The sequence below is a fragment of the Toxotes jaculatrix genome, chromosome 10 (genome assembly GCF_017976425.1).
Source record: "Toxotes jaculatrix isolate fToxJac2 chromosome 10, fToxJac2.pri, whole genome shotgun sequence".
In the NCBI taxonomy this organism is placed as follows: domain Eukaryota; kingdom Metazoa; phylum Chordata; class Actinopteri; family Toxotidae; genus Toxotes; species Toxotes jaculatrix.
The window spans coordinates 23,445,555-23,517,643 of NC_054403.1; the positions used below are offsets into that span (position 1 = coordinate 23,445,555).

The following is a 72,089-nucleotide window of genomic DNA, read 5'->3' on the forward strand; positions in this document are numbered from 1 at the left end:
CTACCACAACCCTCCTCCTAAGGCAGACTTGGTCGGACTACATCACCTAACTTTCTTCTTTGCTCCCATTGTAATTATCATGGCTACCAGAGGTCACCCAAAACTAAAACACAACTTTGGGTCGTAATAAGCTGCTCGCACAGACGACCTGTGGCTGTGGTTTTATTTATAAGAGGACAGTCTCAAACAAGGAGGCTCAGGATTAGTTCTGTCTTTGTGTGAACATTAATTGTGTCACCCTCTTCGTCAATATAGAAACCAGCAGCAGCATTTCTAGTCCAGTAAGCATTCACAACACATTCAACAAGCATCATGGCAGCATGACCACTATCTATGGTCTATGGTTAATAAAATCTAAGAAAACAGCTGAGTGCTATTTGACAAGATAATTGTTGTTTTTTTAGTAAATCCTCTGCCCCATTTACACGTACAGCTGCAAAGTTAAAAAGTTGTTTCATCATTGTGGCATCATGAGAGAAGAGTTCGACTTTCGTCACACACTAAGAATGTCCAGGTGAGGTACAAGGGTAATTCTTGTAGAAAGCAGACATGTTTGGCACTGTGAGGTCAACTTTATGGTTTTGTGATGCTGATCCCTGGAGTCAGTTTACTGACTCCTCTCAAAACCTCATGGCACAGGCAGTAAAGTGATATCTACAAGTGTTTTAGGAGGCAGTGTGGTGTGGTGTGGTGTGGTCGATGGTGCGATGGTTCTTCAGCTGGACTGACCCAGGTTCAAATCTTCAATCCCCATTTAATAAGTATTTGCCCTACTAAAAAGTGTGAAAGACCCTCTTGCCACCCCTGAAGAGAAAGTTTTCACAGGATATGAATAAAACAACACATCATCGTCTTCATCACGTCACCATTTTTGTCATCAGAAGTCAACACCGTGCAAGGCAGCCCAGAAAATGTGAAAATGGAAGCTGCCAGGGACAATGACCTTCTATCTCCAGTATATTATTTTGTGAAACTCCACGGTGGATGAAACTAAGGTGAAACTTCAATTACCCTCCTGTCTGCTGAGAAGCTTTTTTTTTTTTTTTTTTTTTTACTTTTTTTTTTGAGAGACAGAGAAAGAGGGCTGAGCTGCAGGTTAAAATGTTTAATCAGCTTTCACACTCAGCATGAGATAAAGTCGTTTGTGGAGTAACGTGGAGGACGGGGTGGAGTGGGCTGTGTGCGCTTGCTACTACTAATCAATGTGGCCTTTCTGCAGGCTGATGTTATCAAGCAGTGGTGGGTTTCCCCTCATCTAACTCATTGTGGGACTCTGTCAGCAGCTGCACATTTGGAGTCCCTGTGCATGTATTTTGTTGGTACTGAACGTACTGTGTGTTTTAACTGATATTTTGATATGCTTCTGTTAAAATGTAGGAACACTTTAGACATGCAGATGTGATTTATTCATTGTCTTGATGGCCACTGAGGGTGGTACAAAGCAAAAATCTATCAAAAGCTTTAAAGGTTTTTAATGAACAGTTAATTTGAGAAATGACTCATCACTCATTTTCAGACCATCTACAGTCGAGTTTAACTGTCACTTAAAGACAGAGAAGGGTTTTTCTAGGCTTTAACTCTGGTCCCAACAATCAGAAACAATAGATTGAGAAAGATTAATTTTCCCCCGACAGTACCTCCCATGCATACCAGAACATGATGCAGCCATAATGTCTCCAAAGAAAAACCTTGCTCTTCTGCGTTGATATAGTTATCGTTATTGCTCTCTCCATGTAAAACCCAAAGCTGACAATAAATAAATTCAAACACACTCTCTGGTGGTCAGCTAGATGAGTAAAAGGCAAAGCAAAGAAAGAAAGAAAGCAAGAGGGAAAAAAGAGGTTAAAACAAGAACAATAATAGAATAACAAATGAAAAAAGAAAAGCAAAACAAATGGAAATGTAGTGAATGTGCCAACAAGCAGACAAACAAGGTAAACAACCAGCTAGTGGAGAATGCTAACGCTGCTCCATGTATTCTGAATGTTTGCTATGGCAGGTAGTTCTGAAGTTTCAGGTTGTTTTGAAGTTGTGCTGCCCACTACTGGTCAAAAAAATAATGCTGCTCTAAAAACCATGGAGCAATGTTTTAAAACTAAATCACACAATGTGCACTCCACAGTGCTGTTGAAAAGATCACTTAATAATAGAGTTACTTTTTAACAGTTGCCAAGTAGTTATTTTCTGTTTTTCAGAGAGAAAAGTCATGTTCATGTCATGTTCATTTATTATTCTTAATCATGTAATAATTTAAATCCACCATGGAAGACCTAAAAACTACTTAATAACTGATGGGCCTATATGCTGATCCTCACAAGCATTTTACTGGCAAGGGGATTAACCTGGAACAGAATCTAAATGTGACTGCCACCATTTCTAATGAAACACTGAAGTCGCTTGTTTAAACATACTGGTAAATCAATATAATCACCTGCTTATAAATGCCAACTTTCACATCATCAAACCCATGTGAACTGTTTCATTTTTGGAACTGGCAAATTGGGAGCCTTTTATAGAGAAAACATCTGGCAAGGATTCAGCAGATGATCCTGTTTATTGAAAAAAAAAATTAAAGTTAAATATAGGCAGGATGTCCCAGTTACTGAGAAACATACTCTGGCTTCAAGGCCACATTATAAAAGCCTGTTTATAATGAAGATTTGACAATTACAGCATTACATAAATACTATGGTTGTTATGGAGACATTATGATGAATTGCCAGGAGATGAACTGTAGTTTTGCAGACTAAATTGGCTCAGTTAGACTGAAGAACAGATGCCTGCCGCTAAAAAATAACATTCAGCTGCAACCTGTAGTGCATAGAATAAGAAGCTGTAAAAACAAGATTTATTATGCATTCATTGCTCTTTATCTTTCTTGATGTTAGATAGAATTTTTCTGAAGGATTTCTATGTATGAAGGATTTTTTTTTTTACCATAAAGATTCAACATATGAATCATATCTTTGATTTTCTCCACAGTTGCATATTTTTCTTTTGGCACTTAAGTCTTATTTTGGGGGCTCCTTTGTTTGAAGCATGTCAGTTTTCTCTTTGTTTTCATCTGAGACAAATAACAACACTGTGGATTTATTACATGATTGAGAGATGATGACGTCCCCTTTGACCTGTGTTTACTCGAGAACAGCTGTTCGGCCACAGTTGCATGTTTACTCTCACAAATTTAGAGGAACAAAATCTTGAGGGACAGGGATGAAAACCCTTTTGACATCTCTCAGATCTCAGGAAAAAAATTGCAGTTAGGTTTTCTCTTAGTGTTCAAACCTTTTCAGAAGTCTTCCCCTGCTTTTCAACTTTTGGAATATTAAGCTGACATTATGCTTTCATGCATAATTTTCCATGTTCATCTTATACACAAGTATCTGCATGAGTGTGCCTAAATGTAAATGGCTGAATGGGTTCTGCACTGGGACATTTCAAATGTATCTTTTAAAGTCTTCATTTCACAGAGGCGCTAAGTCAAAATTTTTATTCATGAATCATTTCTTTCCAGCTAATATCCAGCTAATATCTTCCACCTTCCTCTCACCTCTTTCAAAATGCACCAACAACTTCTTGTCCCCTCTCCTCCTCTGACATCAGCCTGCAAACCCTCATCATCAAGCCTAATTCCTCCTCAATAGCAGCCGTGTGTTGGATTCACCTCTGGTGTGCCAAAGGGGATTATGGTTAATGGAGTTGTCCAATACAGAGACAGAATTAGCCTTTGCTGATCTTCCTGTGTGGTTTGAGCTCAGGTTCATTGTGTGCCTGCAGTTGGAAGCAATAAAAAGAGATGAGATTTGGAAGTGGGAGGAGTTTTATTTTTGTCTGAAGGAAAATCAGTTTTATGTTTCAGCTGTTTATTCTAGCAATGATTCTCCTGATTGTTTTGTGTTGCAGAGGAGAAGGCTGTGAATAAATAAATAAATGTTCTTGAGTAATTTAATTTTGAACTACTTAAATTTCAATAAAAATTGGAAAGATTGGGGTGTTCCATAACTATTGACTGGTGGCACATAGATGGTTAAAGTTAAGGTTAATGCTGTAGTTGAGGTTTTAGTTTATCAGTCCAAGTGGGCAGGATTTCTACACAGCCTGAGAGGAAGGTCTGAGGTCTGCTTTGGATGCCAAAGGCAATAACATCTCCTGAGCTGTGAATCCATGCAGGACTGAACCATAAATAGCAGCAGCTTTAACCATGATGGTATGGTGCTCTGCTGCAGCCAGTTTGCTGTTTGCATCAGCAGTTTATCAGTCAACAAATGATAGAACACTAGCTTATTTCAGTTGTGTGGGTTTATTTGTGTTATGATTTGTTTAAAGGGATCAGCCTCATCGTAGTGATAGATGATGTTGTTTTGTTGTTGCTCTCTTTGTGATGTAGGTGTGGATCATCTGCTCAATCAGTGAAATAGAAAACAGGTGTGAGTCATTAGGTCCTCTAAGCAGTGACTGATGGGAGGCTGCCAAGTTGTGAACGAAGGGTAAAATTATTCTGAAGTAAAAGACACTCTGGTAAAGTTGGTGCACTCATGGGTGTGCATGTGTGCCCAGAGGTAAACAATGATTTCAGCAGTACCTACCTCTTAAATCAGTTTTTGTTTGTGTTTTATTTTTGTGTTTTTTTGTTATTGTGTATTCATAGTATCTGCTTGGCCCATCCTATTCTTCCTACACCTACGAGAGCAGATGGTATGTTCCAGGTGAGGCTGAGGTGATAAAAAGCCTGTCTCAGTTTTAAGAGTTGGTGGCAGCTTGCTGTGTTGTTTTGCTTGATTTTTTTTCCCCTTCAGCTTTAACTTGTTTTTGGTAAATTTCCAGGGATGTGAATTTGCATCTGTTTCATTAATATCTCCTTATAAAAATCACATTTTTATACATAAACTCCTGCCTGAAGAGCCAGAAACATAAACATCTGATAGCACACACAGTAACTGAGCTACAGGGGACACACGCAGGAGTGAGTTCCTGTAAACAAGACAATGGTCACATTCTCCAAAAAGTGATCGTTCTTCCACTTTACATGACAGATTTAGTTTATATGTTCAACGGACATTTGTGAGGACACAAAACTATAACAAAAATATAACAACTGTTTGTTTGTATAGGCTACAGCGCGTTGCCCTGCAGTGTGTCCTGTTGCCATTCAACAAAAAAGGGCACAAAGGTGCTGATCCAAACTGACATTTAAAGTTGTTCCATCGGGGCCAAATGTGCAGCCATGCGTTCACTTATAATCTGTCACTGTCTGCTATTCTTGCATTTAAACAAGAGCAGAAAAGAAGACCTCCGTGACACTAAACAACTCCCAGAAACACAGTTAACTGTCAGCAGTGTTCCACTTTGCCTACAACTTGCTTTGGTTCAAGTAGTACCCAAAGAGGCGTGACAATGTCTTGGCGAGCACTGATTTATTGTTTCTTTTTCTTTTCTTTTTTTTTATATCGGGCCACGGAATCACCTGATTGGTTCGGTTTGTCATGTGAATCACGTGGTGGGATCGAGTGTGTTCAGAGATGGAATAGCTCTGTATAGTGGCGGTCATTTGAAGTTTTCTTTGCGGAGTATGTCGGTGTGTTGTGTTTGTTAGGTGTTTTGAGTGCAATGTTGTATTGTGGGACACACAGCAGCACCGTGACCGAGGGCCACGGTGCAATGTTGTATTGTGGGACACACAGCAGCACCGTAAACAGTGTAGGGGGGTAGGATGAATGAAGTGATGTCATACAGGGGTGGGGGGTTCGATGGGTGGGGTTAGGAAGTGACGTCACCAAGGAGCGGGATTCACGCCACGTGGTGAGGGGTTGGGGGGGTCATAAATCACGGTGTACCCTTATTCTCTTGTGTGTGTGTGTGTGTGTGTGTGTGTGTGTGTGTGTGTGTGTGTGTGTGTGTGTGTGTGTGTGTGTGTGTGTGTGTGTGTGTGTGTGATTCATGACATTAACTGGCCCAGGAACTCATCTGCTGTGTACACCGGCTTCCTCAGAGGGCCAATATTGAGCTTTAATTGAATCTCATTCTCTACTTAAAGCGCCGGGGCAACTGCAGAAATCTGATCTTTGACTTTGCCACACTCCATGTAGAGGAACTGCTGGAACACACACTGTCATAAAAGTTAGCACTGGGACTTTAATATGTGGGCTTTGAGCTTTTCCTAAAACTCAGTGACTCCCACTATGATTATTACAATTATCTTACTTATTTACAGGACAGCAAAGAATACCGTCTGGTTCATAAACTTCCTGAGGGCATCAGCAGCTTGAGAGCAAAATAAAGGCATCTGGAATATACATGAAAACTGCTGTCTTGTGTGAACAGTCTCTGATAATCAGGTGAGAAAAATCAAAGTCGCTGTGGCGTAGAGGGGCTCAAGTGTTATTTGAAATAACATACAAAACAAAGAGGAGAAAACCTTCTGGAGCCTTTAAGCTGCGGAGGGTTCAAGAAAAGTCAAAGAAGTGAGGAGACGGTGTATGTTATGAGGGTGACGGAGGCCTTTGTTATGGGAGAGGAGAGATGTTTTAAAAGATGATGAAACCAGGGTTAACAACAGAAGAGCAAGCGAGCCAGGTCATTCAGTATTTACCATGTGCAGAGTAGGTGGTGGAGCCTAATGGCATTGCATTAAAGACCTCCTGTAAAAAGGGACTTGTTAAATGAACTGCCTCACTTTTAATTATAGAGGATTCACTCAAGAAATCTTTGGCAGCACACTTGCATCACTACCACAGGGGTAAGAAAAGGATCTCAACAAAGCCACTGTTGAAATCTATTGCTGTCGACATCTTTAGATTTTCTTTTGTTAGGAAAAGAATAAAACAGATCAGAAACGGGTATTTTTCAAAGCCGTTCATAAGAAAGTTATAGTGCAAACTAGTGAAGATGACACACTAATGACTGCACATCACAGACAGTGCCAGGGAGGAGCACACAGATGGATAAGTGAATGGGTGGAAATTGATTTCTCTGTCATATAGGGGACCTGAGTGTATTTCTGTAAAATATATAAGAAACTGACAGCGTAAATCTGTTGCTGAAAGATCCTGTTGCTCACCATTTTCCTCTGATTTCACAGATGCAGTAGAATTTCTCAATACGGCTGCCACAAGAACAGAGTGGGCTGGGAGACAGAACTCCCAGCACATAATTAGGACTTTAACTGATTTTGCTGGCACCCACTCCATAGAACATTTGAATAATGTTCTCAGTAGAAAATGAATCATGTATTTCACTTTCTTAAAGTGAAATACCACCCCGAGAAAGAACTGGGCTGAGTTATATGGTCTTTGGAAAGAGGAGAAAGATGCAAACTTTTTGGTTTTGGATCAACATTTGGGGACATCTTGCCTTCTTTAGGACAAAATAGACAAAAAGAACTAAAGGTTCAGAAGAAAATACATCAACTACTTAACATCAAGCAGTGTCTACAAGTGTTTTACAAGTTTCCCAGCAGAGTTGTTGTGCAGAGCTGTTGTTTTGTGTACAGTAACTGATGCTTGAAATGTTTCTTTGAAAAATACACCTACTTTGTCAGTTTAAATCACAGAGCGGGTCTGCAGTGTAGAAGTACGTCCCATCCTTTTTAATTAAAACAATTCATCAGGTACAGACTGTAATTTCCCTATTGTGAAAGACAAATTAAAACCTCAAAAGTCTTGTCTTCCAAACAGCAGCGATCAGAACCTTTCATCCAGAAAATGCTCAGCTCAGCCTCTTTAAAGATCTTGTGCTGTGTTCATCTTGTTGGCATCCCTTGGTGTAAAGCATCACAGGCGAGCTGGCATCTGTAAGTAAATCACTAATTTGGCTTCAGTGGTCCAACAACTTCCGTCAGAAATGTCCAGTTATTCTGTACTGATTGACCGGCTCCGCTGGCAGTCTTTTAACTGGACATGTCTGATGGAGCGTCAGCTGCAGAGAATGTGGCTGAGCAGCTCTGCTTATCCTTAAAATGATTAAGCTTCTGTGAGTCTCCATCTCTGTCTCTCTTGTCAATTCAGTTCCATGTTTCTGCCTCTCTCTCTCTCTCTCTCTCTCTCTCTCTCTCTCTCTCTCTCTCTCTCTCTCTCTCTGGTCTAATTCCCTCTCTCTCTCTCTCTCTCTCTCTCTCTCTCTCTCTGGTCTAATTCCCTCTCCAGTGGGAGTAACATGTCTTGTGGGGGGAGTGTGTGACAGTGGGAGTTAATTTAATCAGCATCATGCTTGGGTAAGGCAACCATTTCTCAGCCAGTCCACTCACTGACCTCCATTGTGTGTGTGTGTGTGTGTGTGTGTGTGTGTGTGTGTGTGTGTGTGTGTGTGTGTGTGTGTGTGTGTGTGTGTGTGTGTGTGTGTGTGTGTGTGTGTGTGTGTGTGTGTGTGTGTGTGTGTGTGCGTGTGTGTGTGTGTGTAGAGATTGATAGGAGGAGTTGATTGTATCACCTCACTGTCCCTGGAGACCACAACTCTCTGCTCTCTCTACACCTTGATTCACCTCCTCATGTCTGTCTGTTGGTGGTGGGTGTTTGTGGGTCTCACAGTGTCCAGAAGTGGGGAATTTTCTGTCAGGAGTCCAGGAGGACAGTGTGTTCTCTGGCTACCTTTTGTGTATCTAGGCTCTCTCTCTCCCTCTCTCTCTCTCTCTCTCTCTCTCTCTCTCTCTCTCTCTCTCTCTCACCTATCAGAGAGAGGCTCAGTGTTATAGCTTTGTTGTGAAGCAGCTTCTCCATCTCTCTGTGTGAGTCTGAGGGAGTCAATTAGCCTAGCTTAGCATAAAGGCTTGCAGCAAGTGGAAACAGCTAGCCTGGCTCTGTGCAAAGTTTAATAATACACCCTCCAGCACCTTCAAAGCCTATTTATTAATTTTCTTAAGTCCATACATCAACAACACTGACTGCTTGTGTTTTCACTGTCAGTGGTTTTCTTCTTGTCAGTTACAGACATAACAAAGTGGTTACACAGCAAACCATTTCCTCACTATTCTGTATGAATAAATGTAAACAGCATTTACACCACTGTAGTTTTTTACTCAGCAACGAGACAGTTGGCATCACTTGGTGAAATACCAAAATAATTGATGTAACTCCAGTTCAATAAATACGCAGAAGTAAAAGTCAGTGAAATAAGGTAAACACAGTCACTGTGGGGAATATGAAGCATGATAGAGCCTGATCTCGTACAACACGTGCATCTAGTATTATATCAGCTGGTGAAATACAGCTCTCATCTATAAATCCAAACCGCCATAGGTACCTACTGCAGGACTCCCGTTAACGTCATGCATAAACTATAAATCCAGTTTTACAACAAGGCTCTGGGAAGTCACTGCATCCACCTGTTGTTTGCCAAGAAACAGCAGCTGCATGACTCTCCCTAAAACCAAAATCATTTTTTACATTTTAGTTTGCATTTAAAGAACAAATGAGATATGCAACATGTAAACAATAAGCTTTAAATGTGCTGGTAGGAGCATTTTTTTTTAGCTCTGGAGAGAGTCAGCTAGCTGTTTCCCCCCCTGGTTCCAGTATTTATGCTAAACTAGGCTAATTGTTTCCCAGCTCCAACTTAATATTTGAAGACATGAGACTAAATCAATTTTCTTATCTGACTCTCTGAAAAAAAATGCTGAACTATTCCTTCGGACAGAAATAGCCCATTACAGCTAAAGTAAAATCAAAAATGCACAAAAATGCACTTATGAATTATAAATGAATAAATAAAGATGACCACTGCCTCAATGAGTCCAATTTTAGAAATCCAACTGTGTAAAAAATGATAGATAAATCTACCCTGGAGTATGCATTTTAAGAGTCTGTGGTCAAATGTTTTAACTCGAATTTATAATATAGCCACATTCCCTCAGCCTGTCTTGTCTGCTGATTTCCTTCATCTCCCACAATGCTCTTCAACCACCCCCACAGAACATGCTAGACTTGTATTCAGCTACTGCAGAATTCATGTGTAGGCGGCAAGAGCAGGAATAAGAGCAAGAGTTGCAGCTTGAGAGGAGGGCAAGGTGGTGCGACTGATAGTGGAGAAAAATTGTTCTCTGATAGACTGTGTTGTGTCTGACTCTCAAATATCAGTGAAAATAATGAATCTGGATAGAAGCTTTTTTACATTATTTATATCTAAAGGACTGTCAGATGTAGATGTTCTAGATAAGTGAAAAATACATCCACTGTAGCTGTATTAGGAATATCTTGTTTGTCATGTTATGTGAACTGGGTCACATAAATAAGACAAATAAACCACATAAATATTACTACATGCATCATTCTGTAAAGAGAAAATTCAGTGAGAAGCACTGCTTATGCCAGTTACATTATGTGCCAACAGAAAAAGAGAAAAAGATGGTTTGATACGACATCTCAAACTGTAATTAAGCTCAGATTTGTCTTGGGTTTTGTCCTTTTGAATTCAAAGATTCCTTTTAATCCCCAGCAACAAATATACATATATATATAAATATATTGTACTTTGATCCGCTGGGTTGTAGTGAACAAATAGATTTTCAGTTTTGACCTGGCAATGTTCCTGTTTTGGGAGTGGCAGTAGTTTTCTGCTGTGTGATAAATTAGTAATCTGGGTAAACTCGTCAGATCAGGCTTGTTGTTCTGTTAGACAAATCAAACTTTGAAGGAGTCCACAGCTTTTAGAATTTAAATGTACATTATACTGCGTCATGCGATTGAAATATCCCTCTGATGTCCTTTCTAAGAATATGTAGTTTTAAGAATGTTGTAAATCTATTTCAGTTCATCCAACAGTTCAGGTTTAGTGTCATCAGACTTAAGACCACTGAGTTTAATTATAGTGCCATCCTAAATCCACGAAATGCAATCACTCTGCTATATTCATCTTCACACATTCACTGCTTTGTCAGCATTTGCCTGTGCTAATATATTGTCTCTATGACCTGTTGATTCAGATCTATTGCCGTTTTCTCCTTTCTGCTGTCTGGTTTTAATTGCAGCCACGTCGTGTAACCTCCCCTCCAACGTATATTTTTCAGATTCACAGCCTATGTAAATCTTTGGTAATTGCTGTGCGATCTGTCCCACCTCCCCCCTCACATAAGGTCAAGACTGTTTCCTCACAGAATGGGTTTGAAGTGCAACAGCACAACCTGGTGGATTCGAGTACATCAATTATAGAAGAGAGAAAATCATTCGGGTGAATCTTCCTGTTTATTTCTGTCTGCAGCACAATTTATTGTAGATTTCCTCTAAATGTCTTGTTTGCTTTATGTTTGAGATATCCTCTTTGGATTCCTCTTCTTATTCCCCTCCAGTTTGTCTGTTTCCCCTCCTCCCTCTTTTTGATCATCCTCCAGTTTTGGTATTTTTCAGTCCACCTCCTTGTTCCCCTTTTTTTTTTCCTCAGGTCCTCTGTCCTTCCACCTTCCCTTCATTCCTCTTCCCATTTCTTTTACCTCATCTCCTTTCACACACCTTATATAGGCTTCTTCAGTGGGTGATATTTAATGCATTAACAGCTGGTGGTTGCCACGGTGTGTTTCATTCAGCACATACTGCTCCTCGGCAGTACATATTTGGCAGATGACTCATTATATCTTGATCCTTTATTTTTTTCTTCGGCAGCTAACTGATGATGTGATGCAGTAATGGAGCAAAAAACTGCAGCAGGAGGAACAATAAAGTGTGGGAGTGTTGCTTTGATGGTTTTGACATGATCACATGATAACAAAAGCCCAAGCCCTTAGTTTACTTAGTTTAATTTTTTAATAATAAAATAACCATTTATCGTGAGCTATATCAGGTTTTATCTGGACAGGAAATACTTGCTAGAAGGATCCATTCATTGTTGTTATTGGTCTTTTCATGACATTCATTGAAAATAGGGAATTTCACCAACCCAATTCTAGCATTTTTTTGTCACTTCAAATCTAACATGACATAAGATTCCCTTCATTTATTATGAGAGAGACATAAGCCGTCACAGAAATGTGGACACGATACTCTGCCCATCTTACCTGTGCAAGGGATTTCCTGGGTGCACTGAAGATCTACAGCATTTAAGTGAAACATGATGTCATGATGGATGTTTCCCCCCACAAATCCAACACTTCAGCCCTGCCCTGTATCATGTTCAATCCCCAAAGCTATGACATTTCTCTTTCTTTTCTCTGACTTTCCTCCTTCTCAATGTATTTGTGTCTGTCTTTTTATGTCTTTCTCTTTCTCCCTTGTTCTTTTCCTTTGATGGTGTCTGTGTTCTTTGTCACCACTCCTGTAGCTGTCTGCCTTTTTCTGTGATGGGATCCAGTGTGTGGTGGAGGTTGTGTATGTGTAGGCACTGGTTTTAATTGCTGCACCATTCCATTGTTTTTCATTTCCCAAAATTCAGCCTGACATGTTGGTATCTTTGGAAACTTTGGGGTCTGTCTTTGTGGCAGACTTTTCTTTTTGCTTATTTCCCTTGATATTTCTCTTGCATATTCTGTCTGTCCTTGTAATCACTCTCACTTGCTGTTTTCTCTTTGTCCTCTCCTCTAAAAGATTAACGCAGTTCTTCCTTTTCCTCCATTTTTTTTCTTGCTTCTTCCTTCTTTCTCACTATCTCCAGCTCCGTTATTGTTCTCTCAGCTCCCCAGAGGAGAGAAGAGAGAAGGGAGAAGGCCCAACTGCCGACTTTGTAGTGTCCAAATGTTATTTCATCTCATTCATCAACGCCAGCTTCCACCCTCTGTGGAGAGGCAGGATGCTGGTAAGAGGGAGGTGATGAAAGCGCTTTGATGGACAAGCTAAATTACCGGCTGTTCCAAGTCCCCCTGGACTTCTTTCTCTTGGATACCCTGAAAGCAGTTGTGCCACAATTCCAGCATTAATTAAGTTTTCTTAGGGATGTCGCTTGAAATAAAGCAGCTCTCAAAAGGAAAAAAAAGAAACATTTTACAACAAGGATTGTGCTAAACAGACATTGCTTCCCTGTATGAAGCGAAGATTCCCTATATGGTAAACGCATGCTGCATGCATGTACATTACAAGCTGTGTTCAATTCCGAATTGCTTCTCAAATCTGATTTTTTTGAGAATTTTTAATGTCTGTTTTAGAATGAAATCCATGGTCAATGTGACAAACACATGCAGTGACACACCTTTGTCTGTACTGTTGCTGATATTGTTTTCAGAAAGTCCATTTGAGGCAAATCAAGGCATCTCACACACCAATCATGTCAGCTTTCCCTTTTTATTGCTGCACCTTGTGCAGATAGGAGTTGTGCTTAATGCATGTCTTCCATCATTCCGCCAATGGCTCAGCCCATCTGCTGTGCCACCAAACCTGAAATATTCTCATGTGAATGAAACAAGATTTATGTGTTGTCCTGACAGCTCTGGCAAATCTGGGCCTTCAAATACCAGCCGCATGTACAATATATGCCTAAAAATCAGATTTTGTAGTGTGTACCCTGATGTTGATTCGGAAATTAAATATGGGATTCCTGCTGCATCCCCAGACTGATAAGAAAACTTCAAAGCTGTGAGGAAGATTTGGACACTTTAGCTGCAGTGTGGAAGTTTATGTGCTTTCATCATCCCCTGCTGTGGTGTCTGCCCATGAGCATTTCAGTTCCTCCTTTGGGCCACACACATAAACATGCACGCTGTTTAAATCAGCCAGGCGGTCATTTTGACACATCTCAAGCCCAATACAGAGCAATTAATTTCACGAGATCAAAACTGCTATTCATGGCTGCAAATTTAGCTTTTTCCCCAGTTCCTGGAATGAGGCCTTTATGTCAAACTGTCTGCGTAAAGTGGTGACAGCAGCCTGCCAACTGGTGTCCTGTCTCATTATCTCACACCTTCCTTGAACTCACGCTGCTAAAGAAAAATACCTGACATCCCCAAAGTCAGATGAAGGGACTTCACTGTCAGATATATTACAGTCAACTTGGAAAAAAAATGTACAGGGTGTAAAAAGTCCTTAAAGAACTGCAAGGAGGAAGACATGAAAGATTTTTTCTGTTGAACTCTACTTGCCTCATAGACACACAACAAAAATGAAAGAACATACACGAACATAAAAGAGAAAGTTCTACACAGAATACTTTCAATATTGTTCAAAAACTAGGTGCAAATCTATAGGATTAAGTAAAATTTAAATTAACTATAAAAAAAATGTCAAGTGTTCAACATCTTCTAAGGTATTTGCATAAATTATCCTATATTTTAGAAATCCCACTGACCATACAACTGGGAAATAGAAAAACTGCTGCACTTCAAAACAATCCCAACTTCTGAACTTCTCTTTTGTCTCCCTGGAAAATTCTGATCTTTGTTTTTTTATTCCTTTGATGGCCATACCATCCAAGTGCTCATCCATGTGTCCCTGAAAAAATAAAACAGCATACACCTATGAGACAAGACTAAAGTTGGATTTATGCTTCTGAATCATGGAGTTACACTCTACCCACAGCAGCTTCATGCATTCACTTTTCTGTTGCTGGTAGAAATTATTCAGATGAGGTATTTCATTCTGGACCAAAGTGGTGGACTGACAGACACTGCAGTCAATAAAGTCAAAGTGAAAGCCTGGATACAAAACATACAGTATACTACAGAAGGTCAAACAACCTCAGAAACCAGTGGGCCTACATCATCTTTATCCTTAAGCATCAAGGTTGCAATTCAGTTTTAGCTTCGGTTCTTGTTTTGAAAGATTGTGGGGGAACACAGCGAGCCCTGCAATATCCAGGTTCAGCCATGTGTCCTTGAGTAACAAGCTGTAAACCCACCTGTGACATGTTCTTCATATTAACCCATGTGTCTTCATGTAAAAAGTCCTTGGAGGGCGAAAAGTTATTTCGCTATGTCAACCTTTGTTCATTCTCTCTCCGGCTCATCCATTTGGAGAAAAAAAAAAAACAATGCATTTGGAGAAGAAGGTTTGGAGAAGTGAAGTGGAGCATTCAGCCACTGTCAGTTTGTCACTGTCAGCTGGGCCACCAGAGAGCTTCACCCCGCATGGCGGGGAGGGTTTGACACAAGAAGGTCGAGGTATTTCTAGTTTCCCATGTCCCAGAGGAGAAGGCATCATGTCAGAAAACCACATGAGCAGAGAGACAAGAGAGAAGACACTCTGTGGGTGTGAAGGATGCATATTTCATCACACAGTGTTCATGGTGGCCCTGTGGGTAGAACATGGCAGTGGAGGAATTTGAGCCAGTGTTGGCCCACTAGTTTCAGGAGATCCCCTCAGGGGGTTGGGGGGGTTTACAGTATTTAGAGTATGGGAAGGTTCAGATTTGTTTTCCATGTTATTTAGATTTGTCTTTTACGTACGGTAGCATATTTATGCAGGAATTTTCACAACATTTTGCGTGTTAGGGGATTGTTTGTGCACATGTGCATGTGCATGATGCATGTGTCTGCACATGTCTGAGCCACGTTTTCCCACATGAAGGTGGTTGCTATGGAAACAATCCCACAAGTGTAAGAAACACTCCATCACTAAAGTGATTTGTTGCAGATAGAGAGCGACTCTGAAAAACACACATCAGTTATATCTTCAGGCTCATATATCACCAGAGCAGACATTTGGGAATCAGTTCATCAGTCAGTCACACTCGGAGTATACACAGTTAGAAGTGCAGGGGCAATGACAATTAATAGGGAAATGCAGTTTACATGAAAGACTGATACAGGGAGTCACATAACTGTAGACAACACGTCCAACAATCAGCCTTGACATCAATAAGAGATTTTGCAGTGCTTCTTCCATCTTTGCTTCTAAGAGATGACACTCATCATTTGCACAAGAAATCTCTTGTGAGAAAAATGTAAACAAAGATCATTTTAAACATTTAAACAAATGGCCAATATTGTCATTTTCTCAAAACTGTCGTTACCTAAAGGCTCAGTCATTAATCAACAGATTCAGACAGACAGCATGTTTGCATGTTCTGTGTTCAAATTGAATTAATATCCACTCACTAATGGCAAACCAATGTAAATCAGCAGAGAGACTTTCTGTGCACATCACGTAACAGATAAATGAGAGCTGCTGAATTGACCTAATTTAACCCAAAAGACCATTAAACGTTAATCCTACCTTGTCATACAGCTTCATGGTGCACCCTCAGAAAGTAGCATCACACTCATCCGACCACTAGAGGGCAGCAGAGCAGCGCTTTTAAAAAGGCCCCACATCCTTCTCAGAGCTGCCACTGACTTCACCTCATTAATGGACTCATGCTTCTACTGAAGCAGCTTCTGTGAGTTTGTGCAGTTTCCACAGGGACATTCCTGTAATGAGCGACTGGAGAGGATCATTTTACACTGGCACATACCAATGTTGAGCTCATTTTGCTCACGTCTTAAGGGTCTGTGTTATGCAGCAACATCAGAGGCATATACCTGATCTGGCTGGAGGATATTTTAAACTCTACAACCACTGTCAGACTGAAAGATGATATTTTCATAGGTAGCTGTAAATACAGTGAAACGAAGTAAAGAAACATAATCTAATGGTTTGAAGACTGAACTCTACGGTTTCAGACTGTGCAGCCAAAACACTGATGTTTTTTACTTAGATGTTCTGTTTGAATTTCTCTAGATGGCACTATTTTCCTGTTTATGGTGAACATTTGTGCTCATACTCTCGGGACTCGCTGTACTGGACTCAGATAACTATGAAGTTTTTATTGTTCATTTGAAAGAAGGTAAGATGGCGACAGCCTCCGTTTCTAAAATTATTTCAATAAAATAAAACTAATTTATAGTCACACACTTATGAGTCACTCAAGATCGATATCAGCAAATGCAGTCATCTCAAAATCTGTCATTTTCATCCAGTTTTCATTAAAATTTGAATAATTGAAATCTTTATTTTACACTCAAAACAGCAGAAAACATGAAATCCTTATGACAAGACAGGGTAAGAATTAATAAAGACTTAAAACTTAAAAAAAATTATGTAAAATCAACAAGTAAAAGCGAATCGATGAGATGTCCCCCCCAAAAAAAGGGAAGGTAAAATGGAAAAAAGAACTTGAATGCATTTTGGGGTTTGCTGTATTGGGGGTTAGTCTCTAAATTCAGTTCAATTTTATTTATATAGCAGAGCCAAACAGAATCCTGATACTGATACCACTCTGTAAGAGTCACATGTTCCATGCAAATATTAAAATATGATCCACACAGGGTTAAATCATCATTGGGATACGGATCGTGCTGTATGTACGCAGGTGTGCTCTTAACACTGTAATGTTGAACAATTAGGTTACACTGCAATGAACACAATGTCATCTAGGCATTTTGATATAGACAAATCTACAAATCCAGATGTTTGCTCCTGGAAGGACATCTGTCATGATCACCCCACTGTACTCCAGTAAAATACAAAGCATGGCTTTTGTGACCTGCTGAGTCACAATATATGTGCTTAGTGGTTAGTGTCAGGTTCAGTTATATAACAGCAGCAGTGGATAAAGTGAGCAAGTGGGTGTTTGAATCTATTTCAGTGACATTTAGCAGGTTTAACAGCACTGCTGTTAGTCTGCCATTTTCTTAATGCTGAGGTTAATGACTGTCTATTTAAATCCTGTCCAGATCTTCCTGCTGCTAAAGATTCACGCTGACCTCCTCACTCTTAGTTTAAGCCTGAAGTGTGCACCGAAAGTTGTATAATTAAGGAAAACAGAGACTTAAAATGAATGCAGTAATTTAACTGGGGCATCTGCTAGTGAAAGTATCATGTTAATAACAGCTGCTGCTCAGCACAAAAGTGACAGAGACTGTTTGTAAAGTAGATGCATGAAAGACACAGGCGAATATATATTCTCATAAAAATCAACAGTAAGCTTCTGTCAACCACTGTTAGAACAGTTTCTGAAAACACAAGCTCAGAATTTGCCTATTCATGATTTTATTGCCTTGTGATGTCACAGTGAGGCTGAAGACTACTGGGCATGACCATTTGACTGAACCCACCACACCCCGAGGCTGGTCTCAGTCATTTCCTTTCTGGCCCGCTCTGTGTGTCTGCTCAGCCAGGGCCAGGCTGTTCCTGTTTGGATTCCTGCAGGAATGGGTAACATTGACCATGGAAGATTTTGCTTGGAGTGTTGCCTCAGCTACAGTGGTGCCACATTCTTTCCTCTTCCTTATTCATACAGGCCCAAGAGGTGAAACCCTGTCTGAAGATTCCTGTGAAGAGGAAAGAGGTCTTTCAGATAGGAAGGAAAACATGCTGGTGGAAATGTATTCCATCATATTTCAAAAGCATTCATCTGGTCTGTGAAGCACCGGATGTATAGAGTCACTGTGCACCACTGACTGGAAAATTTGGGTTTTTCAAAGAGAAAAAGAAAATGCTATTTTATTGTCATCTTTTTTTTTTTTTTTTTTTTTTTTTTTTTTACAAATAAGGGATTGCAAAGTACAACTGAAAGCCTCAAAACAAAAACAAGAATTATTAAAGAGTTAAGAATTTTTCATCATGTGTATTTTCAGGGTCAAGAACAGCCTTTAAAGTTTGAAAGATTTATTAATATCATCATCATTTCATCGGGACATTGTGTATTTTAATGCTTAGTTGGAATGTAGTAGGTTATTTTCACAAAAATCCTTTGCATCGGTTTTAGACCAAAGTGTTCCACCCAGAAGAGTTTTATCACAGCTGTTATCTTGAACAGTGTACATTAACTTTTACAAATGAAAAACTGCTTTAATCCTGTTGGAGGTCTCAAAGTCACAGTGACCTGAACAATAGAAGTAATAATGTTTTATTTCTTCCTCTCAGACTGATCTTAATTCATTTCTTTGAAAACATCGCAAACAGTGAATAATAAATTCTGAACTCGGCCCCTTCTCTGCCATAAAAAAAACTTGCTTTTTATCTCCACCACATGCTGTTATTAAGCATATTAAGCCATCACATTTTTCTATTAGTGACACTTCCTTTGAAAACAGTCACATCATCTTTGCAGAGCAGTTTGCAGGATGTTGTATGACAAGTTCAGATTTATGGCCTTTTTAGTTCTAAAGGAGCCATGCTCTGGCCAAGACCAAGGTTTCCCACTGATCATTTTATGCTCATGGCCTCTCATGGCCTCTGCTATGTGCAGCACCAAAATAGCATCTCCTTCAAAAAGGCTTTAGTCACTTTAATCATGTGTACATTTGCAAAAGAAAAATCAAAAAAACCTCCCACAATATTAGTATTATTAGTATTGTTGTTGTTGTTAAAAAATATAGCAAGTTTTCCTTTTTTAAGTTTTATAAGTTCCCCAGCTTCATGGAAGTGCAACATGAAATCACTGGTCTATGACCATTGACAGGTGGTCATCATCTACACTTTGCACTGGACACCTATATATCCACACAAACCTCCTCTCCCAGCAGTATAAGAATGTGAAATTACTTCTCACTTTGCTGCTGAGCACTGAGCATTGTGAGCAGTCGCATACCTTAGACAGCCAGAGTCAGCAGGTCTTCACTTCAACCAACCTAAAATTTAGCCAGAGGGGAGAAAATGTGATATTCCCTGCTGTTGTCTTTAGATAGACTAAAAGAAAACCTTACATAGGCTTCTCTCCTCCCTCTAAGACAAGGTCTGATTCCCCAACCCTGGTATAGAATATACAGTAAAAGCATCATGTGTGACTTAAGATCTTTCTATAGCTCCTGAGTGAGGCTCAGCCAAGTTCAGAGTACTGCTGCTGGGGCAGTTTTGACCCCAGACAGACAAGTCAGCAAAGGGGTAGGTGAGGAATGTTTGGTGCCTCTCTCTTCAGGCTGTTTACACCTTCAACCAGTGACTGCACATGGTTGTGTCAGTTTAACAGAGGACTATACTGTCAGTTTCACAAAGTGGCTTTTGTTAGCCTGGTTTACAGTTGTTCAGAGTTGTTTTTTTCCTCTCCTCTGGGTCCTCATTTGTTTTTGGCTGGGATGTTTCCCACCAGAGATGACTGGTGTACGGTTGATCACTGGGAAATGCACCAGTTGAGTCTCGAGGGTTCAAGATAGGACAATACTCAGACTGTACACCCTACAGTACATGGCACATGTAGATTGTTTAGTATGACAACATTTCATATTATAGTGTCCTGTTCTTAACTATAGGTTTTTATTCCACCCAAAAAACAATCTCAGGCCATTTTCATAATCAGTGAAATCACCTGATGTTGCCTTTGGGGAAAAACAAAATCCCTATTCTCTCTTATTTTGTTCTGGATGTGCACTAATCCTTACTCTAAACATTTCTGACTTCGAAAACAACCATTGGGAAAGGTGGTAGTTAAGGGCATTCACTTGACTCTTGTGACTTGTTATTCTGGTTTGAAATTGAGGCTTTGTCTGCCAGTTGCAGATATTTTAGAGAAGTGGACATCACATGCTCATGAAATGCTGCCAAGTAGAGCAGAGCTCCTAACTGCAAGGGAACGCAGTGCAGCAGCAGCATAACTGCAATCACCATGCTGCAAAACATGGAGTCTTTCAAAAAACCTTTACTGTGCACCAGAAAAACTGTTTGTCATGATCAACAAGTGACTCCTCAGGGAGATATCACCACATTTGGAACTATTAAAAACAATTTAATCATCATGTGGTTCATTGGCAGCTGATGTCTTGAATCATATGAGTAATCATCCTCAGCGGTCTCGTTCAGGATCTACTTCGTGCTCCACATGCCACACCTCTCTCATCACAAGGTCTCTAAATATAGAATGTGACATATTCAGCCCACAACTGTTTGATTGCCCCATATATCTCTGCGAGCATATGTTTGAGATGCCAGTCCATGGAGATCCCTCGCCCTGATATTTAGTATGTGTGCTCATCCCTTTAATCTCACATCATAGCCGCTTGCACTCCCACTGTATACATACATGTAATAAAGTTTTTTAGTGCATGTGCAAGTTATGATGAAGGTTCTTCCTCTGACCACAGTTTGGTTTTCCAGTTTGGTTTTCCAAACTAACTTCCAATCCCTAAATAATACATACATGAAGCACAAGAGTGGGGTTTGCTACCCTTAATGCTGAAACATTACTATAGTTTAGTCAAAGTCTACACCAAGCAGTCAGTAGATGTGTAAGAGGAAATAGGTGATGGGAAATTGAAACACTCCAGGCGTGAGTGGTAAGATTTGCAGGATGAGATATTTTCGGTCAGGACAGCTGAGTTAATCCCCCAGACTTTTCTTTTTTTTTTTTCTCCCACAAAGAGAGGATGAGATTAGAAGATCCTGGCAGAGTGCCTAGCCTGGAAAAGATGTTTCTACATGCAGCTAAAGATGTCAAAAAATACTCTCATTCACAGGGTGCTCTTATTCCATAAATCTTCAAGCTCTGAATTATGTGGCTTTTTAGTGAAACAAGCAAGCTTTGACATGACTTTATCTGACACATGTTGACATTCTTTCAATTTCACCTCTAAAGTCCTTATCAGCATAAAGGGAACTTCCTCCAACAGTGGTAGAAGCAACATGGCAGCACATTTTGTTGTGTCTGGTGGCTTTTGTGTTCAAGGAGACAAAAAGGAATCATTCTGGGGTATTTATCTTGTTATCCATGGAATCTACCAGTGACCACACAGGCGCTGGATGTGTTGTTGAAACACTCCTAAAGATTCTTGGCAGTGAAAGAAGACAGAAGCGCAATGTTCCAGATGCTTCCAAGGCTACATGGTCCAAGAGTTATTAAGGCCTGTGTAATGTAAGCTTGAAAGAAATTTTAAAGCTGCTCAGGGACAAATGTTTGAGAAAAGTGTAGCTGCAACACAGAAGTCAGACTGCCCCGAACTTAAACCATACATTTTCCTTTTTTTTAAATAAATAAAAGACTTGTGTTGGCTGAATACACTTCACCAACAAGAAGTCAAGACAAGAAACAAGACAAATCTTAATAGTTGGTCGGTAGGTGGTTGACCCCGTCTCCAGTCTTTATGCTATGCTAAGCTAACTTGCTGCTGACTATAACTATAAATATTCAGTCTACAGATATGGGAGTGGTATCAGGCTTCTCTTTTAACTCTTGGAAAGAAAGCAGAAAGGTATATTTTCTACAATGTCAAGCTATTTCTTTAAGTGCTGTTATGCAAAATATTAATGCTATTACATGTGAAGTTCATTGTGCAGCTACAAATAGAAAAGTTAATTCAGAGCAAATTAATTCAAAAGTAAATTAATGGATGTCAGAATAAATTACTCTTACCAATACTGCTTGCAGGCATGATTTTTTTTTTTTTTTTTTTTTTTTTGGGTTGGGGGGGGGTTTCAGAGTTCAATGTAGGTGAGTAGCAAACTGTGCAGCAGCTGCAAATGGGCAAAATGACATCATGGTAAACTAGAATGATCATCGGGGCTGAGCTGAGGTTATGAGAATAAAGAGCTCCTCTGTTTGGATGCAGTTTGGAGTCTGACCGGAAAACAGCCAGCCGGGCACAGCTGAGATGAACTGTCCCCCCTCAAATTATTCTCATAAACCGCTTCATTTTCCATACCCCCTTGGACACCACATCAAGAACAAAAAACGTTAAATGTTACTCAGAATGAGACGTTGAGGGGAAGAGAGAGAAAAATAAGAAGACCGAAAAACAGAAACAGAGAAAAAAGCTCATTATCTGTGCAAACAAGAGTGAACATGTCAGGTTTGGCAATTAAAAAAAAAAGGAAACGTTCACAGAGAGTAACTGTATCAAATCATCTTATCAAAGGCACCGACTCAAAGTGCTCAAGCCAAAGCCTGCTGCTTCTTTAAGGTATTTGAATTTGAACAATCTGCCTGAGGACATTCAATTTGCAAACGCTGCATTTTCCTTTAAGGCACAGAAACTTATACATATTTTCTCATCATTAAACTTTCATTACAGATTTAACTGATTAATGTGTTTGTTCAGGATCAAATGCAGTTTGTGTTTTACTACATTTGGCTTTAACCTTGAACAATTAATGGAGTCAGCAGGATAAATCCATGTTAATGTATTGTTGTATTGTTCAAGTATAGCTATAATAATGAGACTTGCAAAGATGTTATGTCACCACGTTGGTCCTAGATAGACCAGTAACTTCCTGGAGTCCCAGCTGGTTGCCTGGCGCTGGTGGGAGGACTTTGTTACCCTTGGACAGATCCAAGCTAGCTGTGTCCTCATTTCTAGTCATTAGTCACAGTTAAACCTAGCTTTGTTAAAACCTCACTTTTTTCCATCTGCGTGAAGAACTGTTCTTATGATTGTCGTTGCTACCTTTCTGGCTACCAAAAATCTGTTCAAACCTTGGGATGATCGTAGTAGTGTGAAGTTATTTTGGAATTGAATAGATTACTTTCATGTCTAATTTGTGCTGCACAATTTAGACTTGAAGACAAGACTTTTACATTCTTAACGTGCAACATGACCAAATAATATTTTTCATGGGTGAAAAGCTAATGCTTGGCTGGGTGTGTCTGAACTGACTTACTAAGTGGCTACTTGTAAAGTCTTGTTTGTCAGTTTGGAGTGCAGCACTTGACCTGCAGAATTGTACACACTGGTCTAATTTCACTGAGTGGGATGGAATGTGTGGACATGGCGAAGCTGTCCAGGTCCTTGTCTGTGTGCGTGTCTTTACATAGATTGTTACTTGTGTTAGTCAAAAGTCATCTTTTGTCTGTGTGTGCTATTGTGTGAGAATATGCGAACACACATGCATGTAAAGAAGGTAAGTTCCGCTGCTGAGCACTCTGGGAACTAGAGGGGTTTTTATAACACAAACACACACAGGCAGGGACCCCACTGACACACTAATGCGGGTGCAGAGGGGTTAAAACAACAGCCAAGTGAATACAAGAAATGGATGGATACAAGAAAATAACCCTCAAAGCCCCGTGGACTCCAAGTCTGAGAGCCCAAAGCACACTGTTTACAACAGCAGGAAAAACAGGCACCATGTTTCAGCTCAGATTTCAGAGCCATAGACTATTTCTGACCATGCTTTGAGTAGGTAGACATGCATCCTTGGTAATGCATTTTTATAGATTGTAAATTACTTTGCCAGTTAAAACAAGATAAGCGTAACAACATAAACTTTTTACACAAACACAGTTACGTTGATGTGAATGAAACTGCGAGCCTGCCTGTGACCAACAAATCACACATTTGGTCCCGTTTCAAGCCAAAATTCAATAAAGAGTGAAAACTGTGCTTGTTTTCCCTAAAAATTATTTTATGAGTCAGGCCCAAATGTTTGACACATAAATGCTTTTATTCACCATCTGATGCTCATACATCTTCAATAATTAGAAAAGAAAGTACAAAAATAAATAAATAAAATGAAAGTGGTTATGACAAGAGGAGTTTTTGTAGTTAGACTGAAATAAAGAGTGCGTGTCAAAAACAATAGTACTGTCTGACTTCTCATATGTAAGTCACCGTCCCGAGTTTTTTCCAAACACGTTTCAAAATATACAGTGTTCAAGGTAAATCGTGAAAATTGTATTTGTTATACTGGATCTTTAAAACATAAAATGATACAAGGAAGACTATACTGAAAAAAGTGAAGCTTCCTTGGCATCTTGAGGGTTAAAAAAGAAAAAAATATATTTTTTAAGACTGTACACAAGATACACAAGATTAAATACTGTAACTCAATAAAATTTAAATCTTTTGTCAGCGTTGTGTGACAAAAGTTAAGCCAAGTGGATCTTGGGCTTTGGCTTGTTAACTACACTAAGCGGCTTTATTGACAGCTTCATTCCTGCCACACGCTTGAGGAGTGGGGAAGAAAATAACCTATCATGTAGTGCATTCCCATCATACACAATGCAAATGACACTAGCTGGAAGGCCTCAGGAGAAGTTAAAACCGCAGCATATTCTTTACATAATGACAACAGAGCACTGGCCTCTGGGGAAGAAAGAAATGAAGACTTGAAAGAAAGAAGTAAACCTTCACTGTAAATGTCAAAATTAGTTCAGAAATTCTCAAGGTCTCATGCAAATGATGGGTTTATAAATGTTTCCTTAACCACAAATTACAGTACTTGAATGGTTTGCATTACAGAGTTATCAGCAACACAACTTATTTTGGTTAATGGGTAATTTATAATAAGTCCTTCATTACCAATATGATGTTGTTGTTTTTGTTTTGTTTTGTTCTTCAAATATATAAAGACAAAATATTTAATACTCATTTATCCTGTTTAATTTTACCAATATCTCACTGTAAAATTATCTGGTCCTGAGGATTTGGGCCACTTGTACTTGACAGCATGTGCTCTCACACTTTTGTGACACAAGCTGATTTATAATTAGCATAAATGACATGGCATTAGCTGATGTTTTAATTCAGGCCACCATAGAAAATGTAAATGTGTGAAGCTCCAGTGTTTTGTAAAAGGACATTCTGACACAATACACTAAAGTCACAGGGATCAAACCATTAATTTACTTTGTCTGTGTCTCCGTAATTTGGTACTTGACTGGTGTGAACCTCATTATACATTCATTGCAATTACACTGATCCCATGGGCATTGATGTAGGTGAGGAGGACCTTTGCCCGCCTTTCAATGACATCGATAAGCTTGTCGATGCCCTGCCTGCCGCCCTGGCTCTCCCAGTACGTCTGGTCCAGGAACAGAGACTGGAGGAGTTTCTCCCTCAGCCTCCTGCTCCTCAGCACTGACACCGCCTGCTCTGGAAGCCTAGAAAGACATAGAAGTGTGTGAAAATAAATAGAAGTATTGGTTGAGGATACATGTCTCAGAAGCAGAGGTGCTCTTAGCCGTGAAGCTTAGAGCACTGCTTAGCTTGTAAAGTACAAGTACCTCAAAATTGCACTTAGGCACTGTACTTGAATAAATGTTACTTTCCACCAGTGGCTTTCCAGTTACTTTAGCTAACTTGAAATCAGAAAAACATTTGAAATTGACAGCTGAAATTACACTCACCCAATACCCAACATCGGTTTCCCCTGTTTGTAGAACTCCAGTTTGAGTGAAATGAATTCTGCCACAAATACTGGCGGAAAGTTACTGCTTCTAGTGTTTTTTGACATTTTAACAGCTTTCAAGTGGGTAAAAGCTCCACTCATACAAAAGAAATATCAGCAGAGATTAAAAATGAGATCAGTATATCATGTGAAAATGTGCCGCAGCTGGCTGCAGAACTCAGGATTGGAGTTGGTCCTTAACTTTGTCATTTTTTTCTTCTCTAATCTATGAATGTGGGCGACTGACATCTCATGCGTTTTCAACAAGAGCAAGATAAATCTACGTGGGCTGAGGCATGACTGCTAGCCCGTGTTCTTAGTATGGGCTGTACACAGTTGGAAATGAACAAGACTAAAAGTGTTTCTTGCTGCTTTGACTTAGAGAAGCTGTTTCGTGGCTTGCCTCGCCTTGAAGTGGATCCTATTACTGCCTGCAGAGCAGTTCTGCCTCAGAGAAAAGTCAGTATAAACTAAAATGACAACACAAGAGAGAAAGGAGGATCATGATCATGTGGTCTTTGAAGACAGTTGGAGAAGAGACATGAAGAGACTGCTAAGTATTTACTGATTAAGGTCAGGTTTTTAAGCAGCTCTACATTTCCAATGAACTGCAATACTGTATGTCCGTTTGGAATGTGCCTGGAATAAAATGTCAAACATCAGTTCATTTGCCTATGATGAAAGTCAGAGATAAAACCCTCTCAAGTCAAAGAATCTAACATAATATTAAATAAATAAATAAGTAAATAAATCAGGTGTTAATGACATCCTGAGATCTTGCAGTTCATTGTCATCTGATAGCAGCTAAATTTAGATTTACATTGCCCTTGTACCTGATTGGAATGCGAGAATAGAAGCTATAGTTTTGATGAGGATCACAAGGACCCATGTTTGGAGGGGAGACACATGCATCCTTGCCAAACCGCAGTTTCTCTTCTGTCTCCCCAGTGATATGAGTCACTGATTTATTGATCAAAAGATGGATGAAATGAAAGCAATGTCTCCGCAGTGTGGTTTGGAAATACATATCTGCACAGATCAGTGGGGAATAAACAGGAATAACACATTATCATGGTGTACACTAGCCCTCTCAGATTCATCCAAACTGCATGTTTACTTTGTTGAACCAGATCCAAATATTTCTTACAATATTTGTAGCACAAGGTTAAAGTATGGTTCTAGAGTTCAATCTATGGTTTGAAAGGTTTAAATCAGGACTTGGAATTTTACAAATGACATTTTAGTGTCTACAATAGCTTCTTTGTACTTGTGTTTTCAGATTCTTGTGTGGAAAAATTTAAATCCACAGTTTCTAAACAGGCCTGGCAGAGATTCAGCACAGTCCTGTCAGAGATTCAAATCTGCTTGTTCAGCTTTGCACGCTAGAATTTTTCAACTGTGTTGTAAAGTGAGAAAAAAAATCATAAACTCTGGAAAACAGCTACAGAAAACGTCTCAAGACAGACTGTCCTCCAATCATTTGTGCCCCAACAAAACCATCCTCGCTGTGGGCAGCTGTGTCCTGTGGTGGTCCTGACCTCTCATAAATCATGTTCTTAACCTAAAATCTGTTCATCTGTATGAATGTTTTCATGCCTGCTTTTTTCAGCCTTGTCAGTGTTGTGACCCAAACTTACTCCTTGATTCCCTCCAGCAGCCTGAAGTCCAAGTTGTCCTCATTGCGGTCAAAGAACCCCTTGTTGTTGGTGAAGACCAGGTGTCTGGGGTCATGACCCCTGTGGATGATGTTTGCCAGTTGAATGCGGTCCTGATCCCCGCATTCAGCGTGATGGCCGAGTTCCACACACACATCTTCCTCCCGGGGCCTGAACCCACAGCAGCTCTGATCCAGACGGTTGTGAATCTGAAAAAAAAAAAATTCACCTTTTTTCAGAGAATATTTGTATCTGATGTCGTGAGAATACACTCAAAGCTGCAAATGGTATTTAAGGATTTCCCGATCAGTATTCCTGAAATATATTCTCTTTTTTTAGGCGTTTGATGACCCTGCCAAGTGAAGTTTTGTTTTGTTTTTTCCTGAAGATGCTTATTCTGTAATAGATTGGACTACTGAGTGACATGATTGCACGGGGGACCTTCTTAAGCCTGACAGGCAGCACCTCTTCTCATATAACTCCAGCTTCCTCCGCAATGAATGGCAACTCCAAATCCCAACTGTGGCTCTCAGCCATTAATCATTCTGATTGGTCGAGGTTTTAGATGGTGCCATCAAATAGGGAGAACACCAAGGATGCAGCATCTGAGATGTCAGATGTCAAAGATGTCATATGGGACCTTTGAAGCACGGATTAGGTGCCACTCACAGGGCCCTTTTTTTGAGAAGCCTGGGGATTAGGGAGACTTGGATGGGTGAGCATCCATCAAGACATGAAGTGTGATGTGCAGAAATACCTCCAGGATACCTGTCAATCAAGCCCCTGAGCATACCCCCCTGCCCTAATATCTTCAAACAAAACTTTATAACCCCTCTGCACCCAGCATCCGTTTTTCATGGACTTCAAATATTTATTCGTCTCAGTCAATGAAAATGTTTAAAATTTTGACTTTGCCTGTTTAGTAAAAGGACTCTGACTAACCAATAAACGATAGTGGCTATAAGAGGAACCACAGGTCCCACATTGGCATTTAGCCACGCTTGTTCTCAGTTGAACAGAATAGAACAGAATAAAGTTTATTTTGCCATTTGCACAGATACATTGCAGTACAAGCACACTGGAACTCTTGTGCACTATGCAATGATATTGCACATAGTAGTAGGATATTTCACATCACTTGGCAGCCAATTCAGGACAAGCAATCATTTTTATATGATGTGACTAAATGTGATTTATTGGTTATTCAGTAGCAAATAAATCAATGAAAGAGCTTCGTTATATTCAGCTTACTTCCGTCTTTAACAAGGTGTTTTATGTGCCCTGTGGAATCTGTTTCTTTTAACTGCACAATATGAATTTCTTGATACTTATTTGTTAATTTATTTTTAAGCAACCTGAGATAAAGAACTAACAGGAGATGAACGATCAAAGCTGTGGCACAATGACTTAAACAGCCAATTTATCAGTTCGGTCCAAACTGTTTTTGAATATATATTTTACAAACCCTCACTCTGCAGTCCTTCATGAGCAAGGGATGATTTAAGAATTCTCAGGGGATGTGTCCTTAATGCCAAAATGTGATCTAGAGAGGCCTCCCACACAGGAAACAAGGCATTTATTCAGCCAGAGGACAATACCTCTGAGAATATTTAACCTCTTTTTTTTTAGCAGTAACAGCTGTTGGAGCATATTACTGATGTCAGACAAAAAACAGCAAAAGTCATCTCTGAAGCATTTTTGGAATTCTAAGAAGGCTGGAGAAGCTTTAACCACACAAAAGCAAAAACACAAGTGAACACAGCGAAGTTGCAGATATGTTTCTTCGCATTTGGAGAAATGTGGAATTTATCGAATCTCAGTGTTTGTCATTATCACAGTAAGTTTTTCACACAGTCTTTGTTACCTGTAACAAGAAGTCAAACAGAGCAAGTTTGCTCCACTCGTAGTGATGAATACTGGAGCAGCCAGAGTCGGGCTTCGGGCTGATGTTTTTATGCCAACACCTTTGTTTCAGGGAGTTCTGGTAGTCCCTCCATGTTAACCTCACAGCAGCCCAGCCTGCAGCAAGGCCTTCTGTGTGCAGAGATGCATCCCATGACACCACTGGACAGGGTTGGCCATCTAAAGCGGGAGGACAGATGGATTACATGGTTTGGTTTCAACAGTGGTTCAGTCTCATGGAGTTTTCAGCCTGTTTTTATACAGGAAAAGCTTAATGAGAAACTTCGTCAGAGGCGTCCTCATTGGCATTTATTCAGTGTAACACATACACGCCTGAAGGCTGAACAGCATCTGCCTCTGAGGAGATCAAGACAGCAGAAAGATGGGCAGAGGGCTTTTCCCTGAATATCAAAGAATTGCAAATGGAAATCAGGCTGTTTCTTGCTACAGAAACTGGATATCCTCAGTGATGGTGGGAGCTGTTAACGGAATGATTTGTTCATTTTTTGCTTGTGCAATTTATCAAGCAATACAAATGTTGCAATATTTTCTTTGGCACATTGTGGAATGAGCTGAGGCTCCGAGGAGCAGAGAGAACTGGACTAATATGCCTTTTGCGGTTCAGAGTAGTGTATTTGTAAATATTTTATACTTTCATTTTGCAGTGTTCATTTCAAATCAGTGTTTCATCAAAGCACTAGCAAATCAAACTGATGCTGTCCTATCTGAAGGAAAGTTTTTGTTTATTGATTTATTTGAAGCCTAAAAAACAGAGATAGATGGGGCTTGTAGACTGAATAAAGATAATACAAGGAGGAGAGGAAAGTGGACAGAGGCTCTCTGTTACCTGCTGTTCATATCCCATTAATCTCTGGTTACTTTCATAACAGAACCTTTTACCATTCTCAAAATTTTGGAAGAACTCTAAGTTCAAATTTATACATTTAAATATGTTGCACTGACTTCCCTGTGACTCATTATGCATGTTATTAGGCGATTTTAGGGCATTTAAACATGGCTTTTGTAATTCAATCTGGCCTCAAGACAATTTTTCTGATGTCAGTGACATAAGAAAGAGAGGAATTTCGCCACGGCATTCATTACATTGTTGTGAGGTTAATGATGCAGTTTGCAATTTGGATCCTGAGCACATACAAAGGAGCTCCACCCAGTGTGTGGAAACCGAGCGATCAAGTAAGGAAATGGCATTTATCATCACCTCCCGACTGCTCTCTCTCTAACCCCACCCCCCCTGTTCCTCTATGGCATGCTTTGATAGTCATCGATTACTCTGATCATTCACCGTTTGCAATGAAACACAGTCGGGATATTAATGAATCAACTTAGTTGTAAAAGTACCCGAACTTTAATAATCAGGCGTACTATTCAGATGACTGGTGACCTACCGTGTAAAAATCTGAATTTTCTGCTTACAGCTGGCAATGTCCTGTTCAGCCCCAGCACCCTGTCCAAGTGGAAAGCAAAGACCTCAGTGTTGTCCACGGGACTTTTGATGACTCCACACAGTCCCGCGCACACATCGTCCCGTTTTGTGTGGTTTTGGTTGTTCGGTGAAACCTGTGTCTCGCCCTCATATATCAGAAGTGATGGAGAGTCTCCGCGAGAAACTTCTCTGATGCGCAAAACTTTGGCATCCGCAAGAAAGCGCATGGCTTTCACGTCCTCTGGGCTGAACCATGGCGGTGCCCTTTGGCTGTAAATTCGGATGGAACTAATGTGAGAGTCTACCTCTTTATGAGATTTCTGAACTACATGTAAAGATTTATAATCAACATCCCTGGTTTCTCTCCAGGAAGTCTTGGGTGCAACGTTGCGCTTAATTTGGCCCGTGTCCCGCTCCAAAGTGCCAAGTTTGTTCTGCGTAAAAGCTGAATTGGCTGTTTTATTCCTTCTCGCTTTTCTCCTCAGTTTTGGTCTGATTGTACCCCGAATATTTGATGGTTTCAGGCGCTTAAACCTCAGCGTTATGTACACCACGTTGGACCGGGTCGGGACCACGAAGCTCGCACCGGTCTGCGAGTCCACAGAGTCTGGCAGGGCACCATTAGTCTCCAAATTATACAATCCACGGGTGTGTCGGTACTTGTCTTTATCAGTCCTTCTGTCCCGGTGCTGCTGAGAGTGTCCCACATGAGAAACTGCAAAAACCAAATAGACTACACATACTGTCGCAATTATCAAACTCCTTTTGGAAAGAGGGCACCTCCGAAAGCTGCTTTTAAGTCTTAAAATAGGGAATCGCAGCCAGTGAGAGCGAGACTTCCCCATTAGAACTTATGGTATTACCGTGGTTGAGTGTCTTTTTGCGGCAAACTCAAACCAGGGAGGAGCGCACGACTTCCGAAACTCATGTTGGAAGGGAGAATTTGTGGCCACACAGGGCACAGAGACAACTGCGAGGTGGATGAAGACACTGTGAAACCACCCTCTAACCCCCTGTCTACACTGCACGAGGACATAAAACATGCTCAAGTTATGAAAAGGCGAACAACTAAAGTAGTCTTAAAACATTTTTTAGACAGGCTACTACTTTTAGCTTAATCTCCCATATGAATATAAGATCTTTAGGGATATTATAGTGCTAAACTTTTGATTGATGATTATTAATCTCATTGTGGACTTCATGGGTATTTTGTGATTTGATTAAATTTAAGGTTAGAGGTGAGTGTGATAAGCTAGGCATTTTGTCGGTCCGTTATAAATCCATGCGTTTTAGGCGACATCTGCTGGTCCATTACCCAAAATTCTTGATTACCTGAGTGTAGGCTAATCAAATGGTGGAGATAGAATAGAACAGATTATAACAGATATGTGAAAAGCGAAAGAGCTGTCATCAGGAAACAAATATTTCCTCTTGTGGCAGGGAAATACGGGTTGGGAGCAGCAGGATTTCCTGACCTGAATAAAAACAGGTTTAAATATAGGACTATTGTGTTGGGGCCTATAAAGACTGATGTCCAGTGAAGTGCTGTCATCCTCAACATGCCAGGCCAATGAGCCCTCTTCCTCTACCGCGAGGGAGTTCAGCTCAGTCTGGCTCTCTCTTTTCTGTCTGATCAGCAGGTTATTATGACTGTGTGCTGTGTGGTGCACATGAAAAGCATTAAACGTAATGTCATACTGTTTCCGCTTCCAACGCAAAGAGGAAAGAGGAGGAGAAAAGTAGCGCATGCCTCGTGAGGTCTATTTGACTCAAACGGTGCATTTATAATCACATATTTCACAGTGTGTGGATTATTTTTCTAATCAAAAACAACATACGGTTTAGTTTTTATTTCCTGTCATCACCAGAAAGTGTCCCCGTGTTATTCTGAGCTGCAGTGATGGAATAAGAGTGTGAAGGTTTACAGTCTGTCAGGAATCCTGTCTGGAATGAAGGGAACTGCACAATTAAAATGCAGCTATGATCATTATCATATAGTTGTTGAAAACTCTCCCTCCATTTACTGGCTACTTGTACAAGTGATCCATAAAATGTCTATTGCTTTTTATTATTTGTCACTTTATTGTAAACTCTTTCAGGATAGGAATGCTGACTCCAGTGGCCAGACTGGTCAGTGATAATGTGGTTGAGGTTTTGATCAAATCCTCTGAATGTAACTTGCTCCTGAACAGGTTAGTCCTGCAGCACATAGGTTACCATGGTGATCTGCCCCGGTTAAACGTGACCCAGCTTCGTGACACCGGCAAACCCCAGTGACTTCATCCACACTGAAACTATTTATTTCTGTATAATTTGCACTAATTCAGCAATTTTAATATTTTTCCTGCAGGCTACAAATATGAGAGTAAACCTGTAGCCTGTAAACAGTAGCCTATGATCAAGTGGCCCTTTAAGAACTGAATAATAAAACAATCGATTAGTGAGACATTTATTTCTGTATCTTCATTTGAGTGAGTTTGTGACGACTCTGCTCAAAATATTTAGTTTACAGTTCAGGAGGTTACTATAAGATGATTCCAGCCCACAAAGATGGTGGAAGCCTTTAGATTGTAGTGTTCTCTTGGTTTGTTCTGGAGTATTTGCATCTCCGTTGTCCTGTGTCCTCTGCAGGCGACATGTATCAGATTGAGTGATTAGATAATTGGCAGCACCTGTCTGACTTTCTGTCCTCAGACACTGCGGACACACACGGCCTCAGCGGGTTTTTACACTGTGGCCTGGCTTTATCACAGGGAAAACAAATATTTTTAATATGCTCCAAGCAAAATGTTCGTCTTTATTTATATGTGTTGCTGCATTATTGATGGTGAGCTGTCATGGCACTGAACACGTTGCGGAACAAGGTACGTAAAGTATAATTGCTCTGTGATGAATGTCGGGCCGTATGCGGCTGCTGTGTTGTCTGAAATCGACAATGTTGGATGTTTGTTTTGCTTAAAAATATTTCCAGGCGCCAGAGGTGGTGAACATGCTGCAGCTGGCAAACTGGAAACATTTGATTTCACCTTTAACTCAACTAATATGACTCATTTCGCCTATGGAATTGCTGCAAATGTAGTTGCTGTGTTGTTGTATGGAAGCAACTTTGTTCCTGTCAAAAGGATAGAGACAGGAGATGGTAAGCACACAGCACTTTCTTTTCATGGAGTTGATATTATTATTATTAAATATTTTCATCTAAATAAATAATTAAAACTACTTTTTTTCTAGAGGAAAAATCTGTGTGTGATACTAAAAAGTGATACTAAAACATTGATGGCCTACATAAGAATTGGCCTGTGTTCTGTTCACAGGAATGTTTTTTCAGTGGATAAACTGTGCAGCCATATGGTTTGTGTCTATGGTTGGAGACTTGATGCTTCAGTCGCCCAAGTTCCACCCTTTTGCAATGCTTGGAGGTGTGATCTGGGCTACAGGTATTGTATCCTAAAAGCAAAACTTAAAGCTCAGATCATTCTTTATGTTGCTGGCGTTGTCAAGTGCAGTTGGTCTCATAGGATCTAGTCTTCTTCGAGCGTCCAGCTATGCAGCAGCAGATGGACTTAAAGCATCCAATTTAAAGAGTCCATCTGATGCAGTAAATCTTAAAAGTCCATCTTAAAATGATGATGTTGGTACATTTCTCTCAGAGATGACACCAACTTTTAGGACACTGGCAGTGTGTCCCAGTTTCACACTGTGTACTGCTGCTGTAAAGTGCACCTCAGATGTTGCTGTTGACATGCCACTATTTTGGCCTAAATTACTTGTGCTGTTTTCTTTCTAGCCGAGCGATCATGCCACATTTTATTTACATTTTCCCCAGCTGTGAGCAGATTCTGCATTTCATGGTATCATGAGATAACACAAAGTATGGTACAAACAAGCATCCATGTGTCTACTAAGGCAACAAATTTTAACCATCAGCATCTTCATTAGGCAAACATCCCGCAAAAGAAAAGCAGGCTTGATATACAGGCAATCTTCAGGACAAAACCATGTGCCTATTTCTCTACATTGCATCAGAGCCTATAATACTGTGGACATCTTCAGCACACTGGCTCCTTATCAGAAAACATGCAATACAATGAGATACTTTGCATGACGCATTTGAAATACCCAAAACCCTGTGCATTTCATGTCTCTACAGTCTTGAATATTGATATGGAAATGTTGTAGGTAGTCATAATAAATGTCAGTTTACCCCAAGGGCAAGAATGCACGGGAAGCTCACACTGTAAGATAGACATGTCGCTAAATTCTCCATCCATGTCGTCCACAGGAAATATAGCAGCGGTTCCGATTGTTAAAGCGGTCGGCCTCGGTCTTGGGATTTTAATTTGGGGATCCTCTAGTTTGTTGATGGGCTGGGCCAGTTCAAGGTGAGTCACAGTAATGTATGGTCTTTTACCATACATTATCATACTAGAATGGAAAATAAAGTTCTTTTGGCAATTTTTAAACTAACTCTAGCTTTGAAAAAAGGGCATTCTGTTTAAGAGTCTGTGAATCATTGTCATCAGCACAACATTTTTTTTTTTCTTAATGAAGAAAAAGGAAACAATGGGACTGTCTGTCACAGGTTTGGCTGGTTTGGGATTGCTGCTCAGGATGTTTCCAGGCCCATATTAAATTACTGTGGAGCTGGGTTATGTCTATTGAGGTAAACTGTGAATTTGGAAGTCGTCACCCACCTTATTGTCAGTGAAGTTGTCTAATAGCTGTTACAACAGCAGAAAATGTGGTCATAGCAGGTTGCTTTGTCTTATTTTGGATGACAGATATGAATTTTGTGTTTGTTCCAGTGGGCTGATCTTTCTCTTTGTGAAAACGGACGTGGAGCTGCATCCCAATTCAGAATCGATTCCGCTACTTATCGACAGGGTGAGTACATTGATTGGACGGTACTTTATTTTTCTCACCTCCTCTCAGGCGTTGGAATTTACCATTGTTCTCCCTAGTAAGACATTAAAGATGGTCAGTTCTTCCTCAAAGGAGTTGTGATTGATTTATCCTGTCTTGTGTACCCTGATGGTGTCATTGTTGTGAAATACAACACGAGTCAATATGAGGATGCCGTCTCTTTCTGCAGAGGACAAGTTCAGGCAGTTATGGACCAAGTTCCTCTGAGTTCTGGATAGATGTCATTGGACCAAAGACCAGGCGGTTCATGTGAGCTCAACTCATTAGCAGTCAGTGGGCTGTGTTCACAAATACTGGTGCTTGCAACAACAAAAAAACAAGACAAGAGACAGTTTATAAAACATTTATTTTGATTAAATTATCAATAATTATCCACATATGTTCCGCTAGGGTAGAACAAGGGTAAAGTTAAATATTTTACACAAAACACTAGGCTTTCACCAGAGGCCTTAGTTGTTCAGTCTTCAGCTGGTGACCATTTGTCTCTTAGCAAATGTTCTTATGTTCTTTCTGAGATGAGATACACTCTTAAAGACTTTCCTTAGTTTTGTTAACTGTTTGTTAAAATTAAAAGGTTACGAATAGGTGTGGGGGTATATACATCCCTGTTTATAATGCTGAAACTGAACAATGTGTCAGTGCACATTTAAAATCATCCATAACACCGTTCTTCAGTCTGTACCTCGTCCTTTCCATCAGAGGCTGCCTGCTTGCTGTTGTGTCTGGCCTCTTGTACGGTTCCTCCTTTGCACCTATCCTCTACATTAAAAGCCATTCATCAAGCCATGACAGCATGTTCTATGGAGCCAGTGTCTATGGTATGGATTCAGTGTTTGATAAGTACCTTTAAACTACGCCTATTAATGTTAAACTAGAAGACAAGATTGGAAATAAATGGAAAAAATGATTAAAACACTATCTCTGTGTTGGTCTATAAACTATACTTGACCCTCCAGAGGACTAGAGTTTAATATTGTTTCCTGACTCTAACATCACTGTGAGCGGGGGAACACAAGAACTTGACAATAAAATGTCTTGGTGCTCTTTTGTGTTGATTTGGCTGTAACTTTGATGTTGACTGTATCGACTGACCTCTTAAAAACAAAAGAATGCAACAGATTTTTTTTTTATTGCAAACCCACAGAGGTAATAAGATGTAAAACTGTCCATTCTTGTCTTCTTCACAGACCTCGACTACGTTTATGCGCAGTGCTCTGGTATCTTTCTTGCGAGCACAGTGTACTTTACCATCTACTGCGCTGCTATGAATAACAGGCCCCGGGTTTACTCCAGAGCCATCCTACCAGGTAACACGGTTGCAGACAACAAGTTTTGCGCAAGTCTGTGGTATGACCATGGTATTTTCATCACTGATATAAAATGAATTGTGGACAGATCCAGGCTGCATGTTGCTGCTCTAATTTTAAAAGCCAGGCTTTTAATTAAAAAGTTTTGTGTCTCGAAGACAGCTTGAAGAAAACTTATAACTCATGTTCACATTGAGGCTGTAACCTGTGAGGAGTGGCCACAAGAAGACATCTCTTCATTTTAAGGGTTCAAAAAAGATTCCCAAAAAGGTTGTTTACACAGAGTGGTGTTTACAACAATCTGTGCCCTCACTACCAAAACTGCAAGCTGCTCTATCAGAACTAGCATCTGGTCTATGACACTGTTCTGCTCAGACAGGGAGTCTAAAAACTGACGGGCCAAGCTATGACACCATTTTCCACCAGCTGATTTATTTCTGTGAACCACTGAGCTGTCACGCACTGGGGGCAACCAGTGTGTCTAATAATAACTTCAGTTTGACTCCCACCCAGAAAGGAAGAATCAGCTGTTGTGGAGGAACTACAGCCGCTTCCTTTGCCAAGCTGCATGTGCAAACTCATCCACTCAGGGAATGGTTTGGATGTGATGATTCAGAGAAAACTGCTATGGGGCAAACATGTCCACTCTGGCCTAAAACCTGGCTTGTAGTGTGGCGTATGAGTTTACACTTGGTTTACAGCTTGGTGGATGGGGCCTCTAAAGTTGGCCTTCATCTCGTGGCACAATGCGGTGCTTGATCACCATGCTTTCTCTTTTACTGAATAGCTACTGACTGAAAATTAAAACGAGGGATGTGTTTGTATCTGGGTTCCACACCTCACACCAGCTCCTGTAGCTGTTTGATTGTGAGCATATAAAACTAAATTCATCCCTACATTTTATTCCTGACAATTTGTCTCATTTTGATGATTATTATTATTTTCTGTTTGAATATTCCTACCTGTATTGCAAGCTGAAGCACAAGTACATTCTGTCATTTCTTTTTGCTCTTCAGGTCTATTGTCTGGACTGATGTGGGCATTGGCTACATACTGCTGGTTCCTTGCCAATAACTACCTGAGTGCCGTCATTACCTTTCCCATCGTCACTGCAGTAAGTAAACCATGTCCTGGCAGTGGAGTGGTAATGGAAATGAATACCGTTTACCACCACATGGACTGACACATTGAGTGTGAAGATTCACGCACTGCTCAGTGATGAGAGAGGGAGAGTATAAACACTTGCAGAATCATTTTCCTCAGATCAGGTTTTAGTAATGTTTAGTTTCTGCATCCCTGTGTAGTCTGATGACCTCTGGAGAGACACTCAGATGTCCAGCTGCAAACAGACCTTTATGGTAAATGGATCAGTTTTTCCATACAACGTCTAGTGGTATCTAGCTATGCAGATAGGTTTGTGTTTTCCTGTTGAGATTGTGATGTCTGCCTCTGATTGTGATTTTTGTCCTGGGGTGGTGCTACTTGGAGAAAGCGTACAGTGTGTCTAGATTGCAAAAGGTTCATTTCCCAGAAGAGTCTGACTGTTCAGTAAATGCCATGACAATCTGCACATTATACTTTGACATTTTTTGTGGGCAAGTAGAGTTTTTGGCCTGATGGTGGTGTGAAGAAAATTTCAAGCGTTCACAAAAAAAAAGCATCAGAAATTGAACCATTAGTTTTCACTATAGATTTTCATGGAGAAAAGTATAGGTCAAAGAGAAATTTTGACCTAAACAAAAGGTGACAGGGTCACTAAAGTCATCAATAGTTATTCTCTGGGGCCAACGTTAATGGCACTTCGGGCAGTAGCTGTTGATACTTCTTGCCCCAGTTTTAGAGTTAGATGGATGAGCCAATATTCTTCTTGCACTGGTGAGGAAAAACTAAAGCCATCCTGCAGCTCATTTTCTTTTTCATGACTGGCTCTTAAGTCTGCTAACAGGACTTTACATGTTTGTCTCATTATTGTAATCCTCCACAAAAATCAATGTAACTGCAGTCAGATATGTTGAAGCTGGACCCAATACATGTTTGTTTAAACATGCCCAAGGAAGAAGATTAATATGATTGATTAAGTCAGCATAGCCTGTAGCGTCTGTAGCCCACAGTATGTTATTAGTGATTGCTGCATGCATGTATATGTACAGCATTACAGAAACAGTGGCCTCAGCTTCTCTGTCCCTTTTTTTCACTTTCATTTAAGTCAGAGGTGTCAGAACAAAAAACTAGTCACAATCACATGCTAATTCACATTTGGCTTTTTCAGATGGTAGGTCAATGAGTTTAATTCAAAAACCTCTCCTTGGCAAGACCTTCAAAATTCTACACGGCAGAAACAGATTCAAGGTAGATGATTTGAATCAGTGGTCTGAGCTCAACACACAACTTGTTGATTGTTTCTCTGTAGGGATACGGTCTGGTTGCAGCACTGTGGGGATCCTTGGTGTTCAGAGAGATTAAGGTGAGGATCATAACACTGATCATGTTCACTTATCTGAAACGCCTGACTCATTGGTTGTATATTACTGTAGCTCTGACACATGAAGTGTTCAGCAAGTGTACAGCCATAGTTTACCAAGGACAGCATATCAGTAGACATTTTCCAGACAACAGTCCAGTGTGAAAACTACAACAAACTGTATTCATCATGAATTTGAAATTCAGAAGCACTGATCCTTTCATTAGACTAAAACAGAATACTTTAGAACCTGGACATTTCCAGTGCTTATGTGAAACACCAGTTTTTTTTCCCCTCAGGGTTTAGCCAACTGCTTTATCTTCTTCTTGGCCTCCTGTGTTGTCCTGACTGGCTCCTTGCTGACTGCCATCTCAAAGCTCTAATAATGCAGAAGTCTGTTGAAAACATCTAGTGATCATCATTTTCCTCCAGCTCCCCACCTGATTTAGATAATAATGTCCTTGGTTTTATAAAACTCTTTGAATCCGATCAGATTAAAATCAAAAGCATGATAGCAGAGCTCAGTGTGAGGCTTTCTTTGTTCTGCATAATGTGGTTTTGAGCCAACAGGGTTTATACTCATAGCTAACATTGGGTGGCAGTGTCTCTCACTTTCTGGAGGAGATGAAGTTTGCTGTTGAATTTGTGGTCAAAATGTGAAAATATGTGAAAATATCACTCACAAGCTAATAGTTATTTCTGAGAGACTGTCATACAAAGATACTGCGCAATTCTATTTATACCATACAGGTGTGGTGATATTATGTGACTATGCCAACACTTGAAATTTATTTGTATTTTTGCAAGATTCAGCTATTAAAAATATTTGATTATTTTGTCCCCACTTGTCACTTGTATTTTGATTTTTTGGGCAGGGTGACTAAATAAGTGATAGTGACTTAATATTTTTCACACTTCCTGCTTTCAAAACATCTGTGTACTTTGCTCCTTCACAGAACATTTTATAAATGTTAAAATGTGCATCATATAGAAATCTGGCATGAAGTATTTATTTATATTTCTTTCATTTCATGCTATGATGCCTGTCTTCTCCCTGTAGAGCTTAACCTGTGTGTAGGATTGTAACGTTCGAGCCGTGTGATGTGATTGATTTGGAAAGTTCAACCACGTGGCAGGTGGAGAAAGATGTGTTAGTGACATTGTGATACATGTTTAGTCAAGTCAATTAAAAGTGTGACTAAATTTCACAAATAAAAAAAACACACACTTTCGGTTATTTATCAGATCCTTCATACCAACATGACTCTGATGCTTGGTTTGCATGAAAAGTTTTGCCAACAGTGAGACTGACCTTTCAATACAGTGGTTGTTTTGTGAACCACTGCATTTCATCTATATCTATACTAACTAATTATACTTTCATATAGTTGAAATGTTCATTACAACACTTTGAAAACCAGATTCCAGGCCTCAGTCTTGACACAAAAGCAGACATGAATTATTAAGAGGCAGCACAGATGAGGAATTTGGTGCGGCCTGTGTCGGTTGTACAGCCCAGTTAAATTTTTAATTTGTTACAGTGAAAGCAATCTTCAATCGTCTTAATGCCGGTCTCTTTAGAATCTGAAAGTTTAAGACTTTGGTGTTTTCTGAAAACACTGATATTAATAATGTGAATGATTATGTATGGATTACACGGTTCCTTGCTAATTTAAAGTCCTGCTGGTTTGAACAAATTTGTCTGCACACCATGTCTTTTAATTCTCAATTCACTGTTCAATCAGGCTGGGTGACAGGGAACAGAAAATGGGCTCGTCTGAAATAGAACTATTAATAAAAAACTATTAATATATATTAGAATTTAAAATTGCAAAATAGAGGACATTTTATTTGTGAACCGTTTTTGTGTATCACTGATTAAAATCATTCATTTGATTTTAATCAATCAGTTTAGCTGGAACCTGTTCACAAAGCATCTACGCTGAATTTGACAGCTGTGCTCTAAACTTTTGAGAGCACCTTTTAACCACCTGCTCTGAAACATGGCTAAGTAATCAAACACTAACTAAAAGCAACAGCTCCCTCAACTTCAGTTTGTTTCTAACACAAGTTGATGTGAGCTGACAAGTTCAGAGATGCGCAAAGCTTTCCTCTGAAGAGTTGAATTTTTGCAGAGGACTGAGTTCTGTTGTCTTCAGTTTCATTCATCAAAGTTAGTCCAGAATCCAAATGAACCCATTAAGAGCTGCGCTGAGCTGAGCAGCGTGTGTAATTCATTGTAGAACATGCTTAATCTCCAAAATTGTTTCATGACTAGCCCCTAAGGGGGCTGTTTTCTTGTTAAGTTTTGTTCATAGTTCTGGTTTTATTTTGAAATCTTAGCCCTTGTGTATCTTGTCTTGTTCTACTTCCTGTCTTTGTCTTGTTTCCCTTCATTTGTGATTGTTTCCACCTGTTCTCCATTACCTAGTATCTATATAGTGTCTGCGTCTCCCTTTGTTCTGTGCCAGTTCGTCCTGTCTCTCGATAGTTGAACCAGCAAATCCCTCACTCTGTGAGGTCATGTCCACAGTTTGTTTTTCTATTGCTATCTATTGTCTTATTTTGTTGCTAATTTGTTAGTTTAATTCATAGTCAATTATTTTTCCTCGTCAAGAGTGATTTTGTGTTTTGTTATAGCCTCTTATTTTCTGGTTGCCTTTTCCTTGCTAAGAGTGATTTTGTGTTTTTGCAGTCTTATATTTCTTTTGTTGCCTTTTTCCTCGCCACGAGTGATTTTTCTTCTTTGAAATAAAGACTGTACTTTTGAACTCCTTTGTTGAGTCGTGAATTTGAGTTCAATCCTTGCTCAGTCGTGACAAATTGACAATCTGACTTGACTGTCCTCAACTGTTTGTGCATCTTTTGAAATTTGCAAGTAAAGTGAAAAGCCAAAACAAGAAGCGGGAAATTGGAACTTACTCTCAATTACAGACATTTATCTGGTGTTTCCAGTCATGTCCTCTTTCTACTCTAAAGGAAGTTCAAACATTCTAAGACAGGAAATTTAAAATTTGGTCATTATGTGTTGTTGTGCAGCCGATGGCTCACAGCACACAAAGAGGTTGTAAGGTGCATTTGACTTTAAAGTCACATTCTGCTCCTCCTTTGGAGAGTGAGGCATGAAATTGAAACCGACTGTCGTTAAAACTGGAGCAGAGTTTGCCACACACCATGACTTCTTAGTGAAGAGCTTTCGGCTGAAAAGAAAATTTGTCATAATGGTGTTATGCACTTAAGCTGGATTATTACACAAAGAGAATCCTATCCCTTTAGTGATGTAAATCTTATATACACACAGAGGCAGTAAAACGCTTTGTCAGCTTGTTAAGGCACCTTCATTTATACACACACAGCACACACACACACAATTAGAATGTGCTGTGTATGTCTGCATGATGCAAGAGGATCTGATGTTTCTAAATTAGGCACCGTAGAGTGTAGAGTGTCTGTAAACTAGGTAGAACGTGCCCATAATGGCTTTAATGTTAAACTGTAAACATATTTTTTTTTAAAAAGCATTCACTTGGTTTTGAATGTTTTGAACAATTGTTTAGTCTGAAATATTAAGGTCACTATTTTGTACTTTTTTGGTGTTCATAGTGATTAAGCAACAAGATGTAACAACAGACTTTTTATCCCTTAGAGTCTTATATTCTTGACTATTCTATTTCTTTATAATGTGAATGAAAAGTGGAGAATGAAAGCAGCATGCATAATGATTTGATGTTTTCAGCTAACAATATTCCACACTTAATAATGAATATAAACAATAGGTGTGGTAAAAACAGAATTGGGATGTAAGAAAAGTCAAACCAGGCAAGCTACTCTACATGTAGAGGCGAGGCTGGGCAGACAGTCTGCAGGTCAGATGCAGGCAGGTAGCTGAATGATCGATGGAAAGACAACCTGGCAGAAAGTGACTGATAGCTGTCTTCTAAATATACACGGAAATTGGCCTCAAATGAGGAGAAGATGGGCAGGCAGCAGATGGGGTTCATGTAAGAAGCTGAAGTGGTGAAGTGAAAAAAAAAACCTCAGTAGTGACAGCTGGTGGACAGGTGTGGAATGAAAAGTCTGGAATAACAGCAGAAGTTTGAATAAATAACTGAAATGAATGAGGTGAAGAGGGGGTGGGGGTGTTTGCTGCTGCTGTCTCAACAACATATATAAAGAATGAGGATCTTATGTTTGCATCAGTGTCACTGTATAATAATTAACTGCAGGATTACGCACACTAGCTACAGCATGTGTAGGAACATTTTAACATAAACTGTCAGTCAGCTAATTTATACCTAAACATGTTCTGAGTAATTTGTTCACAGCTGTCATCCTATCATACAGATTACTGGCTCATATTGGATGAAAAGTCAAGTGCAGGTTCAGAAGTCCAGCAAAGTGACAGGCAGGCTTAATGCATGAAAAACTGAGCTCGGGATAAATGTCATTCAGTGAAATCTTTACAGTCCTTCATCTCCATACCTCTGTCTATAAATCTGTCTTCATGAACAGATTAAACCTCACACAAGACTAAAGGTTTGATTTAGATGGAGTGGTTTTGAGCGATGAAACTTAGGAGCCAGGAGTTTCATCAGTTTATGTTTAGTTTTAAAGGTATTATCATTTATATTGTATTAACAGTGATAAGAAACCATGTTTGACTTGACACTGTCTATTCATTCCAGTGTGTCTGCAGTAATTGTGAAAGGTGACTTTATATAGAAAATCTGATACATTTATTGGCCTACATTTGGATATTCATTTACTCTGTAAATGTTTTGGGTTGAAAAGTAAAATGTGAAAAGGAAGACCTTTAAATAAATAAATAAAGCTCCTTTGTAACTGCCATCTAGCAATCTGAAACTTTCAAACCACCTGCAGAACCTGGATAGTGTGCTTGTCAGTGTGGAAAAGTGAGCCCTCCTTCATTTTGTGATAAAATTAGTAAGAAAAGAAAAACTCTTCATTGTGCAGCTTGACATACTAGATTGCTATGGTCCATCTTCATGTTTTATTTTTGTACATTTACAGATCTAGTTGTTTGTGAGTGTAACCACTTGTTTTTCATTTCACCATTTTTTCAGCACACTGCTTTTTCATTTATACCCTGAAAAAAGCATTGTGATTTTAGGGTAGTTATGCTTTTGTAAAGCTCTAACAATAATGACAGCAACTTTATCATAAATACTACTACATTTATTCATTTTATTATTAAAAGATAGTTGTTGTTTTTCAAGACAATACTTAAATGCTCAGACGAAGAAGGTGGGGGAAGATACTGCATGAGGTGAAAGGGATTAGTGCATGCTGGTGTTCTGAAAACAACAGGAATTTCATTATCATGGTTTGGTGCACTGATTTGGCCGCTTAGCTGCAGCAGTGGCTGTGACACACAGCTCATTAAGATAGTGTAACCTGAGGCAAGGTGTGACAAAAATCACACTCCTTCTCTGAGTCGTTAGTCAGTAAAATCTGAAGACAGATTCTCTGTGACTTTAACTCACCAAGGATATCATTATTTGACCATCACACATAAAAGTCCAGGCAGTTGTCCCAGTTTTGTTTCACAGAGGGCCCACGGTGTAGACTTCAGAAACCCCCAGTGCACATCAAGAGTTATCAATTACTATAAATGCAATGGGGGACCTGTGCACTATCGCTTATTGGAATATATTGAGAAGGGATCTTTTCACAGCCAGCATGGTCAGAAGTAAATTTTTCAGTGGTTTATAACTCTTTCAGTGAGATATGGGCTGGTGAGCACCACATTAATATAGACCTGAAAAAATGTGATCCTATTCTCTAAAGACTCTGATGGGTTGGATTTATGTCTTTGGCACCCTCCAGGGGGCAGAATTCAAAAAAAAGATTGGTAGATACATTAGCTATGTACTTCATTACCGTGTGTCAAACTAAGCTATGTGCAACTGTGTGTTTTAACATTTTCAACTACACCTAAACCAAACAGTACATGTAACTTTCAAGAGTCTTGCACTTCTGGTCGCACCCCAATCACTTAGGTCTCAGCAAGTTGTTTGCCTTTGACAACCATTTTTAATTTTTAATGATGGGGCTGATGCAGTTTCAACCCAGGCCTCCATTCTCAACTGCCAACATTTCTAGTCACAGTCCTGCTACATCATGTCTTTCTTCTTCTTCTTTCTTGCATCATCTCCTTTTGAAACAGCCTCCGAGGCTGTGATTGGCCTGTCATCTTTATCATGGCCTTTACTGAGGGGGGGGGCCTGAAATGTTTGGCAGTGTGAACTCGCGGAACTCATTTGGCAGGCAGGGCCAGTTCCCCGCTGGACTGTGTAAATAACACAGCAAGCCGGCAAATGGTCTTCTTGTCGTCACCTTTGAGCAAACTTTAAAAAGGTGCAGTTTAGAGGAACAATGCAATTACTATTCTTCTGATGTTTTCTGTCTTAATTAAAAAGCAAATTACCTGCCCCAGTGTTACCTCCAAGCTTTTAATATTCACTGTATTATGACTTTAGTGATGTTACAGCACTTTTAGCATACTAATGGCAGCTGTTAATTTTACCACAGAGAGGGCACAGCTTTATTCTGCTTCATTTATTTCACTGGAAACCTTAGCCATTCTTTTCAAGTCACCACAGGACTTCAAGCTGTTAAATGTGCTGCTGAGTGTGTCTCAGTGGAAACAGCTACTGTACCCTGGGTTTCATTAAAATGGTTATATTTCTCTCCCCTCATCTCATGCTCGCTCCCATAATTTCACAGATAAGACCAGACCAGTCCCCTGCTGAGCTCCTGCAGAGACTCTTAACCTAGGACACACTTCAAATTAGGCCCTTTCAGTGGGTAGGACTTTAAGTCTAAATATTGAGTCATGATGTATGAATCCATGTAGACTCATTTTTGCAAGGCCAGTAGTCATTTGGGTCAGTTTTTGTAATCAGAATGATTACAAATGGTAGTGACGTAAAAGCTAACTGTGGCCTTAATTCACTGAGTGCACAATTTGTTTAAAGATGTGTGCTTTTGTGTAAAATGCCTCGTTAGCATGGTACACAAAAGAGAAATAAACATCTTAAACAACTACATCCCAACAATGGTGTTGGCTGCTAAATGCAACCAAACAAAGATTTATTTTTGGAGTGTGCAGTGTATGGAGGGTTATTACAGCACACATTCTTTTGGCCTGACAATAAAGGTGGAAGTCGCCCATGCATGACCCAACTCCAAATGTGTATGCTGTACATTCAGATATCCAAAACTAACTTTGTGATTTGACTAGTTGGTGCGTCTGGTTTTCGATCAACTTAAAAGGTTATATCATTCCGCTGCTCACTGACCTCCACTGGCCGCCCTAATCAAATTCAAGTAACTGATGCTTGCCTACAGAGTGACTTCTGGTTCTACACCCATCTAGTTGAACTCACTCATGCTCCTTGTGTGCCATCCCTACACACAAAGCAATCTCAGTTGTGGTCGGAGCAGGGGCATCCTTCTCTATCTTTAAGAATCTCTTGAAGACTCAACTCTTCTGAGAGCACCTCGTCTCCACACCTCTAACACCCTAACATGGCTAACTTGCACTTACTGTGCCTTTCTTTACCTGATATTAAATGCGTAGTGCTCCGTGCGTACTCCAAGGTCTCCCAAACTTCTACACTACTACATTTCTGAGGGAAATATTGTGCATCAACATATATCTGGCAGCTGGAGTTACTTTTCACTTTGAAAATTACGTTTTTACTTACAAAACATACGACTAGGTTATGAAGAAAGATGTATCGTAACAGATTAAACTAATCAACAGTTAAACCTTTAGAAGAACATGAAAATGCATTTCAATGCAATCACAATAATCCAAATAGATAACACTGTGAAAACTGTGGAACTGTCATTCTGTCACCTATGCATGCTTTTACTTTTAATACTGGAAGTTAATTTTGCTGCTAATACTTTTTTCTTCTTGAGTTTTACTTAAGTAAAATTTTGAATTCAGGATTCTTAGTCATAATAAAATATTTTATCTTATTATTTCTTCCAGCCCAATGATGATGGTTGTCCCTTAACCTTGACCAAGTAGTAACTTCAACCCATATCGTGGTCTATAACAGGGTAACAAAATGAATGACACTGACTGGATGCCCCAGGTACAAACTATCTTAATAGCAAACATTTCATAGAGCCTCTCTGTTTGACAAAAGCAGCAGGGACGAAAGACCTGCAGAAAGAGGGCAACATGTCATCGCTCAGTGCAGTAATTGGACAGCAAAGTGCCTTCCAAAATGCTTACATAAAGAAGCACGATAAGGCCGTGGTATTTTCAGTTGAGACTGGACCTTATCTAATGTCTGTTTCCCGGGAAAAGCTCTCCGCATGACTACATTAGACTAAAGAGAATAAGAGAGAGGGTATTTGCCAAAAACTTAATAGACCTAAGAAAATTGGTCATTACAGGGCATAATAGACCTCTAGACAATAGCACCAGTTGTTGGCAGAGTGATAACAACTTTGCTATTTGTAGTTTTCATGACAAAATAAAGAGATCTTCTGCACAAGCATTACATTTTGCTTTTCCTGAGCCAAAACCTGTTGTCATGTCATGCCATAGCATTATACCATTATACCACAAAAACTGTAACTTCATTACAGCATTGTCTGCTTTGTCTTTCCTCTTGAGGCTTTAATGGTATATTTGTTGAGAAACAAATTTCACCATAGTCCATTTAATAGGTTTACTCTAAATCATATTGCATGTTTTTCTTCATGCAGATGGAGTTTTCACAGTTGTCAGAGAAATGTAGATGTTCAGATTTCCATCTCTGTCTTAATTTTGTTCTTCAGATTAGAATAATCTCTCTCTCTTTTTTTAAGATATTACATGACCCTCATTGATGATGTAGCATTAGATCAACATAAAATCTTAGGGGGAAAAAATACATTTTTCATTATTTAACATGATGATTTTCGATTCTTTTATAAAGAAAGTGACCACAGCTTGAGGCATATTAGTGCCATCTGATATTGACACTTTGGGAGAGCAGAAATGATTAGGCCTGTCACAGAAGTTTTAGCTGGTATGACTCAGAGCTTCAGGGCAGGTTACAGACCACCACCATCAAGCCTTTTTTGAATGAAAAGTGAGGATCTCCCGTCCTGATGCTTAAACATGCCTGTGGAATCCAGGGCTCTAGTGGAATGTGCTCTCATGCTTCATAAGACATCCATCTGCTGATGCTTCTTATCTGTCTAGACAGGTACACAGAGGAATAGCTGGAGAGAGCCATAGTTAGGTGCTCTGCAAACATTTTGTGTTTAAAGAGCTGATATGACAACCTGTGCCAGTGCTGAAAAGCTAAACTCGACAGCATGTATACAGTCATTCACAACACTTATATGTACTTTTTTGTAAAGTCAGGGTCTTAACTGTTTAATGCATTTAACAACCATTTAAATAAAGATCTGACATACCTCAATGTGTTGTAACAAATCTGTGCTTCCTTGGATAGATGTTAAACTTCCCAAGTGTGGAAACATCGTATAACACCAACAAGCTGATTGCAGTCAGTCAGTGGATAAATACATTAGCACTAAGAAAATCAGTTATGTATGAAGAGCATATGGACATGTGGCTGGATGGAGTTGGAATGGAGCCTTTACTCTGATGTGTTATTTAAAGTTCAACTGTAGAGTTTTCCATGTAAACAAATATTGATTTATTTACAGTCACTTGTGCTTTGTTAGCCTCAGTGGTACAGTGTCAGCAGCAACTGTGTTTTTCCTGAATGCTAACATACTGATTAGCATGTCAATAAATGAATGGCTGTCATGCATGTATCTGGGATCGATTGCTCCTGTCTCCGCCCACATACCTGGGGAAATCGCGGTGTTTTCCTTATCGCACTGAAGCTGCCGCTGAGGAAAAGGCATGGCATCACTGTTGAGATTATTTCGCCTTTATTCAGGTATGTAATGACTCTGAAACTCAGTGAACGAAACAATAAAGTTTTATTAATTTTCCCAGAGCGTTAAGAGAACGTGTGGGTAATATTTTGGTAAGTTAGAGCTGAGTTTTGTGTATGTGTGTGTTAGCGAACACCTGCGTGGCCGCTATGGAAAACCTCGTAGCCGCTTTTCTATTGTCATTTGTCATATGTATATTGTTATGTGGTTGTAAAAACTCATTGCACTAAAGCTGCCGCTGAGGAAAAAGCATCGCATCACTCTTGTGATTATTTCTCCCCAAGTTCATGGCCATAATGCTTAAGATGTTTAATTCTGGGCCAACATATTTGACTGTGTTGGTATTTCTGCTTTCTGGCTGTATAACTGATTTTCACAGAGCAGTATAATCATAGTCCTATATATCTACAAAATATATCTTCAAATCTGTGAAATGCTGTTGATTCCTCTTGAGGATGAACAACGTCTATTGGTTTGTGTTATTGTAGTACACCTTCTGGCCACCAGTGGCAGGATTGAATAGCAGTCTAAAACTAGGTTTTATAGAGTTCTAGTTTTCCTGGGATGATCTTGTCCAGATTTGAAAAGTGTAAGTACAGTGTTTTTCAATCCGAACCTGGTCTGATGTGCTCTAGATGTGGGGAAAAAAAGCAGCAAAATCTCTCTCTTCTGTATTTTCACGAATGGAACAAGGGTTTTGTGAATTTTAAAGTGGGTTTCCGACAGTATAAAGGCTTTAACCACAATATATAACACCCTTTCACAGCAGTTAGAGGTGCAAAAAAACTGATAATTTCTCTCTACTTTTCCCTTAATGGCCAAATGGGACGCTGCAAATCGGAAGCTGACTTCAGCATTGTCTATGTCTGCACCTGTCTGACACTGACGTCCTTCCTCCTGAAATATATCTAAGAAGTTCATCTTCCAACAGGTGAGTTTGAATTTTCAAATTCATTTTGTGAAGGAACTTAATGACCATGCAAGAAATATGTAGTTCATTTGTAAAGTAATCTATCGTCTGGATGCCTATTACACCTGTCATGACCTGTTTTCAGGTGTGTGCCTTCAAAGAAGAACGTTAAAAGCCATTTTGTGTCACACCAATAACTGAAAAACGTGGAGGCGCCAGAGTAAGAAGTTAGCCTGGAGCCCTGTGCCAGCAAAAAATCCTACTTGCTCTCCTGTCTCCTGCCATGTGGGGTTGATTAGTGCAGTCAGAGTGACTGACACAGTGAGCTGCCAGGAAGGGTCAGAGGAAATTGTGTTCTATCAGTCTGGCCTCGGGCTATGAGTCCAGACCCTGTGGCTACAAGCCTTGAGGCACTCCACTGCAGAGTGAGTCAGCTTGTGTTTAACTCAGTTCAGATATCAAATGTCACTGAGCTGTGGTATTATCCTGGGTAGATCCAAAAAGAATCCAAGGATCTCTTTGGTCACACAAACCTGATCAAAATAGAAGCAGTGTGTTGGGTTATAAATAGAATACGGGTAAACACATTCAGCAGCAACGAGAGAGTGAGAAGATCTGAAGTCACAACAAGCTGTGTAACGTTAATGTCATTTGCTGGTATACAAGGGCAAATGTTGTCTTGGAATATCTAGGAGATGAACAAGGACTGAAAAGAGACGTAGATCCATTCCCCACTGAAAATCACCTAATATGATTCTAATTCTAATCCTTACAGTAGCGTAAGTAGTTCTCAAATCAAACGCCAGAAAATTTATGGACATAAATGTTCCAGCACTGGGCGCAGTGATTTCAGTTACATCACCATTATGTATTTCTCTCAGAATGAAATTCATACGAAGAAGGATTCCACAAAAAAAACATGATCACTAAGTAAAATTATTATTTAAGGTTTCCTGTTCCAATCTTCCACGCTTAGTAGTCTGGAGTTCTTTTATCCAGCAGTCCAATAAGTGAGCAGAGAAAGACGAAGATGGTGCTGCATCCAGTGATTAGTGCTTTGCTGCTGTGCGTTCTACTGATATATTGTTTTATTGCAGCTGCAGTAACAATACACCTGCAGTCCTTAGTTACACCAGAGAAGGCCTGCCATGAGCATGAGTTATCTCCCATTGTGTCAGCAAGTAGGACAGACAGTACAAAAATAGAGTGTAATCATAACAAGTGTTCTGCTGAAGGGACTGATGTAGAGAATGAGCAAGTCTATGCAGTTTGAGGTCTTTGCATGAGAAGATTTTATTCAGATTATTTAGAGTTGAAACGATTGGGCGATTAATTGATTATGTAGGTTGATCGAAAACTAGCTGCCATCTGTTTTGATAATTGGTTAATGATTAAGCCAATTTTCTAGCACACTTACAAGAGCGCGTTCTACATTTCCAGCTTCCCAGTTGTGAGGATTTGCTGCTTTTCTTTGTATAATGTGATTGTAAACTAAATATTGTGAGGTTTTGGAGTGTTGGTTGAACAACACAAGCAATTTGGTGATATTATATTGGGCTTTAGGAAATTCTGTTTTGGCATTTGTCACTCTCTTCTGACACTTCAAAAGCCAAACAATTTTATTGATTAATTGAGAAAACAATTGGCAAATCAATCTATAGTGAATGTAACTGTTTCTTACAGCCATAATCTCATTGTTAGAATAATAGGAGAGAATGACCGGAGAAGAAAAGTCATGACATATCGCAACTTTCTGCTTGAGAGACTGAGGGAGCACAATCTTCCTCTGACATTTCTTTTTCCTTATCATGTGGTCTTTCCTCTCACAATGCTGAGCAGCTTTTCAGCCTCCACCAGAATACATAGTTATATGTGATTTGTGGTTGGTATCAGTTACTGCTGTAACAACATAACCATAACTGACTCAATCATTGGAAGGAGGCTTAGAGTTTCACCAACAGCTCATTATCTATCACTGCGTGTACTTCTTCTTCTCCTTTGAGAAAAATTATTTTTCAACAGTTTGCTAAAAACAAGACTGGCCTTCTCCCCTGAAACCTTACACCAAGGTATTAGGATTTCTAAAACAGACAGTTGGACAAAGGTGGTGAAGAAACATCGAAATGGATTTTGAAGTTGCCATTTTTGTATCTCACAGAAAATTGCATATGGTTTCCAGTTTGTGAGTGAAGCCAGTTTTATCTCTATTGTCGCTCCTCTTTCATATGGGTAGTGTACTTTGATGTTATTGAAATTCTCCCTCTCTTCATTGCTTTGTCTTCTCTGTGTCATAGTATCAAAGGCATGCAGTCTGAATGTATACATACTAAATCTGAACAACAGCCACGGTTCATACTTAGAAGCAATAACGTGATTGTGCAAAGTAAATGCCAAAGAAAAAGCTGGATTCGATGTTCATGAGGAAGAGTGCTCGCATCTTCTGTCAAAATCAAAAAGAATGTTGTATGTGAAAAACATACAAATGGCCTCTGTTTGGAATCTGCCAGAGTCCGCACTAATTTTACATTCATCAAATACAATTGCTGAGGAAGGAGAGGATAGGTTTCCCTGCATCTGAAGCAGTCTAGAAAAAGTTGCCCATCAAAGTTGAGGCTTCTTACTTACAGTAAATGAATACACTGTGTTTGTTGCTTAGATATATAAAATGTTGAATTTATTTAAGATTTACAGTGATGGCACAGCAGGTTAGGCTGTTGCAGAATACTGAGGCAATCAGAGTTTCCCACATCTATGTGGGTTTCCTCCCACATCAAAAGGGACACTCTACTTCTATTGCCCTTGACCTCCTGCAGCGATGCACAGCTTGTATTTTGAGTTTAGCATGAGAGTGGCTGAGAGATGCATAGAGAAAGAGTCTTTCTGTCTTGTGGCCTCAGCATCTATCTGACCTGCTGTAATGTCCATGAGTAAAATGCTACGATTTCTGGTCTCCCTGTAAAGCAGAGAGAAACTATAAGACAATATCTTTGTATGTTGACAGACTTTTTATGGTAGCTGGTGTGTGTTCTTGCGAGGCTTATTACAAAAATAGTCCCTTTGTTATTTCAGCATTGCTTTAATCTGGTGTTAGTGTTCTTAGTGTATATGCATTCAGGATTGACTTTGCAAGCCTTTGCATGCCTTTCTTCAGTGTACTGCTTCAGGGTACAACGCACCTCGGAAAATCTAATGAAACTTTTTTTTCTGGTTTTTACTCAATATGCATCTCTTCACCTTGGCAGAACTTGTGTCCTTAGCCTCTGTCTGCCTTGAAACACCGTCTTGAAACAGCACCTGAAAAGCCAAAACAGAAGCTTAAAGAGCGCATGGTGAGCCATTGTTGTTGCCAAGACCACTCTGTGTTTTTTATTCACTTATCTGAATATGAAAGATTCAATACATTTTAGCTTTAAAGCCTCCTTGAGTAATTTCACACCTTGGTGGCTTCAAAAGGCAGAACGTATGAATGTTTGAATTTTGACGACTGCATTACCAAGAAATCTTGTAAAGCAAAGCCGTAAACTGTGCATTGGTTGGATCTATAATTACCCGCTGATGGAGTCGGTGAAAAGCTTTTTTTTTTTTTTTTCCTGGCTGAAGCACTCACATGCATCTGTGAGTTTTCTATTTCACTCTCAAGTTTCAGTTCATTACCGACTGAGCAACAGGTGGGTTCCCCATTAACGACAACATCCAGCAGCCAAATAACTCCAAAAAAAGTTAATCATGAAAATACGGCATAAAGCAGGGTAGTCACTAGAGCTGGAATGCACAGCACATATGTAGTCCCACTTCTTGACATGTGTCTCAGGCCTGTAATTTTTAAACATATTGCCTTGTGCAGATTTAAACACCTTCATCCTCTTGGAAAAACAAGATTTGAAAATGTATGTTCACATACAGAAAGCAAATCGTTTTTCTGTCCTCCATTGGGGATTGGCAGTCCAAAAGATTGTGATGACTGTGACATCAAAGTGGCTCGTTGCCGTTCTCAGTTATACCGAAAACTGAATATTTTTGCATTCTGCTACTCTAATACAAACGTCCACATACATGGTCAGTATTTGTTTCTATGCATTTGGAAGCGACTGAGAAAGTTTATTTCCATTTGAGACTACAAATAAATTGGAGTCCAGTTGGCATGCATCATTTTCAGGTTTAGATTTTATTTATGTCTACGAACTCTACAAACCCTTTTGAGGGAAAACTGTTCCAGCAAGTTTGATGTGGCTTCTCTGATTAACATTTATACCATTAAACATGTCTTGCTTTGTCTGGGTGCCTATTTTGTACATTAACGTCAAAGCCTCCCTTTGACAGTGTGCACTGTAGCCTTGATGAAAAGCTTTGTGGGTTTTTGACATTTGTTTGACAGCTATATGCCGCTTCTGTCCATCAGTACACTACTGTGATGTAACATGCAGCCCATCATTTTGTCACAGGGCAAACTATTACCTGACACATGATTCATTTCTATAGCCAGTTAAAGGCAATTTTCTCTTCAGTGGAAGTGACAGAAAACGTGGTTAGTCCTTGGACACAATTAATCAACGTCTGGCATTTTCACTATATATGTCTATGTTTCTTTCTTTCAGCTCTGGTGAAGGACAGGACTTATGATGGGGTCAACTGTATTTGCTCTAAATTGTAGGAAGAAATTGCCAAAAAAGAACGGCAAACAGGGAGGACAGAATGTTTCTCCTTTGTACCCTCTGAGGATTTAGGACCTCAACTGAAGGTAAATCCTCACTGTCACTACTTTATTTTTAGTTAATTCCTTCTAAAAGTCTTTACAGAGATCAATCCCTGGGAACAAATACATAGCAAAACCAAGTAATAGAGAATTAAAGTTTAGTACTGCTAGTGCTGCCCTTTTTTTTTTAATAACGTCAAATGGTGCTATAAAAATTTGTTTTTTTGACAAATAGCAAAATCGTATAATATATGTAATTTGCGTCATTTATACACAATACCCATAGTTTATGTAGACTTATGAACCAGTTGTTGATCATCATGAATAACAAATGTTTACCTCCTTAAACAGTTATTCTCTCACGGAAGTTTTATAAATGGTACATTAGTACATTTGTTAAACTTCTCTTTACTAGTTTTGTGCTCTACTTTCACTGTCACCTTTTAAGAAAGTGTTGAAAAAATATGTTATTACTTGATTAAGTGCAAAGTAACCCCATTGCACAACAGCATTTCCAGAGGGAAAGCTTAACCAAAAATTTTAAATATACATCAAATCAATCCATTTTACTCCTCCAAAGAAGGTCTGTTAAGGGCCATGCAACCAGATTTAAAGGAATATCCGTGATGTTGAGGCATAATATCAGCAAATGTTTGCACTGCAAGTTATTTGCATACGCTCATAACATATGCTCATCATAAGAATCATATATCTCCAACGCAACTAGGTTGAATATCATCTGTAGCAGCTGACAGCAGCATAACATTTTCAAATAAATAATTGATCTGGTTGGGTTAAATTAGTAAAATACAAGTCTACACAAGGCATGTGTTCATGTTCACTTAAAAAAGTTTTCTAACTGTGTTATATCCATATATATATCCAGTGGGCTGCCCAAGAAGAGCCTGTGTATGGGAAAAGCTGCAAATATTCAGCTTTCTATTAAATTATTATAATATTCATCAATGAATTGTGATAAGATTGACATCCATTCTACCAGCCCACCGTCGCTATCTCTTCCCCAGTAACAACACATCAGCTTCAGTCAGCTTCAGTTAGCCGAAGCTGCTGTCACACATTTTTCACTGTTATTTTGAGACCTTGAACTTGACCATCAACAAAGAGACACCAAGTTCTGCTTTTAGTCCAAAGTCAGCTCAGCTCCCACGAGGGAAACACTCATAAAGGTTTCCACATGTCGAGCGGACACCGACGTGGAGGGAGAGCATAACAAGCAGCAGTAGGAGAGAGATGGACGGACTGTAACTAATCACAGAGATGACTAGAAAATCTTGAAAGGATGGGCTTTGGTACAAGCTGGAGAGAGATCTGTCCCCTTCAGTTTTAATCAATTTAACCCTCACTGGGTATAAAATAATCATCAACTGCCGTCAGCCCCCTGAAGGCTCAGAGGAGTTGATTTGCATATTTCAGTTCCACAGGATCGTCCTTTATACAAAAACATACAATCAGTCAGATAAGGAGGAAAGTATCGAGCAGGCAGCTGATCACATATTGTACCTCACACGTGTTTGAAGCACCTGATTTATAATATATATAATCGATAGCTGTTTCATCTGTGACCACAGACACTGTGAGTTTAGAGGCATCAGGCATTATATAACATTAGATTAGACAAAACAAGTTTGGATTAGACAAGACCAATAACAAGAGTTATCTGTTTCTGTTTGGAAAGAACAAAATTTAAATTTCCACTCCCTTCTCATTCACCAGAACTGAGCTGTTAAGACTTAAGTCAGAAATCTCTGTAACTGTGTTAATTTAAACATCATCCTTTTTAATTTCAGCAGCCACATGGTTTTATTTTACCTAGTTGTTGTAGACAGTGATGCAGATCAAAATAAGGACAGTACACTCCCTCGGGACATTTTATTTGTTTTACAATGACTGAAGGGTGAGGATTTTTTTATAGGCATTGTCTTGCTCAAAATAATAGATTGTGTTCTACAGGTCCAATGGGTGTGTGTGTGTGTGTGTGTGTGTGTGTGATAGTAGGTAGCCATAGTGATGCATTGTGCCTGTCGGTTTACATTGATTTCAATTCCGTTTCCATTTTCTGACAGCCATGATGACACAAGTGTCTCCATCAGATTTCCATCCCTTTTGACAGACACAAAGTTCAACACATTTGATCTTTAGCTGGGTGGTAGACCTGACACCGGGGCGCTCAGAGCAATTCCTATCTTTATTTTATTTATTTTAAAGCCATAAACAGATAATGCAGGGCTCACCAGTATCACAAAAAGAGGAGGCTCTCGTTTTTAAAAAATTTCTTTTTGAATGTCATCTGGAAGGAACATTGAAAAAGGAGCAGCAGGTCAACTGCTGGACCTGAACTCTCAAAAGTCTCAAAAAGGCAAAGGTAAAAAAAAAAACATCAAATCAAACATCAATCAAATAAACCTAAATCTCTTCAATTGTTCACATTTATTTGTCTAATGGAAAAAAAATTTACATCATTTAAAAAACTTGAAAAGTATTTAAGATGCAAATTACTGGGGAATCTGAGATCCTAGGAAATGCTGTACTGGGTTTATTCAACACTGTTTGATATTGCAGAAGCCCCCCCCCCCCCCCCCCCCCACCCCACTAACATAACACAAAAATTAAGTAACTTGTGAAATAAAACCTTCATTTTTGGGAGGAAAGGCAGAGGTCACTGGCCCGCCCCCTGCCCCAGTGTCTCTAGTTTATGCTTGTGTGTGTGTGTGTTTCGTTCACTTGGTGTGGGTAAAATGCAGAGAGTAATTTCCCCAGGAGGGATCAATAAAGTCATTTAAAAAAAAAAAAAAAAAAAATTGACAGCATGTGGGTGACTTGCCACCTCATCTGAACCCTGTTGTAGTGATGACTAATTGCAGTAAAACCTGTAGTTGACTCTTTTTTTTCAGGGGTCTCATCTAAAATATGAATGGTTCATTTGTTTAAATGTTAAAATGCCCAGAATCAGATCAGAGATAATATATCTGTCACATCTGTCAGGAGGCAAACATCCGATCACTGTGCCTCTCACTCTGCTGCCATCAGTTACTGAAAATTTAACTCCAGTGCCTACTCTGCTTTCATCCCAATTCCTGTCGTCCTCCTCCCACACACACACTCACCACAGCAAGCGTTTTTCAAATTAGACTGAAACAGGCTGAAATAGTGAGTGTAACTTCTCTTTGACACAATAACTTCCCATGAGCTTCAGTATGTGGTGTAATGAGATACTGGCCACATTTCCACTTAGGAATTGATGTGGAGACACGTTGCCCCACTTTGCCTTGATATAAAACTTAAGTAATGGCACAACCCCACTGAGGCCTAATTTGGTAAATTGCAAAGTAAGATCTGTTTTTTTTTTGGTTTTTTTCCCTCGAGTTGGTAAAAAGAAATTGGCACATTTGAATACAAGACTTTGCATTTTCTGGTTTGGTAAATCACAAAGAGTGAGTGATTTCAATAATCTAATTATAAGAAAGTCCTTCTCCATTTTTATGACTCATGTTGAAAGCAGAGAGTTTGCAGCCCAGATTCTTCTGTAGCGTTCACTTGGAAAATGCTCCTCATGCATCCAGCCGCATTTGTGCCAATGCATTCCCGTCTGCGTACAGTGTGAAATAGTGCCAAATGTGGAAGTTTAAAATGCGTTTGACCTAGAACTGCATGGAGAACAATTCTGCACGTAAACACGAGCAGTCACGCCTGTTCATTGCATCATAGTTATTTTGAAAATGAACCCATTTCTTTTCCTGAGGGTAAATATGTAAACATATGCACAAACAAACAAACAAAGATTGTGATACATGCAAAATGTTAACATTCACACACATTATACCATCATTAGTCCAAGCTGCCAAGCTCTTTCAACAATAAATGTTGTTAATTAATAATAAATTAAAAAAAAAAAAAAAAAGTGGACACATTTGGAAGGGAATCAAAAATCTATTTTTTTATGCGTCATGTATTCTGAGCTCTTTTTATGAGTGAGCGATACGTCTGTTTAATTTGCTCTGAAATGTGCCTCGGCTATTACTGGGCCCTTCATCTAATACTCCCCACCAACAGTATATCTCTGAATAGAGGAGAAACTGACAGTGTTCGTGCTTGACAGTTTTTTAATATGTTGAAATGATTGAATGACATAACTACAAATCAAAGTTCTCTTATTTTTACTTTGGCAGATGAGTTTTACTTCCTATAATATACCAGGGTCTCATTTGATTTTACTTCTTCTTTCATTTTGATAAGTTTCCGCAGTCTTTTAATTTCCATTTCATTTTCATTTTTCATGTTCTAAAACTTTCAGTTTCAAACTAGATCATTTTTGATGCGGGGAAATAAAAGTAATGACAAACTTCACAACGTATTTCAAATTTTGTGTTCCACATGCCCCACTGCATTTCACAGGCAGGTATTTAACATAACAGAGAACATCTTTTCACAAATAATGTCACCAGCACTCCAGCTTCCCCATTTTTTTTTTTTTGTATTACACCTGTACTGGATGTACCGACCACAGCAGCTTTATTGAGGCACAACATTACAGCTTCCTGGCTCCTGGCTTGTATTGTCAGCTATTGTTTAAGACGTCTTTTATCATCTCAGAACAGGCTCTTATGTAAGCACTTGAGGGGCATTTTGAAATTTTTGGGGGGTTCCTCCTTCCTTTTCAAGTCTGAAAACACAGCTACTAGATGGGACTAAGCACCTATTTATTAATGTGGTTTGTATTCAGAAAGATCCCACACACTGCTGTCTTATTTGCCATGACTAATTCAGTGACTCAGGTCTTTGAATCCAAACGTGTGCTCCATTTGTGAGTAACATTAGGCCATAGAAAGCTGCTGCTGCCTACCGTTTTTACTGATTATCACTGCGACCCACACTGAAAACACAATGGCTTGTTCAAGGATCAACGCTTCATTAGTGATGTTGGTCGGTTTTTCTGAACACTGTACACATACAAGTTCATTTATTAATGTATGTCACCAGTTTGAGTATTCGTAGCATGGAAAAAGAACATGGGCAAGAACTTTTTTGAGTGAATGAACCACTTTGTTTATGAACTGCATCAGAGCTGGTCAGGGCTCAGGACTTTCACTCCAAAACAAGGGTTCACACATTATGGTTTTAGGTAAATGTTAATCACCATTTCCTTTTTTTTTTTTTTTTAAATAGATTGTCAATTAACATTCAACAGAGCCTTGCCAAATACATCCATTAGCACAATTTTTTCATGATGTTAACAGAAAGGAGCATCTGGTCGGCATTACGCTTCCTTTAAAATATATTTGTTATTACAGTTTCATAAATGTAATTTCTAGGAGACAGGGTTGAGTCCGACTGCAGAGAGAGGGATCACAATTAAGATTAAGAATCTGCTTTTTGTGTTTGCAGACAATACAAAGCCAAAGGGAAAACAACATAAAGACATAACTCGATCAGCTGATTCTTAACTTTTTCCCTTTTATTATACCTCTGCAGCAGATGTGTGTAGTTGCATCAGTACCAGGGTCCAGGCTGGGCGTTTCTATCTCTCTGAAAAGGTTCACTATACTGTGTGGGAATGTTGGATGAGCTCCACAAATTGTATTTAAATGAACAAGAGAAGTATAGTCTACCTCACAAAAAATATACCGGTTCGAAAAAAAAAAACATCTACCTACACACAGTTTTCCCTGCACAGTTTGAACCAGGTGTGGGCGTCCAGTCAACCACCAATAAAAACAGAGAGAAGTCACTGAGTGTGTGACAGAGGTCATTCTGCTTGTGAAGAGCTGAAGCCAGAAAGGTTGTATCAGCCGGCACTCAGTGCATGCAGCGGCTCTACTCGAGCGTGCTGGACAGAGGACAGTGGACACTACTAACTATACAGTGGAAGTTTTGACTTTCAGCTTTAAGGTTGTTTAGGGGTTTGATCCCATCTACACTGGATGAACAGGACTTGTAGTCCTTTTCACTCGTCACAGTCTGCTTCTCAGTTCCTCTCTGCCCCAGACCTGCCATTCTTCATCCACCCACCAGATGTCCCTGCATTTTTTTCCTGTCTCATCCACCCACTCACCTGTTCCACATCTACAATTACCTGTGGCTCCCTGCCCACTCACACAGTTAATTGAGGTTTCCTCTTCACCCAAACCTGCCATTGTCTGCAGCTCTTAGTTTATCTGTTTATGGCTTCTTGTGTACCAGCCACCTGCATGTAGAATCCACCTGTGTGATTATTCACCTGTCTGCCTGTAAGTCTGTTTTCCACCTATAAAAGCAACTTCACTGCATCAGTCTGTCTGCATGTAGGTCCTCACTGCCTGTGCTGTTACCAGCAACCTTGACATTACCTCTGGTAGGCATGAACAGGCTACAGTTTGTGCACAGGTCATCAGATGTGAATGTAAACACCTGGAAATTACACAAAGCTGAATGTCAGTACTTTATCCACATAGCCACTCGTTTGGTTCAGATATCTGATATCTGAGGGCCCTGCCATTTCCACACATTAAGAGAAAGTAGCTGGACATCAAAGGGAGCTTTATTGAACGTGTTACTGTGGATCTCCAAAGCAAAGCGTACTGTATTTGCCACCAATGTGAGCTCTCTGTGTGTCTCTGATCAGCTTGAGGCTGCTTCAAATGGGGTTTTGTTCCAAAGAGTGAAGCAGGAGAACCTGATACGTTTGAGACTCTCAGGTAACAATACATCACACGTAATGGAATAAGTTTTATTTCTTTGAAATAATACTGGAAGGCAGCGTAATTTGATATAGTCTAGTATTGTCTTTATTTATCCTTTGCCATCATCATTGATTATTCTCCTTCTTAATGTTTGTGTGCATGGTTCAGAGCTTTTGTGTTGGAGCTTTACAACCTCAAAGACAGACACAGAATAGGCCTGAGGCTAAAGGTCTTCAGACAACATTGTGTCAAAAGGTGCACAACATTTCCTGACCGTCATTTCTGTTTTGATTTTGAACTTTTTAGCAAACTAAGAAGTGTGGCACATCTCTTCATCCAGTGGGCATCTGGTTACAGATACAGTATTTTAATCCTATAATATTTTTTAACTGGAAGAAAACATTTCAACAATTATGTACATAATTTTGTTTGTCCTTCTTACATCAGTATCTCCCAATAGCTCTTGTAGATTGAACCAACCAGACTTTCTCTGTGATTTGAGCATTATAATGACATTTCTTCGACTGCCAGTGGTCGAAGCATCGAATCAAAGCAGCAGTCAAGTTTTCCACAAATCATATTTGTCAAAGCAAATTAGTAGAATGTAAAAAACATTGATGAATGTTGGTGGGTTTTTCTTATAACTGGTAGAAACGCGATTGTTTTCAGATTAAATGAGACAGTACTGCAGAACTAAAATCAGTCACTTGAAAAAAAAAATCACTTTATTTTTATAGATAATGAATCAATAGAACACACCATCTGTGTTTCTGTATCCTGCTAAAAATTTTCAGGAAACTAGGTATAAATGTTAAGTATTATGTGTCCTGTGTAGCATCCATGGTTCACACCTTGATGCATTGGTATTTTGGTATTGTTTGAGGGGAAAAAAGTATCAGAGTGAGCTGTTGTTTTTTCTTTCCTTTCTCTTTCTCTCTCTCTCTCTCTCTCTCTCTCTCTCTCTCTCCACACTAAAGCTTAACTACATCAGATTTCTTCAAAGTGGCTTGGAACGTGATTCAGACTGCAGATGAAAGAAAATGTCCATAATTCATCATCATTATCTGTCCTTTTGCACCTCTGAATGTGTCAAATTAACTGTGAAGATGCATTTCATAGTTGGGACTTTTTTGTCTTTTTATCCTTCTCTTTGTATGAATCACATTTTTGGCATTTAGTTAGCAATTTTACTTCAAAAAAATCTGATTTGACGTACTTCTGTTTTGAATTGTTTTCATTTCAAATGCCATGTAAGTTATTACTTAAATAATTGTTGATAATTAAAGATATTTTTCAGGTTTGCTCCATACAATAACAATACTCTCCCCAAATTATGGACGCTTCATTTAAAACTCTTGATGGACCCCATCCATCCCTGACTACCAGAAATTAGATTTGTAGAGAGCATCAAATAAATTTTGTAGGAATCATAATTGCGAGCAGATTTTTCAACCGTTTTCAACATCAACATACTGAGTATATGGTGATCCTGAACATATCAGAAAAATGTTCACAGCTGATGTATTTGTTTACTGCCAAAATATTTGATTGAGAGGAATTATACCTTCTTTAGGTCTTAAGGAAGTTTTTGGCTGTGTCCACAGGTCCATCTCTGAAAGGTGCCACACAAATACACTTTGCTTACTTAGTCTTAGTTTCCGGTTGAGGGAGTAAACAGCCATAACAAACAGCCTGTGACTCAATGTAAAGTTAGTTACACAGGTCTTCTCACAATGTGATTCAGCTAAAACTTAATTCAGTGTTTATTTAGGATTTGGTGCTCAACAGAATCTTAACACATTTGGATGTGATGTAGCTTCATGATGAACGTGTAGTAAATGTGAATTAGTCTGAGTTTAAATGTGGCGGGCACGGAGGAATCCTTCAGTCAGAATCCTGGGTGGCATTACAGTGTGTTAACTTGCACTGCATATCCCTCTTCTCCTTCATGCATCAAGCATCAATAAATTCTTCTTCTCTTAAGTCATCTGGGTCTCCCAGAACGTCTTCCATTAGCTCACACGATTTTCATCACAGTGACTACAGCATTACTATACTTTTCTTATGGTCATATTTAGGCACTAACAGTTCTTGGTTAAGGTTAGGGAACAATCATGGTCTCATTCAATACAGAAAAAGTTGTACTAGTCCATAATATAATATTTAAAAAAAACAAAAAACTCCAACAGTGCTGGTAGAGAATTTTCTCTCAGCCTTTTATGAACTTTCATAATCAGAGACCTTCATTATGTTAATGTAATCTGTCTGTCAGCCCTGCCGCAATGCTACAGATCACTGAGTAAAGATAAATGTACAGCTGAAAAGGTTGAGGTTGTTTCACTGATCACGACCCTGGGCACCTACTCACAGTCCCCTGAGTTTAATTTCAATATTTCTCCTATCTGCGGCATTTGCAGAACTGCTGGTAAAACATTCATTTTGCTTGTCCTCCAGTCTAAGAACTGACTGAGGTCATACATCAATGTGTGGGTAGAAATATGTGCACAGGAACAGATATACTACCACAGATAAAACATGGAGACCATCTAGTTGTACTCTTACCTCCAGGCATGTGATTTTTAATTGGCCAGCACATGCCTACAGTTTTCAGTTAGCATAATACACACCAAGGCCCTGCTTTCTGAGGCTCTTTCAAAGGGCTGGAAAGTAAGAAGTAAAGAGGATTTGAGTCAAAAACCTTACAATGTCCTGAAAGGTAAAAGTCCCCTCTGTGTGAGCTGCTAATTAACAAATGCAGTAAGTCGGTGAGAGTGCTACTTTATAGGCCAACAGGTCATAAAGTTGAAAAATTTAAGATAGAGAGAGAGAAAGGATTTGCCCAAGCCTTGTGAGAGAACCCCATGTTCTACATGGGGTTGCAGTGATCTGATCCATCAGACTGGTGGCAGAAGCAATACTGACATCATGAATCAGATTGGGTGTCAGCCATGACATCGCTCAACCACAGTAAATACAGTCCATTAAAAAGTCTTACAATCATTCTGTCCTAACGGGCTGCTACAGCCTCATGTTACCTTTCATAAAAATGATTCCAGTAATTTCCACACAGTGAGGTAAGCAGATTTTAAGTTTTGGGAGAAAGAAGAGAGAGAGAGCACTGGTATTTGATTGGCACTTGGTATTGGCAGATGACTTGTGGTAATGGATTTGTATTGTCGTCCAAGGAGTCCTAGTTCTAGTGCTGGGATTGAAATGAGCTGTGGGAAAAGGACAAATGAACATCTTGTTAAAGTAAAACAATGATGTGCATGACGCACACAACTGTCGGTGGTTAGTGCTTGTTGAAATGTGGCCTGAAAATGAGGTTCCTGACATATTAATGTGCAGTATGTGCCTCATCACAGCAGAAGCAACATCACACCGAACAAAGCCTGAATTCAAACCTGGTCTTTGTTTAAAAGTATGTCAGCCAATTACATAGACTAGGTTTTCAAAAATACTTGGAGTTTATTATATAATATATGATTATATAATCAGGCAAAAGACCATGTGCCTGATTGCACAGCCCCTTAGAAAGTAGTGCCTCAGGTTGCTTCTCTTACATGCACACTAGTGTCCTGATTTTAAGTCTTATCTTTGTTTTGATCATGTTCAGCATATAGGTTTTACATGGAGCATGAGAAAACTAGTTATTCCTATCTCTGTATACCTTCTGACGTTCTGGTAGTTCCCACATGATCATCTTCACAGAGTTCTTAATATCTCAGCATCTCCACCAATATGCTGTTTACCAACAAAACGTATCAGAAACCTGGATCAGGTGCTGACATACCACATTATCCTGGTGTCTATCAAAATGTTCCAGGAACCATATCCGGGTTTCTCAAAAAAAAAAAAAAAAAAGGATAAAATCTTATCTAAGTTTTTATAAGCACAAGATGTTTACATGTAAATGACTCCAAAGACCAGATCTTAACCTGGATACTAATGTGCATGTAAACTCTGTTGCTTAGGGCTAGAGGACAGATCAGGCATTCCATGTTTTAGAAAATACCAGAACACACAGGATGCTTTCCATTTTGCTTCCTTACATCTTAGCTTCCCTCAGCAGAGATGTAAGAAAGAGATGCAGTGATGTCCCAGTGCCTCCATCCTGCTTATGGTGAGAGTATCCCATTATCTGGTGAAATGGTTTTATGAACAGTTTAGAAGAAAAACACCTGCTGAATGGAGAAATATATCATAGTTGAGGCCTTTTCTGCCTGACACACACTATGTCTACTGCTTCAGTACAATTATAAATCTATTGCTGTTGTCACAGACTGTGACTGTCTGGAAATGACACAGGGAGAAAATTAAAACATTTTTATTACCAAAAAACAAATGAGCTGGAAATAAAATCAGCAGTAGATGTCAAATAAATCTGTACCTTTCAAGTGAGCACTAATTAAAGCTGCAACATTGGAACTATGGAGGAAAAGTGTTTGGACTCCTTGACTTTCCCTGAATCAGCCAAAATAAACTTGAGAAGGAAAAATTAAGCTTTAACAAAGCAACAAAAGACAGAGTTGCAAAAGTTTTTAAATTATTATTTAATGACGTTATAATAGAACAGCAATAATACTACAGCTGTTGTTGGCTGTGTTGTTCCTGTTCCCAATAATGACTGTCCCAATGTACAGTATTGTGGTGATGATACAATTATTAATATTGCAGACACGCTGTTTGGAGAAGCCTGATGCTTTTGCATTCAATACGCAGATACCCACTGAGGGGTTATTGTCATCCAGTAAAAGAAAATGTGTTAGATACGCCCGTGTTTCCCCTCTCTGAGCTCCTCCCCAGGTTTCTCTGAGGGGCATTTAAGTGATTGGAACTTTTGAGGAAGCCTAATTAGCTGAACGGAAGACACAGCACACAGTCACTAAAAGAGGAGACTGAATCTGAGGCCGAAGAGGGGGAAAAGGAAGATGATGTGGAGGACTCAGTGAGAGGTTTTGATGAAACTGTTGTGTTAGAATTTGAAAACTTTGTTTTGGTGTTTGTATTGTGTTATACTCTGAGGTGCAGGATGTTGCAACGTGGTTTCTAATTCGCTTTATGAAGTAAATCTGTAACTAAAACGGAACATTGAAGCAGGTAGTGTATGTTTCAGGGCTGTTGTGTTGCATTGCATTGCATCATGCAGGTGTCTCTGCTTTTTGTGTATGCCTTTTCTCGCCATAAGGCCCATGAACTGCACATGTCATCATTCACAATCTCTTACAGTACTTATGTGAAGAAGAAAGCAAAATGATGAAAAGATAAAGATTTTTTTTCTGCCATTCTATTAAAAACAAGACCTTTTTTTTTTTTTTGCTCTGTTTGCTCTATTTTCGACCTTCACCTGAAGCTGTAGAGATGTTACACATTTTGGACCTGTGATAATCAGTGTTGCTTTCCTGGAAAATCAATATATGGATGCCTGAAAAAGACCAGAGCAAAATCAACTAGGAAAAATGGAAACACGATTCATCCTTTTCTAGTTTGGACCCTGTCTATCTCAGGTTACCAGTCACCCAGTTTATCGAATTTTAAAACTTACTGTTCACAGTGTTTACATGTAATGATATGTGCAAGAATTTGCTAATGGTAATAGTAATCTAGTACTATTATGGTCATCTATCTTTTTTGGTTACAAGTGCAATGTATTGGCCTGTAAAATGTTCTTTTGAAACACCACCTGTTTGGTTGTTATTTGAAGCTTCCACTACACAACACCCTGAGAAGATTTTTCAGCTGTGCTGTCTCTGACCCTAAAGTAATAATCTATCCTAGAGAAGGTAAGAAATATGAGCCAGGGCAAGACTTACTGTGCAATGCAACCTTCTTTTTAGAGTGGTACTTTATCTTGCAAACTGTCTCCTACTGCTCTGTAAACACAATTCAGCTTTCTAAGATAAAGAGATTGTTTATGAAGAATTGCAAAAGCATGTGATGGCTTTGTCTGTTTGTGATTGTTTCCCTCAGGTTCCCTTGTGGAGTTTCACAAAAGCTGATCCCAAGAAATGAATTGACTGTACACGTGGGCAAGTTAAACTGCAATATCAGCACCAATCTTCCCTAATGGTTTGTGTGTTTCTGTTATTTAAATAACTACCTTTTCACCTTACCTGCTGCGTGATTGTCAAGACACATCAGTCAAAAAAAAAGGACATAAAAAGGACACTGCTGACAGCAGGTGTATTTGCATAAGTTTCAGATTCCCACAAATTATAATAAATTAGTACTGTCTCAGATAGTAGGTCTATTATATTCACATAGCGATTGCTTTTCAGCATGGTGCAGAGTAATGGGGGCATGCAAAAGTGCCCAAACCATGCTATCTTAATATTCATCAAAACATTAGTTGGAGTCATCCGTGGCAGAAACTAGGCTTCCAGACAAATGACATAATTTGTGCACCGCAAAGCACTGAAATGGTAGTTTTCCAACGAAGCAGCTGACACAATGACATCGTCTTTACTTACTTTATCAGACCTCCCTGTCTTTGTTTATTTGCTCTCCGCTTACACATTATCCCATATATCCCCTTTCTGATTAAACAACAAATGTAAGCGTGCAGTGGAATCATTTGGGGAGATTTTTATTGGTGATCTGATTCGCTTTTACATAGATATTTTTCCTTCTATATTCCGTGCAATTTCCAGGAATCTGATATCTGCATTATGCCTGTATATAGCACACATGCATGTGGTTGATCCAGGCCTCTCCTATTTTGATCATGGCTGGATTGTTTGGTAATTCCATATCATCCAACAGATACTGGAACAGTGTGCACAGTCAGATTTTCATTCACATTGTAAGCTACACTTCATGACTATAACCCATGCATTCAGAAATACAATATAAGGTGAGAAATGAGAGAACACGTTCACATGCACTGTGGTAACCTTATATACAGGCATTTTCATGCATGTTGGTTGGTTTTCAGACTAATATGATTTATTTTCCATTCCCTTCAATCTGATCATTTACAAATTGTAATTATACTGCTTACCAAAGTCAGAGCAGGCTCTGTTTGCCCAAATATGTCCTAATTTTGCAAAAAAGTGAGCAGAACTACTCATTTAAAATTGTGAACTCCTGCTCACTCCTGTCCGAGTAGTGTTTGCAAACTACAGTGCTCAGCTTTAGCCTTTTTTTAAAGAATGGAAGAATAGCTCCATTACCTTTTTTCAAAACCTTAGATCTTTTGTAGAAATTAATGGGCTTGTGGCTGTGAGCCACACATTGTTGATTCTGGTCTTTTCATGGGATTTGTTGACAGTATGAAAAACATAAAACATTGCCGACCTTCTCTTTAAGTATTGTTTAACATGTATTATTGTAATTTTTCAGCCATTTTGTAAAACGGATGGCCGTGAGGTCATGTCTCAGCATTAGATCCTTGGTTTGATCGTTTCTTATTCAAGGACACTACAGCAGGGAGTGACCCTGCCTTTGGCCTGCTTCCAGCTGATAGGTGGCCTTTGACCCTGTTTGTTTCCACTCTTCATTTTTCTGTGTTTTTCACAGTCCTACATTATGTTGCATATTGGCTGAAACTTATCAGCCCGAACAGTTTTCCGCTTCACTGTTTCATATCTGAAGACATTTTAAGTCAACCTTGGAGATGTTATGAATTCACTTGATATGTGTTTGTGTCCACATCCTCTTTCAAAGTCTTTTTTTTCTGTTTTTGTAATTTATATCTTATTAAACTAAACCTGAAGTTCTTTGGTTGAGATTTAACATAATGAGATTATTTCAGAGCAGACAGAGCTGCTTCCCCTCTGAGGAATGTTTACGTAACAAAAACTAAAATCTTGCGTGAAGGGTTATGGATGTATAAGTCTAGCACTGGCATTAGCAAAATGTAATTATTTACCAGTTTCCATGAGGGTGAAAAACCCCTCTTCAAATGAAAAATAAGCAGATGACAGTCTTGTCTCTTGACTTTGTTGTGTGTCTGTGTGTGTGTGAATTTCAAGACATTGGCATTTTTACTTTGAAATTATTGGGTTTTTAAGAGTGTTTGCTGAGACTGATGCAAACAGGTTTTTTCTTTGTGCGAGTGGAGGCGAATTATACCTTCCTGACCTACATACATTATCAACAACAACAGCCTTATGGGAAAAATTCACCCTGAAACATTTAACACCGCTTACCACCAGCTGTTTGCTCCGTGTCTGAGGCCATTTCATATTCTGCTGGTTTTCTTTTCTCACTCCTGAGGATATCTGTCAAAATATCAGCAACATGTTAATATTTTAAGGTGTTCACAAACACTAACCATCAACTTTAGTGTCCAGTGATAATGACGATACAGGGGGAAATTAATAGAAGGCAGTTGCCCAAGCAATAGCCTTTGCAACCTAGAAAGTAATGCAGCACCAGGCATGTTACTGTGAGTGAAAGATAAATCAAGTCTCTTCATACTTCAGACTCAGTGGAATTCAATGGAAACTGAAGTTCACACCTGCTGGAGTTGTACAAATTTATTAACACAGTAGCTTACTGATGTGGAAGTACTTGCCATGATTTAAGAGGAAGTGGGCAGACCAAAAAAAATGCAAACTGCTTCACTGAATCATAAATAATTTTACCAAAAATGTATAAAAGTTATTAGTTTTGATGGTGAGTGAAAAGTGCTGTCGGTTACATCGGTACGGTGGCCGAGAAAGGCATTGGGTTTGTGTTGTGGCTTTTGCGTTTGTGTTGTGGCTTTTGAGTTTGTTGTGGCTTTTGCATTTGTGTTGCGGCTTTTGCATTTGCGTGGCCTTTCTCGGGCCGACGTACATCGGGCCAGATGTACATCATTGTACCGCAGGTGCATGACATGTTGGCGTGACAGCCCTGTGCTGGGGCTGACAGCAGGAGACTTCAGCTTTCAGCTTGTTCTTCATTGCAGTCTTGTCCATCGTGTGCGTCTCCCTTTTGCGATTCTTTTCTGTAGCTTTTTTTTTGAAGTGTCTTACATAACCACAACCACTGGCTTTGATTATTCTGTTTGGTTATTCTCTCCATGTGAAGTCAGATGGAAAAGCAGGTGTCAAAGATTACAAAAAAGGAGCACAGACAGACATGCAGAGAAGAGAAGAGACAGGGGGGAAAGTGATGGAAATAGTGAAAAAAAAACTTTGAAAAGACTTGCACATCAAAGACCCCCTCTTAGATATTAGGTGTATAGTACTTGGCATGTTGACACTGAGTCTGAGTTTTCATGGAATACCTTTGACTCATCTTTCTAAATCCTGTAGCCATTTCAAAGGTGGGTATGCCACTTGTTCGATATTTCAAGATATCACTCTGAATTCTGTAGCAGTCATTTGAGAAAACTGAAAAAGTTTGTGAAACAAAGGGAAATTGCAGAGCAACATGAGAACCAATTTATGGCCTGAATTTAACCAGACCACTTCCTGGATATACTTTTTTTTTTTTTTTTTTTGACTGGTAAATATGGAAGACCCAAAATCTGACATATTTATTTATGATTAGCCGTGATCCTGCACAGCTATCAGAAGACTGCTGCATAAACAATATATGAATATTCTGTGTAGACATGTTGCGCGTTTCTAAGTATCTCCAGCTGATCAAACTTTAAACATGAACATTGTGATTAATAATCGAGAGGGTAAATTCTACCCTGCAGGCTGCTGCACAAGAACAAGAGTAAGCCAATATAAATATAAGTTCACAAAAGAAAGTCTCGTCACTTCTCTTTGAATTGTACCCTGCTGTGAGAGAAGTTAGGATGTGCCTTCTCTGTCAGAGCGTAGTTCCAGTTTAGTAATTCACAGGATTGATCCAGTTAAAAAAATATGCTTCTCTATTTTTGCATGCTAATGTTTCCATTCCCAGTATATATTGGTTAGGAAAAAGATGCTATAAGTATCCTGCCAAGAATCATTTTATGCAGTGTTCATGCAGAGCTTGCAGAGATTAGTAGATAAGAATCTGCAGGTTTCTACATTAGTGCCACCCAAAGTGCTCAGCGAATACAGCTGTGAGCCCCCACCTGCTCACTTATTGTGAACTGCCCTAAATAAAACTGTCAACTAAATGCCAAGAGAGTGACTTCAATCTCTGTCTCTTTGAGTCACCTTCATCACTAGTGACTATATCTGTATGTGTGTGGCCTCCATAAGAGTCAAAATCCAAACTGTGGGTAGTGTTGGTGTCACTATTGATTGATGCAAGACCATCTAGCAAACGCGTGTGACTGAATCACAGGAAGTCTTGATCAATACCTGTGATGACTTTTTCTTTTTTTC

General features: G+C 39.4%; 2 protein-coding genes across 2 annotated transcripts; one reads left to right on the forward strand and one right to left on the reverse strand.

Moving 5' to 3' along the window:
• Positions 1-24,179: 24,179 nt before the first annotated feature.
• gask1b (golgi associated kinase 1B) lies at positions 24,180-31,860 on the reverse strand. The gene is made up of 4 exons (XM_041048905.1): positions 30,883-31,860; positions 29,439-29,656; positions 27,557-27,783; positions 24,180-25,632 (listed from the first exon to the last, which is right to left on the reverse strand). Exons 1-4 carry the CDS (start codon positions 31,763-31,765, stop codon positions 25,425-25,427), a joined length of 1,536 nt encoding a protein of 511 aa, XP_040904839.1. The 5' UTR covers positions 31,766-31,860; the 3' UTR covers positions 24,180-25,424.
• Positions 31,861-33,636: 1,776 nt separating this feature from the next.
• tmem144b (transmembrane protein 144b) lies at positions 33,637-40,253 on the forward strand. The gene is made up of 12 exons (XM_041048399.1): positions 33,637-33,784; positions 33,892-34,059; positions 34,235-34,357; positions 35,203-35,302; positions 35,503-35,583; positions 35,726-35,804; positions 36,013-36,092; positions 36,543-36,661; positions 37,031-37,150; positions 38,167-38,264; positions 39,561-39,614; positions 39,911-40,253. Exons 1-12 carry the CDS (start codon positions 33,694-33,696, stop codon positions 39,992-39,994), a joined length of 1,197 nt encoding a protein of 398 aa, XP_040904333.1. The 5' UTR covers positions 33,637-33,693; the 3' UTR covers positions 39,995-40,253.
• The last annotated feature ends 31,836 nt before the right edge of the window (positions 40,254-72,089 follow it).

Excerpts from the sequence above, each read along its gene's own strand:
- gask1b (XM_041048905.1), bottom strand. The coding sequence starts at position 31,765 with ATGGGGAAGTCTCGCTCTCACTGGCTGCGATTCCCTATTTTAAGACTT. Across the intron at positions 29,657-30,882 it reads AAAATTCAGATTTTTACACG|ATGGCCAACCCTGTCCAGTG; the intron begins GTAGGTCACCAG and ends CTCCCGCTTTAG. Across the intron at positions 27,784-29,438 it reads TGTTTGACTTCTTGTTACAG|ATTCACAACCGTCTGGATCA; the intron begins GTAACAAAGACT and ends TTTTTTTTTCAG.
- tmem144b (XM_041048399.1), top strand. The coding sequence starts at position 33,694 with ATGCTCCAAGCAAAATGTTCGTCTTTATTTATATGTGTTGCTGCATTA. Across the intron at positions 36,662-37,030 it reads CTATGGAGCCAGTGTCTATG|ACCTCGACTACGTTTATGCG; the intron begins GTATGGATTCAG and ends TCTTCTTCACAG. Across the intron at positions 37,151-38,166 it reads CTCCAGAGCCATCCTACCAG|GTCTATTGTCTGGACTGATG; the intron begins GTAACACGGTTG and ends TTTGCTCTTCAG.